The 63,573-nt window shown below is 38.2% G+C and overlaps 6 protein-coding genes across 7 annotated transcripts; 2 read left to right on the top strand and 4 right to left on the bottom strand.

The window, feature by feature from the left end:
* The first annotated feature begins 3,746 nt into the window (after positions 1-3,746).
* On the top strand, positions 3,747-6,476 carry si:dkey-9i23.14 (L-asparaginase). The gene is made up of 5 exons (XM_036575303.1): positions 3,747-3,815; positions 3,949-4,005; positions 5,657-5,721; positions 5,852-6,014; positions 6,351-6,476. The coding sequence occupies exons 1-5, from the start codon at positions 3,747-3,749 to the stop codon at positions 6,474-6,476; spliced, it is 480 nt and encodes a 159-aa protein (XP_036431196.1).
* Positions 6,477-8,899: 2,423 nt separating this feature from the next.
* On the bottom strand, positions 8,900-15,026 carry LOC118810891. Of its 2 annotated transcripts, none has more exons than XM_036575029.1 (3): positions 14,911-15,026; positions 12,035-12,071; positions 8,900-11,900 (listed from the first exon to the last, which is right to left on the bottom strand). In XM_036575029.1, exons 2-3 carry the CDS (start codon positions 12,044-12,046, stop codon positions 10,374-10,376), a joined length of 1,539 nt encoding a protein of 512 aa, XP_036430922.1. In that variant the 5' UTR covers positions 12,047-12,071; positions 14,911-15,026; the 3' UTR covers positions 8,900-10,373. The 2 variants fall into 2 exon arrangements, with proteins under 2 accessions (XP_036430922.1, XP_036430921.1); XM_036575028.1 differs by lacking the exon at positions 14,911-15,026 and adding an exon at positions 12,786-13,029.
* tmem109 (transmembrane protein 109) lies at positions 14,935-17,813 on the top strand. Its single transcript, XM_036575030.1, has 3 exons — positions 14,935-15,149; positions 15,491-15,593; positions 16,684-17,813. The coding sequence occupies exons 1-3, from the start codon at positions 14,952-14,954 to the stop codon at positions 17,046-17,048; spliced, it is 666 nt and encodes a 221-aa protein (XP_036430923.1). The 5' UTR covers positions 14,935-14,951; the 3' UTR covers positions 17,049-17,813.
* A 4,758-nt stretch (positions 17,814-22,571) lies between these two features.
* Positions 22,572-23,393, bottom strand: LOC118811093 (GTPase IMAP family member 2-like; the record flags this gene model as incomplete). The annotated part of the gene is made up of 1 exon (XM_036575302.1): positions 22,572-23,393. A coding segment is annotated over one exon (822 nt), but the record flags the coding sequence as incomplete, so codon positions are not given.
* Positions 23,394-25,005: 1,612 nt separating this feature from the next.
* Positions 25,006-45,471, bottom strand: LOC118811092 (GTPase IMAP family member 4-like). The gene is made up of 4 exons (XM_036575301.1): positions 45,465-45,471; positions 43,732-43,860; positions 34,555-34,599; positions 25,006-25,874 (listed from the first exon to the last, which is right to left on the bottom strand). Exons 1-4 carry the CDS (start codon positions 45,469-45,471, stop codon positions 25,042-25,044), a joined length of 1,014 nt encoding a protein of 337 aa, XP_036431194.1. The 3' UTR covers positions 25,006-25,041.
* A 2,380-nt stretch (positions 45,472-47,851) lies between these two features.
* On the bottom strand, positions 47,852-50,376 carry LOC118811091 (GTPase IMAP family member 8-like). The gene is made up of 2 exons (XM_036575300.1): positions 49,662-50,376; positions 47,852-48,627 (listed from the first exon to the last, which is right to left on the bottom strand). Exons 1-2 carry the CDS (start codon positions 50,374-50,376, stop codon positions 47,852-47,854), a joined length of 1,491 nt encoding a protein of 496 aa, XP_036431193.1.
* Positions 50,377-63,573: the final 13,197 nt, after the last annotated feature.

Below are 63,573 nucleotides of genomic sequence, written 5' to 3'. Positions count from 1 at the left end.
ATTACTACTTTGTAAAGTATTCGCTTTGCAGTGACACATTCTAGTTAGGAAGCTAATGCTATTAGCATTTGTGCCTCCATAGAACATGTGTTTGCTCACGTTTTTTACACCTGAAGTATAAAAATATAAGCTTTGTTTGGTTCTACACATTAGTCTGTTTATTTGTAGCCATTTGTGTGAATGTGTGAGACCGTAAAGGCGCTATATTATTTCATATCAGCACAACTAAAATAGCAATGAATGAAGCTTTTCGTCACTCTACGTGAGTCTCTGTAAATGTAAGCAGGTTTGAGTGTGAGCTCACAGACAGTGCAGTATCATATCAGCCGATAAGTTAAGCAAACAAGTTAACTAGCAAGAAAGGTAGCTTATACGCCAAAAGAGACAGGCTTAATGGTGGTTAAAGCCGTTCCAGACGTTCCTCAAGCAGTTAGAAAATGGACTACAACCAGTGTCAGATTATGGGTATCCCGAGCATTTCCTCTCTCTCCAAAAATATGACCGCAAAACGCTAGAGGGCGCCCGTGAGTGAGACCTCAGTGAATGCAGTGAATGGAGCTAAACGGCTAAAAATTTGTTTCCAGCTATTAATGCAGAAATTTCTTTTAATTTTGGAAAATAGACGGATGTTACATTAAAAAATCAAAGAAAACATACCTGTATCTCTTTTTCTACAGCAAAATAGGTTTTGGGCAGTAGGACGCTGACATTAACTGCTTCTCAGTGGCTAAGTACAGGGCTGCGTTCACCCCCGACAAAGCGTAGCAAAACCAGAGAACTTGTAGCGAGGAGAATTACCACTCTGCAATGTATTCCGGTTTTCTCGAACGCTAGAGGACGCTCCCGAGTGAGTCCGTAGTTTATAAATCCTTAAACATTTTTAATGTAAAAGAATGCAATCATTTCCTGAACACTGAATATCAGAAAACATTTTAACGTCGCTGTTATATTTTTAAGAGCTTTTAAACTCGAGTTATAGGAGTTGGCACCTCATGTATGTTCATGACGTCAGTGAGCGCGAACAGCCAATGAGCTGCTCTGCTCGCCAATCAATCATCACGCTCTAGCAGTAAAGCCCGCCTTCTGCTGCCCAAAACCCGTTTGCTGTAGGAAATATATAGGTAAGATTTCTTAGTTTGTTTAGTGAAATACATCCTTCTACTTTCTAAAATTAAAGAAACGTTCTGGGCGAGTGATTTTAACTTTTCGTTTTTAGCCGTTGAGCGCCATTTACTCCCATTCATTGAGGACTCACTCACGGGCGCCCTCTGCTGTTCAGCAGTCCTGTTTTTGATGTAACGGTGGGAATAGGAAGTGGCCAGACTCCTCATAAACCGGCTCTGGCAAAATGTTTATGTAAACGGAAACGGTGGTGCGTTGTAACTATGGCAACTGAGAAGGCCAAACTTGGCGTTCTTTTCAAAGAACTTTCAGAGCCCGAATAAATGAGTTTGAATATGTGTTTAATGCTTCAAAAAGCCTTTAACTGTTGTGTATGTGGGGCTGCAGCAGCTGCAGTTGTAGAGGACTTTATTGGAATCCATTGCGTGCACTGCATTTTTAATACAACCAGGTTTATGTACACGTTACTGCTGACTCGGTAACACTCTGACACACCAGTCAAACAAGAGAAACATACCTCAGAGCCCGTTGCACACTGTTTCGATGAAACATGTTGCATATTACAATATATAAAATATTAAAAAATATGTAGTCGTGTTTAAAAATATTATACTGCTCTGTGTTGAAAAATGATTATTTATTTCTGAATAAGAATGATAAAGCATTTACAAACTATGATTTTGCGCAAAAGCTCTAGGAACCCATTCATTTTCGACTTGCTTGGGAGCGCCCTCTAGTGACGGACAAACTCTTTACTGACTTTACACTCTTACACACTTAAAAATTATGGTTCTTCAAGGGTTTTTTAAGAAAAGAAAATGGTTCTATATAGAACCATGAACACTTAACACTCACCCTTTGCATGATTAAAGGGTTCTTTGCATCATGAAAGGTTTCTTTAGATTGATGAACATGCTATAGACTGTTCTATATAGAACCTTTTTGAAAAGGGTTTTATGTAGCACCAAAAAGTGTTCTTCTATTGTTACGATGTCAAGCTTGTTACAATAGAAGAACACTTTTTGGCGCTATATCGAACCCTTTTTGAACAGGTTCTATATAGAACCATCTACAGCATGTCCACCATCAATCTGAAGAACTCTTTCATGATGCGAAGAACTTTTTAATCATTTGAGTGTTCTTGATTATATATAAAACCATTTTCTTTGCTAAGGAACCCTTGAAGAACCATCATTTTAAGTGTAGAACTTGAAGAAGTGGAATAAGTCCTAACTCATCTGCAGAACTCTCAGAATTGTTCTGGTTTGTAAGGGGAGGTAGCTACTCCCTCCTTTACAGCACACCAGGTAAGTTATGTTACGAAAGTCAAAACTTTAGGGGTTTTTTTTGTTGGGGAATAGTCTGCAGAGTGGGCACCTACTTTAGATCACTGCCACATTCATCAAACCATTGGTCTCAATTCTGGAACCTGTGGAACGTGCCTCCACATGAGAAATAAACCTGAACCACAGCAAAAAATTACATGCTCATGATTCTTCTGAGAAGCCAGCGGCAGGAAATCCAACTATGGGTGTCAACATAACAAAAACTGAAAACCATATTCGCAGAAGCTTTCTTAACATAAACTTACAAGGAATCTTAAGACAAACGCTAAGACGTTTATAAGAATGTTCTTTCGTGTACCCCAAAAAAAAACAACAAAAAAAAACAAAGGACATTCTCAAGTTTGCTTTTAAGAAAATGTAGTTATTTTCTTAATAAAATTTATTTTTCTTAAAATTTTGCTCTCATTTTAGTGAAACATGCAGTTGGTCAGCATTATGCAAGTACTGCTGATATACAGTGCATGTTCAGAAAAGCATATTGTATTGCATGGTATTGTAATTTATCACAGTAATGATATATATATTGTCATATTGCCCAGTCCTAGGGGAATGTCAGAATCTCCATGAAACCTGCATAAGTGGGTTTTAAGAAGAAATTTCTTCTTGAGAACAGTTGGTGAATGAGGCCCATTGAGTTTTACTGTTGAGAAAATGAAATGTCTTCTTGAAACCCACTTACGCAGTTTTCATGAAGATTCTGACATTCGCCAGTGTTTTCTTATTTGGGATTTGTTCTTAGGTAAAAACAGAATCTACACACACTCAAGAGCACAAAGGTGAGAACAATTCTGAGGTTTAAGACCATTCAGTATACACCAAAAAAGTTTAACTTCATCTGAATATTTGTGATGTGCAATTACAGTTTCTTGTTGCCTTTATGTTATTGGCCTACTTTTGATTTTACTAAAGTGTTTAGTGGACTACATCAGCCTTCAAGTATCTCTTTTTTATTGGTGGTAGCTACCATATCGTCTCTGTGAGGACAAACCTCATATTTCCAAAACAGTAACTTTACAGGAGAAGGAAAAAAACCCTCTTAATTTTGCAAGGAAGTTAATAGAACAAATAATTTGGACTGATCCATTCATCATACAATTTTAACACAATGTAAAGGACGGCTGGCGCGTTCAGGTATTGTTACAACAACAAAAATGGAGATACAAAGTTTTGTCCCATCAGTCTGTACCACAGATTGTATTCAGGTGATATGGATTAAGCACATCAGAATCAGAGCCCTCTTTGTCATTTCAGGAGTGGAAGGTGTCTGTTGATGAACTGATGCCCTTCTGTGTTCTTGGGGCTTTGGAAAATGCTGACCTTCTCTCACTGCATGTGTTCCTGGTGAAGGTAATGAACTATATTCAGAACACTTTAAAAAAAAAAAAATTCCACCATAGTTCTTCACTGCTCATTCTTGGAAGTGATATTCATGACTGCCTAATAATTTCTGCTAAATTTCTGTTTCCCCTGTGCTGCTCAGATGTATATTAACCGTGACGACTATAACCGCACCGAGCCCTTACATATAGCCTGTAAGGTTGGTCATATAGACATGGTGAAGTACCTGTTGGGACAATGGAGCCTCCTTTCAGGTGGAGGACCACTTTGGAGACACCTGCCCCCTGCAACTGGCCATGAAAAACAGGCACAGTTCTGGGATTTGCAAGGAGTCACATTTTTTTGAACATTTTTTGCATTTAACATGAGTTACGTTTAGTGGATTGCAGTGTTAAGTATTTTCTTCGGTCTTGGCAAGTAATGCAGTGCTTTCACTGGTTATGTTCCTTATTCTGTCAAGCGCTCAGCTCATTAGTGAAATCAATTGTTGTTGTGCTGTGGTGCAAATACTTGTAGTCACATTGCCTCCTTTGATGGACTTAGTTGAGCACACTAGAGGAGGGGTGAGTGCGCTAGTGTAGAGCAACACCACTGCTCAGTTCGTTGATTTCATTGCTTCAGTATTTTCTGATTCAGGTCATTAAGAGCTTACAAAGTAGCCAATGGGTGAAATCATGCATGTTAGTCCAGGGGAAAAAAGCCAAATTCTGCAGCCTTGAGGTTCTTAGACATGTGTGAATGAAAAGGAAAAAAAAAAAAAGACAGTGCTGCGTAATTCTAAAAAGGTTGAGCTTTTGCCACACACTGTCCATCCACACAAAATTCAAAGAAATGGACAATGTAAGGACATTTCTGAAGGCTACTGCTTTGCTTATTATTATTAGTCTCGAAAATCTATTGAATCACATTCAGACTGAAGCACATTCATAGTCACATTGTTCAAGTAGAGAAGGTTTTCTATGACAGGGAATCTTCCCAGAGGACTTCAGTTCTGCTAGTTTTTCCGAAAGCAAGCTGTAACATAATCCACAAGGAAGCAAAAGACTTCCCCACAGGATCTGCAGGCCTATCTAATCTAACATTCATGACTCCACCATCAGAAAGATGAAGGGGAAAAAGAGAATTCTTGGCAGAGTCATCAGACGGAAACCTGGGTCTTGCAGCAAGACACTGATATTAGGGAGAAAAAAGATGACAATTAAAATCTATGAAAGGCCATTCCTGCCAGGTAGAGGAGAAAAAAATCTGTGTTTCTCATAGTAGTCTTGAAAATTTTGAAATAGCCTAAATGGCATACTATGTCTAAGTAAACACTTATTTTAACTTAGTAGGTCAAAATAATGACTTATTTTATCTCCAGCTATTCAATATTGACATTTAGAGAATTTAAGTAATTACTTCAACACAGTAAGTCTTTATTTTAATTTAGTCATTTATTTTGACATAGTAAATCATTATTTTGTTTTTTGTTTATTTTTGTTATATGTTTGTTTTGTTTCAGTTATTCTGCTTTAGATGGAGTAGAATGAACAGACTGGGTGCAAGAACATGAAAAAAAAAAACAGAAAATCCGACATGGCACACAGTAGAGATTTTAAGAGATTTTAGTCCACAGTCCAGTAGGATGCTTTAATCCCTTTAAACTGCTTGAACCAGGGAACTATGTTTTTTTGTTAATGTAAATATTGCAGTCTAAAGTGACTTTTTAAAAAAATGTATATATTATGAATTATCAAGTAAGATAATTTATCAATCCCTCTCTGACTGTGTAGAACTTTTGACCTTTACTGTTAAGAGGAATTAAGAGGAACTCTTTTTTTTAACACACCAGCCACTGTGATGTTGTGAAGGTGCTGTGCATGAAAGGCAGCAGTGTGACAATGCACTCAGTGCAAGTTGCCATGGAGATGATCCAGTAAGCTTTTCTTCTCTTCTGTTCAGGACAGTGTCTTTGCTGTGTAGTGAATTTTCTTTCAGACTGTTGTATGTCATTGTTGAATTGGTGTTTTATACATTGCAGCTTTCTTCTGTCCTCTAACCCACAGGGCAGTTGCAAAGAAAGATTATGCGATGCTCCATGTCTGGATCTTGTCAGGGGTGGACATGTACAGTAAGGACTACAATGACCGCACTGCTATGTACCAAGCAGTCACAATGAAAGATGAAGCCATGATTCACAGGCTGCTACAGTATGAAGCAGAACCTCTGGTGAGACAGACTATCGGGATTAGGATTCCAAGAATTTAACTTGGCAGCCTTGAGCCTTTAGTCAGTAGAGCCTGTATTAATGGCCTATACATTGCAAATGACAAGTAATGTAATCATCGTAACTGCAGGTTTTAAATTTAAGCATTTGAAGCAAACATGTCTAGCATCTGTCTTCCCCTAACAGTAATGGCATTGGATATCTTTGGAATCTTATGGCCTTAAGTAGATGGTAAAGTCTCAAATCTCAGATATTCCCTGGAGGCCTCCTGAAGCACTTTTGTCTTTTCTGCATAAACATATCAATATTTATATACATTTTGTTTTCTTTTTTTCCAGGAAAAGGATGTGTTTTTGAGGCAGACAGCACTGAACCAGCCAAGGCTTCGTAATGACGCAAACATGTCACTGCTTGACCCTCTCTTCACCTCTCTTCAGCTTGCCCACCCACAGAAGAAGAAATGACAAATCAATTCCCCCTCATACTGTTTCTCTCATCTCTCCAATCTTCCATTTTTACACTGAATCTTTGCCATTCTCTCTCAGCTCCATGTTCATATTGTTCACTGTTGACTCTTCACTTGTACATTGATTGATATATCAATCAATTTTATAACGCTTCAGAAATGAAAAATGTTGCTTAGTTTGTAGACACTTTGTCATCCATTGTTTCTTCTGACATCTGACATTACAAGAAATTTTATTAGCTGAAATTCTTTGCGCTAGAAACATCAGTCTCACTGGTCTGAAAATTGAGGCTGTGCATTACTATCAGAAATCCACAGAATCCTAGGTGTGGTATAAGGGTCAATGGTATATGAAGAGGAATATTAAGAGTATAGAGGTAATTACACGTTTCCCCTACAGGGAATAAACTCTAATAATCTGACTACCCACAGATGAATTGAATGGTACTGATTTCATTGATGACACGTTCATTTTTTTTCTTGCTGATTGTTTTTTTTACTGTTCTGGATAGACAAAATCAACTAATGTGTCCAAAAACATTATATTGACAATTAAAAGTAGATCTAAACCCATATGGAAGAATAATATAAGTACATGTCCCAAATTAGCTTAATTTTGCTTTGAAAGGTGACCTAGAAATAGTGCAGAATCTTGCATATTTCTTCTTTATTTGTCAAAATTGAATAAGTTTTACATTTGATAAAATTCTTGGTTTAAATGAAAAATATCCCAGATTTTCAACATGGTTTCAGACTTTTGGACCCCACTGTTTGTGCTAAATATATTGATTTGTGCTATTTTTAATGTTTAAGTATATGCCAGTATGCGCACATATGTCCATCTCTTAAAATATATGCATGTATATAATAATAATAATAATAATAATAATAATAATAATTAATAATAATAATAAAATCTTTGTTTATAGAGGACTTTTTCATACCAGTGGACACTCAAAGTGCTTTACAGACAGATCATAAGGCTTACCAGTCATAGAAGAAATTGAGTGTTAAATTAAAATCATGTAAGACAGTGACATACATTAAAAAGATGAATACAAAAAAGCAGCAACATTTTAATTAAATGCTAAATTAAATAGATCTGTTTTCAGATATTTCTTAGTGTGCACTGAGCTTGACTGTCTAATATAAATATATTAGATATTACCCTTCCAATAAAAGATTGAATTGTGTTCCACAGTTTAGAAGCCTAATAACAGAAAGAGTCTGTATTTTCTGTATTTTACGGAACATATTTTCAGAAGGTCAGTGTCTGCAGCACTAGGATCACGTGCTCGAACATAGACAGACATTGTGTGATGTACGTGGTGCTTTATGGTCATTTTGAGCTTTAAAAACTAGTAGCAGAACTTTAAAATCCATTCTAAAAGATACAGGTAGCCTGTGCGGTTCTTTCAAAACGGGGGTGATATGAGCTCTCTGTTGTTTTTGTTAAGTACTGCAGCACGTAGATTAAATATATGTAAAAGTGTTCATTTCTAGTATTTGCGTATGTCAAATGTATACGGAGATATATTACAAACTTTACACATATTTAGAAGTGGAAGTATATTTCCTTTGCAAAATAAAACAGCTTGAGAAAAAAACATCGTTTTCTGGTAACCAGTTTACACGTGTAGGAAGAACAGAGAGGCTTTACTGAATCAATCATTAAAGGAAACTCCATTAACTGTGCGAAACATACAAAACGCCGAAACCTGGCGACCTCTGCTGGTTAAATTCTGTAAGTGCACCGGGATAACAACAATAACAACTGCAACAACAAAAAACACCTAAAAACCAGAGCTCTTGGGAGTTTATGTATCGTGATGGACAGAATGAGACTGATAAATTCCACCTTTTTTTTCCAACCTACCTGCATTTCAGCACGAAGACATTAAAGGGCAAATCCATCGATTTTTCAAAACGTACGCGTTCTTTGCGCTTTTACGCGTATAATGCGCAAGGCGCGCAAAACGTGGACAAAAAGGAAAAAGCTGAACCAAGCTCAACGATTGATCCTCTTTTTGTTCCTTTCATGTTTCTTTGACATAGCATGTTTATAAATATGTTTATAATATGTTGATAGATGCATCAACACATTGAGTGGCATGCAAACATCTGGCGTCGCTGGAAGGTAAAAGCAGTAAAGCAGTAGTTGGAGATTCGCACTTTATCCAGACTAAAGCACATTAATCTGGAGGAGGTGATTCAACTGCATCAATATTATATTATATATAATCGATTATAACAATTTTCGAGAAAATTCAGTGAAATTATTAGGCTATTTTTATACACTTAAAAAGGATGGTTCTTTAAGGACTCTTTAATAAAGGGAATGGTTCTGTTTAGAACCAGGAGTTATATAGAGAACCATTTCAATGCTTTTATGTTTCTTTACATGGAGAAATGGTTCTGCCCGTTTCATATTTCAGCCGTTATTATTTATTATTACATTAATATTTATTTATTTATTGTTTAATACGTCTTTTAGTTTTGCTGATTTTCACTTGTTCTAGTTGATCAATTTCACTTCAACTATTTCAGTCTCTGTTTAATTTGCTCAGCTACACTGTAAATGAAGGTCACCCTCAATGTACTTCTGAGTCAAAATAAAGGTTTATTGATTGGTTGATTGATTGATTGATTGATTGATTAAAAAAAAAAAAAGCACTTTTTACTGATCTACAAAGTCAAAGCTTAACGAGGCTTCAGGATCAGGTTTCTTTACAGTGGTGGTGATAGGAACCAGGTGTAGCCATGACTACAACACAAATATAGACATTTTAATTTTAATTAGTATTAAAGCCTAATTTTACAGGCTTCGATTTTTGTAAGATTTTTTTGTAAGTGTGGCTTTTATAAGCGAGTCAAATGAAATAAAAAAATGAGGAAGTGTTCATGTCCACACGCTACGCCCTACTAGTTGCGCCCTACAGCTTGAGCCATACTTACAGCATCCTACAGCCTGTGCCCTACACCCTGCTCCCTACTTACTGCATCCTACAGCCTGTGCCCTACACTCTGCTCCCTACTTACTGCATCATACAGCCTGGGCCCTACACCCTGCTTAATACAGCCTGTGGCCTTCACCCTGCTCTCTAAACCATGAACCCTGCACCCTACACCCTGCTCCCTACACCATGAACACCTGCACCCTACACCCTGAACCCTGTGCCCTACATCTTGTAGACTACATTCTGGAAACTAAAAGACATGTTCCATACTAACAGATACATAGATAGATAGATAGATAGATAGATAGATAGATAGATAGATAGACAGACCCACATCACCTATTACTTTTTTTTTTTTACAAACATTTGTAATGTAAACAAAGAGTAAAAACCTTTATTCTACATGTGAATCAAGTATTTGAAAATTTATTTATTAAATGTTTATTTGTAAAAGGGCAGTTCCAAGTCCAAATTTGTTTTCAGGCCAAAATTTCAGGCTGGATTAAAGCTTTGATTTGGATCCGTCAGTACACCCAGGTTTCTGACTTGGTCTTTAGATACTGGAGCTCTGAAGTGTGCAATGATCTTCGGTCTTTCCTCCTCACTGCCAAGTAATACAACTTCTGTGTTGATTTAGCTGGAGGAGATGTTGACAGATCCTTTAATTCAAGATCTGTTTCTACAGCACTTTTTACAACGAGCATCACAAAGGAGGTTCAGAGAAAATCCAGGTCCGAGCCCCAAATGAGCAAGCAGAGGGCGACAGTGGCAAGGAAAAACTCCCTAAGAGCAAGAGGAAGAAACCTTGAGAGGAACCAAGACTCAAAAAGGGGAACCCATCCTCCTCTGATCGACTCAGGATTTGCTCTGAGCACCGACACAAAGTATCTACGGGACCACAGTCTTTTGGTGAGAGAGTGAAGTAAACCTGGGTGTCGTCAGGATAACTGTGATTTTGTTTTCTGGCAGGATTCAGTGGCCTGATTGGTGTCCAGTAAAGAGGCCATTGAAACCATCTCTCTGTTCTTGGGTGGCTCGTGTTCATTGATCACTGATGGTCTTTCAAGATGTGATTTCTTACCAACAGTTCCCCCAACATTGATCTCTAAAGGATCAACCTTAGGTGGTTTCTGCTGATACATTGCAGAAAAATCCCTTAGGTGTCTCATGGCACTGTTGTAAGTACTACATGCAGTGTACCACAGAATGTCCTCAGGGGCGTCAACACCTGATTCCATCCAACCCAAAGCTTCAGATCGTGTTTCTTTCAAACCATTGGGTGACGTTGAACAATCCAGATGTTCGCAAATTCCATCAATGACAGAATCGACGAGGTCGGATGCCTTAACCAAGCATTCCGACGGAGTTGGTTCCACACTGCAGTGTCTTTGGCTAGTGTGAGCATGCCGGGAACGTGGAGAACTCACAAGGAAGCTTGAAGACTCGAGTAAGATTTTACTCACTTCCTGAGCTGCCTTGGTCCGAGTATCCTCACTCTGGATTTTCTGGAAGCTCTTAGCTGAGAAGCTTCGGCAGAAAGAAGGTACCCGACAATCCAGAGTAGTGGCAGGTCTGCGGTCTCCAAAGGATGAACCTGACACCTCTAGGATGTATGCCATTAAATGGTCTACAAGCAACTCTGATATGAGAGATGTATCAGAGGTACATTGTCCAAGTACTGACTGAGCATCCTCAGATACCTCGGACTTTGTAAATGAGTCCAGTTGGACTAACAGCTCATCCACAACGATTTTGGCATACAAGGACGCGCTCCTCAGAGTTTGTCCAGGAACGGAAGTCTCCATCTTGCAAGCCATATTTGTGAGTTTCATGAGGCTGGGGATTCTATGACAGGACTTAGCTCTTTTGAGTGCTTTATCAGCCATGCTGTCACTTGCACCACAGGCTGGATCAGAGCTGATATCATCACTGATCAATGAACTCTGAGAGGACGTTTTGATGTCACTCAGCTCTGATAGCAAACATTCTGCAAAATCTGTCGCGCACATCTTTGGAGGGCAAGACAAATTTGACGCACTCTTGAGTTCTTTGGCCCGATAGATGGTGTAAACCTCAAGAATCACGTCTTTAGCACATTCCTGAAGTTGTGGCTGGTCTTTGGACGTCAAGCTCTCAGCACTGGGCTCAACAGACAGTGACAAATTACAGAGCTCAACTGACCCACATGAAGATGCCAGGAGCTCAGTCTTTTCTGTCACATTTCTACGCAGCTCACACATGTGAGAATCATCAAGAGCGTCAATGACTGTCTTCACAATGGCATTCAGAATGTCTTTGGTGACTGACTCCAAAGAATGGTTTGAGAACCCTGGTCTTGCAAAGAAAAGCGACCCGGCATCCACATTCAGAAACTCACAAACTTTTGGAACGATGACTTTCTGTGACAATGTGCTCACGATCTTTTCAATGTCCATGTTCATTGTGGTGATTTCGCCCCTCGTGAACTACAAGCAAAAGAACATATTGACAATATTAGTCATCACTAGCATAGTCTTACAGGGTTCATCTGCTGTGATTTCACAATAATGATATTAAAATAAAAATATAAATGAATTGTATTTGAATTATAAAAGTTTACCATTTGATGCATTCCACCAAGTATCACTTGTAGTTGCCTGAAAGATTAAAAAAGGAGAACAGCCATTTAGTGCTAATGTAACAGAGACAGCAACTTTTGCACTAAAGTCCATCCATCCATCATCTAAACCGCTTCTCCTTCTGGGTCGTGGTGGGGTGCTGGAGCCTATCCCAGCTGTCATTGGGCGGAAGGCAGGATACACCCTGGACAGGTCGCCAGTCCATCACAGGGCAGACAGACAGACATACACATTCACACCTAGGGGCAATTTAGCATGTCCAATCAGCCTGACGGCATGTTTTTGGACTGTGGGAGGAAACCGGAGTACCCGGAGGAAACCCACGCAGACACGGGGAGAACATGCAAACTCCACACAGAAACGACCCCGGTCACCCGGCCAGGAATTGAACCCAGGCCCTTCTTGCTGTGAGGCGACAGTGCTACCCACTGCGCCACCGTGCCACATATTCATTATTGAGTCTTGTATATTTAACCACCCTAGAGGGAAATGTCATGTCTGTTAGCTTGTTTCATCACATTTTATTGGCTACCAGCGGCTAAAGAACCAGGATTAATCAATCAGGATTCAGATCTGTTACCATAATATTAATAATTTGAAAGCTAACCCACTAGCAACACAGCTTATGCTTATGCATAGTAATGTTATTCATATGTACATTTCATATTTCTATCGTTGTATATACATTTGTACATTGTACTGGATATTTGTATGTTTGTATTCGGTACATACCGATCAGTCAGGCTCTGTAGGAAACGGGAGACATCCTGATACTTAGCAGAGTCACCAGGCTCCAAGAGAGAACCTGCTGCTGCGTTATGAAGAGCTTTCTCTGCCATGTTAGACTCTCCTGAGATATCAGGAGAGTCTAACATGTCTGTCTCTGTCCGTCTGTCTGTCTCTGTTTGTCTGTCTATGTATGTCTGTCTGTCTCTGTCTGTCTGTCTTTGTCTGTCTCTGTCTGTCTGTCTGTCTCTGTCTGTCTGGCTATCTATCTGTCTGTCTCTGTCTGTCTATCTATCTGGCTGGCTATCTATCTGTCTGTATGTCTGTCTGTCTGGCTATCTATCTGTCTCTCTGTCTGTCTATCTATCTGTCTGTCTGTCTGTCTATCTGTCTGTCTATCTACACAGCTGAATAATAATTTTTATTTCTATTTATTTTCTGTTACCTGAAGTAAAATAAAGGTGTCAGAAAGCTTCTCTGTGTGATTCCGTTGAAGAATCACATTTGGTTCCCTAAAGAACCCTGCAGTTTAGAGAATGTTTTTTTTTCTGTGTGAAGAAACCTAAAGAACCTCCACACAGATGGAGAACCTTAAACTGCTTTCCATCATGTCTAAATCAGTTCTATAAGGAAGGTCTACTACGTAGGATCCTCCTTTTCAGAGTCTACTTTGGTGCCTTTAGTCTTTGTAGCTCTTTCTGCTTTATTTCTTTAGTAGGTTTGGTTTTTAAAGCCCTTTAATCAAGAATGTTTCAGGAATGATTTTATTCCTTTGATCATCTTCTTTCTGGAAAGTTCTGAAGCTAATTTAGAACCTCTACTGTTCTCTGTGTCTGGGAGGTCCTTAAGAGAGATGAGGTCCTGAATCCAGAGAGATGCGTTACTGAGTGGAGCTGAAGGCTGCGTCCTCCTCCTCCTCCTCCTGCTGCTCTGTTATGATTACGTGCGTAAATTATGTGTTTTTTTTTTTTTCTGGGAATCAGGAGTTTCACTTAGAGAATTGAACTGTGATGAGCTGCAGCTCCGACACTTCACTCTCTCCGGATTCAAGGCGCGAGTTTAAGCGTGTAAGCTTTATTTCACAGATGAGGCTTTTACGTGTGCATGATTCAGTAGTTGAGATCTAAACACATGCATTTTGGCTGTTGGGCAAAGGATATACTAGGGCTTGGGTGAAGGCAAAAATGAATGGGACTCTATGGGAGGAATGAGAGAGGAAAAACGACACATAGAGAAGTGCGGGTCAGTATGGAGGTGGATTAGAAATTGGAGACCTGCCCTGAATGAGTACATGCAGTTTGGTGGCTGTCAGTCAAAGGTGGAGGGATCCATATAAGTCGTTAAAAGGCAAAATAGTCTCCAAAGAAAACTTTTTTTTTTCAGATTTATGACTATTTTACCATCATCACCATATAAAAACTTAAGAGTTGTGTAGGTTCACCGGTGGCTTTGGATAGTAAATAAAATGTCTGTGTGTGTGTTGTAGACGTGGCGATCCCTGGTTCCTATCACCACCACTGTAAAGAAATCTGAGTCTCCACAATAAACCATTACACATCAAGACATTCTAAGTGACTCTGTTTACATCTCAAGTACTGAATTACTCAGAAATTTTCAAAAACTGGTGGAATTCCCCTTTAACGCTAAGATGCTGTTGGGAAACTGGGCCCAGCGCAGCTCTGACCCAGTAGTATAGGATCAGTAGCTTCGGTACATTTGGAGCGGGTTCACGTTGGGGTGTCTCCCTCTAGCGGTCAAACACCAGAACCTCAAAAAACCGAAAGCGTATGATGTAAGTGTGTCACGTGATTCGGACACGTCGATATTGTTTTTAACGCAGTAGTGCGTGTTTTAAGTGTTGGAGCTCGCGCTTCACCGCCTGTGAACTGAACTCACACCAAGTCTGTTTCTGAACACGCTGAGTGAGCGACTGAGCCGGAGAGCGGAGCTAACAGAGCTAAAGCCCTAAAGCCCTGCCCCAAACTCCACACTGACCACACCTCGCCTCGCCCGCTTTTCCATGCTTTCTCCGAGTTCCTGTTTCCCCTCCTGGCGGTAAAACACTGTCCTGGCTAGGCTAACAACTTCTCTGTAACTCATGCTGTTAGCTCGCGACAGCGGAAAAACTTGCCTGTTTGTGTGTCCAGCAGTTGAAGTAGCTGGTGTTTTAAAATGGCAGCGGTTTTAGTCGCGGTAATGCTGATTCTGTCCATACCGACATGTGAGAGTCAGTTTTCTGGGTCTGACAATCAGCCAACAGCTTCGACAGTGTGGCAGACTTTGAACTCAGCTTTCACAAGTTTGTGTGAGGATGGACGTGGTTTTCTGGTCTCTCTGTTCGGACGGCAGTTGGTGGACTCGGGGCTAAAGGTTGGTATACCTCAGTTGTTGCCATGAAGAAGGCAAAAAATTACGGAGCCCCTAAGGTGACATGGTGACTGTTTTTAATAAGTAGTGACCACAAATTAATATATTGAGTCCACAAATTAATGTATCATGGCGACAGATTGCTATATTGAGGATACGTGTAAAGAAAAACTTAACTTGTGGCTTCAATATAATAATTTGTGGCCTCAATATAGTAATTTATGGCTTAAATATTTCAGTTTGCTGCCTCATAAAAAATAATGACGATGTCACCTTAGGTGTTCTGTGCAAAAATGTATTAATAGTGTATTTTTAATGACTACGTTGTGTTTATGTCTAAACAGAAAGTAAATGAGGTCGCAACATTGACCTCAAAGGCTGTAGCTGATGGGCTGAACATACTGGCTACATATGGAGCAGAAATGCTGGGGGCATCTGAAATGGATGGTGAATTATTATTGTTGTTGTTGTTGTTATTATTATTATTATTATTATTATGTAACACTTTATGTACATAGTCCACCTCAGATGCTTTGTAGATGCTTAATTTACTTTCAAGTTACATTTAACTAAATATCTACTAAATTGACCATCATTTTCTTTAAACCTGGCTCTAATCCTAAACCTAACCTTAACCTCAACCCAAAACCTAAACCCAACACTCACCCTGATTCTAGCCCTAACCCTGGTCCAAATCCTAATCCTAACCCCACCGCTGTTTAGAATCAACAGATTTTGAGTTTCAACAGATAGTTGGTTAGCAATTTGAACATCTGTAGATAATCTATAGGGGACTATCCAAATAAAGTGAGACATTATTATTATTATTATTATTATTATTATTATTATGGTTATATGGATAAGGATGGTTCATCAAGGGTTCTTTAGTAAAAGCAGTGGTTTTGTTTAGAGCCACGAGTTCTATATAGAACTATTTCAGGCTTAAATGGTTCTGCTGTTGTTATGACATCAAGCTTGTAACAATAGAATAACCCTTTTCAGTGCTATATAGAACCATATACAACACTTTCTCCATTAATCAGGAGAACCGTTTTAAATATTAAATAAAATTGGTTCTAAATAGATGCGTTTTCTTTACTAATTATCCCTCAAAGAATCATCTTTTTAAGTGTGTAAAGTTACTTTGAACTTCCGCTGGGTTGTTTGTAAGTGTTCTATTGGGTTACATTACTGAGATTGATTTTTGAGATTTTAAAATTTTTTATGTAGTATAGTGTGTGTATGTATTGTATTTTGCATTTCTCAATAAAATCAATTTTTTATTAGTCTAAAAGTGTTCATAATATCAGAATTACTGATCAGTAATGACAAATTGTTCAGTTAAAATCAAATCTCTATTAATTTTGAGTTTCTTCTCAGCTTACCACAGATATTCTGGTATATTTGTTCAAAGCTGTAAAGAGAAGATGACAAAATGCATTTTAGAGATGAGTGCTAACTGCTAGTTTGCATTAAGTAAACATTGAAAGCATGGTTTGGAAAATTAATGCTGATATAAATTTTTCTTCTTGTTAAGCCAATCTTCCTGTGAAGCGCGTCACCCCTGAAGGTGTGATCTTTGTCACTAAGTGGGCCCTGCTGGCAGTGCTTGGCTACTGGATTTTGTCCTTGGCAGTGCACTTAGTTGCTGGGCTTGTGCGGCGCACTCTCTGGCTACTGAAGATCGCCTTTGCCGTTGCCTTGTTTGGCTTGATTCTGAGTGATACTGGAGCCAGTGCGGAAACCACAGCAATGAGACTAGCTGGGCTGGTGCTCGCCTGCGTCCTGCTGGGCATTGGACCATCACCTTTCGGGGGAGGTGCCACCACGCACCTGGAGGCGAAAGTAAAAGTGCTGGAGAGAAGGCTGAGAGAGGTGGAGAAGAAGAGCAAGGAAGAATGATGGATGCAAAAGATCGAAAGGGTTCAGCCAAAAACCAGCCATGATCATATACTAAGAGGCACTGACTTTGGATCTGTGTTGTCTGAGCAGATGTGAACATTTGATTGACTTAGTGGTGTGTGGGTCATGTTTGTTCAAATGTTTCTGAGTCGCTGAGTCTGACTGCACACCTTGTTGTTTTGGCAGCTCTAACACAATTAATTCAACACAAACACTAATCTTCAAGATCTTCAGGTGTGAATCAGTTCTGTTGAGTCAGGAAAACACAACTGCGTTAGTCCAACACTGAGACTGGGAAGCATTGATACAGGGAGAGGAGTTGTGGTAATTCCACAGAGTTGTCAGTTTCCAGTTACATTCAGAAGCAGTGGCGTACGTGAAGGGTGTTGAGTTTTTTCTAGTTTTATTTACATCCTGTGTGTGTGTTTCAAGTTGGTTCTGTAAGGGCGTGAACAATTGCATTTTATTTTGAATATGTTTTCGTTATAGTCTACAAACCTAAAATGTTACAGAAACATATTCTTGTTTCATAACGTACTTAATGAGTATGGCTGTAGAAATAACACTTAAGTGGAATTCCACTGATTTTCACATTTTCGGCACAGTTTTGTACCATACATTTCTGTCCTTTCTGCATAATTCAGTCGGTGAGAAGTAAACAAAGTCAGTCAGAGTGGTTTCATGTGAAATGGTGCATTACAGATAAACCTACCTCTCAGAAAAAAAGGTACGAAACTGTCACTGAGGCTACATCTCAGTACCTTTAGTCAGGGAACATAATTGTACCATAATCCACTGAAATCATATTTTACATAAGTTGTATTGACTCCACACGCCCCGTCTCGTCTCCAGGCTTTTTTTTTGTTGTTCTGTTTTAAAACATTAGGTTATGAAAAGGTACAAATTTATACTTTTCCACTGGGAAAACTTATATAAGGTACACAGTTGGACCTTAAAACCACTGTTGTACCTTTGAATGAGAAACTAAGGATTGCAAGATCTGCACCAAAAATATAGGCATTTAATATATGGTCCAAAATGGGCAGTTATCCTTTATAATGGTAAAACAGTGGAAAATAAATAAGTAAGTAAGTAAATAAATGAATACAGTTTTGGGGGACTGTTTTGCCTTAGGAAGCCCTACGTGTACCTGCACATCCCTGCCATGAATGGATATATATTTAAGAATATGTTTTAGGCCAATACCTTTCAAAACCATCATCTCAGGAAAGAGGCAATCTATTCATGTAAATCATTTTACATTTCTGTGAAGTAGCTTTAAATTCTTTACAAATCTGCTTCCAATTACCATCACTGTTTCATGATAATGATGTATTTCACCTCAAACCACTCTGAATGACTTTGCTTACATCTTAACCATTTAATTACGGAGAATTTGTGAAAATAGTAGTAGTTCCTCTTTAAGTAGAGGAGATGCACAGTTGCAGCAGAGTGTGGCAGCTAAGGTGTGTTTACACAGCACTCATTACTTGTGCTGAACTGATATTCTCTAAAGCAGTGCTACAACACAAAATAGACATTTTCACTTTTTTGTTACTTTGGCTAGAATGTACATTTCTTTTAGATTACATTTAAAAGAGTAAGGAAAGTGCACATATTTGAAACAGGAATAGTTCAGAGATTCTGTTGTCTTGAAGCTCTAGGATGCCTGCGCATGTTATAATTTTTCTACAATTTTTTAATTTTTTACAACTTTTAGTATGAACCACAGCTGCACTCCGAATGTTAAGCCATCATGTCAGGCAGGTGGATGGCAGTGGAGGTTCCTGTCTAACATCTTGGTCCTCTGTATTGGGCACTGTCATCCTGGAAGAGACCCATCCCATCAGGATATAAACATTTCATCGTAGGATGAAGTTGATCAATAAATGAATAACTCTGTATGGATTTGCAGTGAAACTTTCCTGGACAAGTGAACACAAACCATGCACCAGCTTTTTCAGGGATTTTTTTTTCCACAAACCATGCTAACTGGTCTCCATGAGTGAAGAGGATTATGATAAAGTCTCCTCTGCATCTCTTTATAAAAACGTCTTCCAGTTTTTTTTTTCCATCACAACATGCCGATCCCGCATAACGTCCCCAGCTCTACAACCAGCAGAAACATAGAAAGCACCAGAGTGCACCAGTCACTGAGCAGCTCTTCAGAATAGGTCAAAAGTCTAACGTTCCTGGGAATACAACTCTTCAGTAATCTGAGCTGGGTGCCAAACACAAAGAGACAATGTTAAGAAAGGAAAGCAACATCTGTACTTCTTAAGGTGCAAAGTTCTAAGTGATCACTGAGAGTCTTATTATTCAAGGAATCACTGGCTGATTTAGTGAAACACTCTTAAAAAAGATTAAAGGTTCTTTAATAAAGACATTGGTTCTCTGTAGAGCCATAAACACTCAAAGAGCCATTTGCATGCTTAAATTTTTTTTGCATGGTGAAATGGTTCCCCAGATTGATGGAAAATGTGTTATATATGGTTTTTTATATAATCTTTTTGAAAATGGTTCTATATAGCACCAAAAGGGTTCTTCTATTGTATCAAACTTGACATTGTAGCAACAGCAGAAACCTTTTTGGTGCTATATAGAACCTTTTTTAAAAATATAAACATACAACACATTCTCCATCAATCTGAAGAACCATTTCACCATGCAAAGAACTATTTAAGCATGCAGATGGTTCTTTTAGTGTTCATGGTTCTATATAGAACCAATGTCTTTGCTAAAGAACCCTTAAAGAACAGTCTTTATTTAAGAGTGATACCACACAAAAGATAAACAAGTCCTTCAGAAAATAAGCAAATAGACACAGAGGATTGTCTGAGTAGAACAATAGAGCCACTCTATACAGAGCACAGTAGGAGATGAGCCTGTGCCATTCTCAGGAACTCGTCCCGTATGGAACACAATCTCTTTAACGGGAATGATAAATACAATTTCCAGTGTCATAAACATAGGACAGTACCTACGATTGCTGCTGACATGGAGAACCATAAAATTCATAGACACAGACATTGGCTCTCCACCTCAGATAAACACATCTGGGCAGAATCTTGACTCAAATGACAAGCCATTTAACTACCCAGATTTTCTGCAACAAGGTAAACATTTCTATATTTCTTAAGGAATATGCAGTTGTATTTGAAGCTATTCCAACCAGACTAACTTAGTGCTGGCCATTTCATCATACTTTTGATTTACTGGATACTTTTGTTAGTAGTGTGAGTTTTTCTACAGCGCCACAACATAATAACATAATAAAAGTCTGAGCCTTATTCCAAAATATTATCATTCCTCATATAATTCCATCCTGGGAATTCCATTAAATTAAACCACGGATTCTATGCAGCAAAGGGTTTTCTTTAGAGGTAAAAGCTTGATTAAAACTGGTTGCTTATTTCCTAAAAATGCAACCAAATGTAACCAAAGATACTCGTCTGTTCTGGAAATGTCTGATCTCTTGATGATCTCTTTTCTAAATGATCTCTAATCTCTTTATTAAATATTCTTATTCTGTGTTTTATTTTCAGTGTTAGGTTGTTCTCCCTAGCTCATTTGTTCTAGATAAGTCTCTGTGAAACTCTTTATATCTAGTTGCCACTGGCCCTGTGTAAACTATTAATTTGATTTTTACACTGTAAGAAGGGTGTATTCAGTAAAGGAAGAACAAACAGAAATGTTTAATGTACTGCATACATTTTTGACAGTGTTGTAAATAATATTCCATTATTTGCAACTCTGTTACTTGACAGTCTATCCATCATGAGGAACTACACACATCAAAAGAACAGGTATTAGTTGTACAGAAATTAATTTCTCCTTTATTTAGACCCTCATTATTAATGTAGCTGAGACCTAGCAAATGAATAAAACAATAAACTGAAAAGTACAATTAGCATTAAACCATTGAAATAAAAGAAACAGAAGTTAAAAATAATATATAAGAGGCAGTTGGGAATAATAACACAAAAGAATGTAGTACATTGTGTCTCACCATTAGAGAATGACAACCCACTTTAGGATATAAAATACAGTGAGAGGTTCTGTAATTATCCCCAGTGATCAAGCAAAGAGCAGGGTGATAAACTGTTCAGTCCAGTTGCTTAAGAGTACTGACTTCAACATGCTTATAGGTAACATGTCCATTGTCCACCACAGTCATAAAAGTCACTTACACAATCATCTTTCTATTGTGCAATGGGAAGCTTGAAACAAAATAGTGTTGTCTGCTTAAAGATGAACCTTCATTATTGATATACATTGATATACGTTAAAAAGAATACAGGTCCCAGAATTGAACCCTGAGGGACATTTTAGTGACTGATAAAAGTTTAGACTATTTGTGGTGCATTATTAAGCTCAAAATACAAAACACAGGTCCCATATGGTTTGCAACTGAAGATTATTTAAAGAATGCTTTAAAAACTAGATCATTTTGTGTCTTCGGGCTCCAAATGATTATTAGGTGTTGATAAAAGGAAATGTGATGTAACACAGTGGTAAACATGCTCATGTCCCAACTTTTTTCAAAAATGTTGCAGGCATCAAATTTGGAATGAGTGTATGTTTACAATTTAAAAAACAGTTCAGTTCATGAGGTACATCATCACATATTATGGTTTTGTATTGTCTTCAACTGAATACAAGTCAAACAGGATTTACTAATCACTGATTTCTGTTTTTTTTTTTATTAACATTTCACACACTATCCCAACTTTTTTGGAATTAGGGTTGTATTTAAAGCTACACTATGCAAGTTTTGGGGATTTGGAGACCCCTAAGGTGTACATGTATTATTGCACAGGTTGTATGAAAGAACATCTTGGAATGTAGATTGTACTTCAGATACCTTTACCAAGTGAATGAATCTAATGATTGTGACCACATGATTGAGAGAAAATTTAAAGAGAACTCTTCCGAGGATATAAGTAAATGAGCTACTGTTGTCATCATATATTGAGTATAAAGTTGTTTTTGCATTGGAGACCTGAACATTAAGCCAGACCTTCTTTTTGACTTCTTCTACGTGTGATGTTAATTCATAAAGACATATGATATGATCCAAAAAATTCCCATGAAATCTGACCTGACACCTCACTTGTAAATTATTCTTTGGGGTTTTACAGGATTCGCAACAGCGCAAAAACTCAATTTTTGTAATTCTGCATTTACATTTTAGATTTTAGGCTTGGTCTGTAATTGGGGTGTAACGATTCACAACATATACAGTGGTGTCTGGAATAGATTTTTTTTTTTTTGATGCAGCAAAAATATGTCATTAATGTATTAATGTTTCCATTTTCAGTTCATTAGAACATTCAATATAATAAAAGTACAATATTTAAAAGCCTGAAAAACTGTTATACTGTCCCAAACTAACGCTCTAACCACAAGTTAATATGCTATTAAAAGTATCATAAAATATATGTTGTATGCAATATATGATGCAATTTAATTCAGTACAATGCTATATATTGTATTGTTACATCCTTAGTCTGTGCTTATGAATTACTGTATTGTGCAGTGTCCTCTGATTGCTGCAATAGCGACTGCACCTGCTACACCAGCTAAACCAATGCCAGTAGCAGCTTTTAGGAAACTGTTGTTTCTTTCTGCCATATCTCTTGCCTTCTGGGGATCCTGCTCTTCATTGTATCTTTGAATTCTGAACTGTTCTTCCAGAATGGCTCTCTCAGCCATCTGCAGCATTTCATTTGTGTAGTGCTGTCCACCATTTTTGGTAATCAGTTCATCTATCTGCTCGAGCAGAGCTGTAACCTGAGCTGGAACTTCGTCGTCGTTGCTGAAGACATGATATCGTCCACTGCAGGATTGAATAAATGTCAACAGATCGGAATTTTCATGAACAAACTCATGTATGCTTTTTCTGCTTTTCTTCAGCCTCTCTCCATGCGTGAAAAGGACCATGGTGTACTTAGCAGAGTCTTCACCAAAAATCTGTTTAATTATCTCCACTGTTTTTTTCTCTTCCTCTGTGAATCTGCCCAGCTGGATAATCACCAAGAACACATGAGGTCCTGGTGCAGACAGGGATACACACAGCTTGATCTTTTCTTGAACTTCTTCATTTGATAAATTAGTGTCAAAAAGGCCTGGAGTGTTGATGACGGCAACTCTTCTATCATCAATGTTCTCTTTGACTTTATCACACTGTGAGGTCACAGAGGAAGAAGACAATTCAGATTTAAATGCTTCTTTTCTCAGGATTGTGTTTCCTGTGGCACTCTTTCCCACTCCAGTCTTTCCAACCAGCACAATCCTCAGTTCACTAGTATTCTCCCGCGGACACCACACTGTTAACAGACAAATACACCATTACTCCTGCATTTAGTTCATGAACATTGAACATAAAGAGAAATAATGTAACCCACACCGTGTTTTCAGTTGTGTTTTTGTTTTTATCAATAGGCTAAGACTTGACTTGTGATTGCATTATGTTTATTATAGAGTCTAACTACAGTGGTTTGGTATTTTTTTTTGTTTTTCCGTCATGTACAAAGGTTAAAATCACCACTGCAAATAAAGCTTAACTTACACTACTACTACCATTTATTATATTTGTACAGTTTATTGAATTGCTTTCCTTTGGACTGTTTGTTTCATTCCTTGGCCATCATGAAAATAGTGTTGATGTCACAACCCAATTCACGCTGCATCACAGATTTCAATGCACTCAACTACATTATCAAAGTTCGAAGGATGTTAATATAGTGTGTCCTACTGGGACATTAGCTTTTCTGGTAAAACCAAGGCCATTTAAAAGCAGCACGCTTATGCAGAGTAACCTCAAAAGTGGTTTGTTATCTACTCAGATAATGTATACTTAACTAGTGCAAATAGGTTAGAGTTCAAAAACTGAAGAGATTTTAAATTTAAGAGTTAAGATACAGAATATAGAACTGAGACATTACATAAGTGCAATAACAAGACATTTTAATAACTATATTATTACATAACACATTATTCCTATTCTGACACATAAATATGCTGAGTAATCATTGACTATTCTGTCTCTGGTTGATAATTCCAGTGTTCTGGCTAGGTGAATTTACCACTTCAAGTTGACAGAAACTCTTCAGTAGACCATAAATAGGTGTGTTTAAGCCTATAGCTCTAAGACTAAAAATAGCAAACATAAATCAACCAAGAAACAATAATTTTCACATCTGTTGAAGGCAGAGTATCATGCGAGTCGTGAAGCATTTTGGTTGTTGTGATGATTTATGGTTGTTATTATTTTAGGTAGTCTACTTTAGGGTACTATTTTGGTACCTTATACTTATTCAACAGTAACTGCCGGATAAATTCATGTTTGTTCTTCATTCATGAAGTAACATAACACATATTTTGTTTTTAACATTGACCGTGTTTGTTGGTGATTTATACTATGAGTATTTAATGCTTGTTCATTCATGATCTGAATTTTCATGATCACCCATGATTCCCAGATGTTAATTATATTATTTAATTTATACAATTATTACATAAATTTATGAAGTGTTAACTACTGCCAACCAAATAATTCTTATAGAAAATTACTGTATTTATTTATGATTTGTTCTGGCATAGGAACAGGAATTTAGAGATGATGGTGATAAATAAAATATAAGCTGCGAAGAGCCAAACAATGCTTTATTTGGAACAATACACAACTTTCAGGCTGTACTGAACTTGAAGTCACTGAATAAATGAAGAGCATCCAGTACATAGCAGAGAATAGCAGAGGAGACGCCACAACAACAGCATTACTGTCAACTACTGGATAGATTTTCTGAAAAATTATTCTCAGAAATGTTATCCAAATACAAGCCTTTTAAGCCTTCTGTTGACATTTACTCTGATGTTCTTTTAAACATTTTAGGAATGCTAAAAAATACTGTGTTTGTGAAAGGTTAAACTGGAGCAAAGTTAATGCTTACAGTATACACAAGCAAAGCATATTCAAAAACGTCCTTTATTACTTCTTTGTGATGTATTTCTCAAGAATATCCCACAAAATCTGTGTAATTATGATTATATAGTTGTTATTCTTCTCTGCTTGCTCTCTTGCTTCTTTCTCTCGTCTTTCCCACAGCTCCTTCCTAACTTCTTGGACTTCTAGCTTCAGTGCCTCCAACTGTCTGCTCACTTCATTTTCCTTCAGGATCCGTCTTTTCTCTTCTTCAATCGCTCGCTCTGCCTTCTGGAGCATTCCGTTGGTATAATAGCTTCCTCCATTCTCAGACACCATGTTTTCAATCTTCTCCAGAAGCTGGTCTACCTGAGTGGAATCCTTCAGCTCATTGTTGAGAACATGGTATCGTTGGTTGCTTTTGTTGAAGAATGTCTCCAGGTCTGGGCTGCAACCAACAAATTCATGAATGCTCCTCTCCCTAAGCTTGTCTCCATGGGTGAAGAGAACCAAAGTGTGTCTGCTGGCTTCTTCCCCAAAGATCTTCAGAAAAATCTCAACGGTCTTGCAGTCTTCCTGAGTGAACCTGCCTGGCTGCACCACCATCAGGAAGGCGTGTGGGCCAGGGGCAGAGAGAGGGAAGCAAAGCTTGATCCTATTGACCGTCTCCTCTAAGGTAAAACTTGTGTCAAAAAGGCCTGGCGTGTCAATAACAGTGACTTTCTTTCCGTTCACATCCTTGGTGACCTTACAGCAAGCGTCCGTCACGGATGATGCTGATATGTCACAATTAAAGGCTTCTTCTCCCAGGATGGTGTTTCCAGCAGCACTTTTCCCAACTCCAGTCTTTCCCAAAAGAACTATCCTGAATTCTTCATATGGATTCTGTTTGTCATGCACTGTTTAAAGAAAACAGACGCATTATCATCCAAAATTTAGTGACACACAATAAATATGTTAAATTTGGGCCAAATATCCAAGTACTCATGGCGTGAACATGATGTGAACAGATTTACTGGGGTTATAACGGGGATTTGGCACCCTACAACAATTCAAATCTTTGCTGTATCTAAGTCTCTAAGTGTGTTCTTCTCAGAGAAGAAGATTAATGTCCTGGCATATATTTCCCAGTATAGCCATTCATCCAACAGTTCAGAGGTTCCTGGAAATATGGTAATTAGTCTTTGATTCACAAACTAAAAATAAGAACAAGCATAATGGAAATTATCTTGAACATTTCTGTTTTTATTTTATGGTTGTCAGTCCAAATTAATTATATTCACTAATATGTTACACAAAGAAAATGTTAAAATGCCATAAAGAAGACTACTGACCTAAAGGTATTTAACATTATTGCATATGATGACTACATATTCAAACCTTTAAACAGACACATTTAATGGACACACATCACATATAACCTATAATATATAGCCATCTGAATAAGAACAGACAAGAATTAGTAATGTGTTTTCTCCTCACCAGCATTTAAGATCTGTGCTGAGTGACCATTTCATTACAGATTTTTGGTATCACTCAGTGCAGATCTACTACAGGAACTACTTTTTCAGGAATTTCAGAATCCACAAGCCTACTCCAAACCCCACTACAGCTGTGGCGATTAGCTCTGTCTTGTTGTTCTCTATCCTTCGTAGTAGCATGTCCCAAAGTTTTGCACTTTTTCCCAAATCCTTCTCATCAAGAAAATTATCTAAAGCCTTCTCAGGCTGCTCAAGAACTGACTCCAAGGCCCTCTCTGGCTGCTCAAGAACTGACTCCAAAGCCTTCTCAGGTTGCTCAAGAATTGACTCCCAAGCCTTCTCAGGCTGCTCAAGAATTGACTCCAAGGCCCTCTCTGGCTGCTCAAGAACTGACTCCAAAGCCTTCTCAGGCTGCTCGAAAACTGCCTCCAAAATCCTCTCAGGCTGCTCAAGAATGGTCTCATTTAAAGCCTTTTCAGTCACCTGATTAGTAATAGCATTCTTCACTGATTCTGCTGGTTCACTGATATATTTGATCATAGCTAAAACTACCAACACAATTACAATAGGTGCTGCAATGTAGATTAAAGTTTTCCATGTATTGTGCACTTTTGTCACACTCTTTACATAAAATGGTTGTTTTCTCTTTGTCATCTGATTGTGGATCTTGTCCAAAAGCTCACTGACCTGTGCTTTATTTTCCATATCAGTATTACTGAACACATGGTACTGTCCCCCACATTTGTCAATCAGTGTCTTCAAGTTCTTGTCCTCTTTGATAAACTGATCTATTGTTTTATTCTTAAGCCTGTCTCCATAAGTGAAGAGCACCATAGAGTACAAATGCACATTAGAGCCCAACATTTCATTCAATTTATCCATTACAGCCCTCTCTTGCTCTGTGAAGCGTCCCAGCTGGATGACGATGAGAAAGGTGTGGGGTCCAGGAGCACAGAGGGTCAAGGCTCTTTTCAGTTCTTGCTTCACCTCTGCACCAGAAAGCTTGCAGCTGAACAGACCTGGAGTGTCCACCACTGTCAGCAGTCTCCCACACACCAGGCCTTCACTGCTTTTACTCCGCAGTGTCAGGCAGGTGGAACTGATGTCTGACTGGAACTCTTCTCTACCCAGGATGGTGTTTCCTGTGGCGCTCTTGCCCACTCCCTGAAGGCCGACCAACACCAGTCTCAGATGCTCCTTTGCTCCTGGAAAGAATTGTTCTATATAGCTCATTTGTTCCAGATAATTCCCTTTGAAACAGCTGTTCATGTTTAAGTTGAAGCCATTCACAATGAATATAAAATAATAGAAAGGTTGAAAGTGGTGAAGAGTTTGCATTCATATTATTTATACAAAAAAGTTTATTCAACCTTGGAAAAACATGTATTTTTTAGATACAAAGACATGGCTTATAACTCAGTCAGTCACTACATCACTCACTCACTTATGTTTAGCAGACTAGAGATGCTCCACAAGGAGGCTTAAAACTTATAACAGCATTTAGCATTAAAGAAACTGTGTCCTTCTTTAACAATCATATTCTCCTTTCAGTTTTGAAAATATGTAAGACTGCACACAATAGTGTATATGTTACTGTTCATTTACACAAAATTCTTTTTAGGTTTTCAGAGTGGTCTCGAACATAAACAATGAGTATTAAAAAATGCTTCATGATATATGCAATTGCTTTCAGCACCAGCTGTTTTTATATAATTTACCGGCCCTATACCCCCAATCTTATCTGCTCTCCATGACTGCCAGTGTTGCATTGATTCCACACCACTTTTTGATTGAGTTTTTGCTGCTTATGCTGCTTTCAAGTGCAATTCAGGTGGTAGTGTACTCTGAACTCATCTGATTTATGAAAATACCAGAAAATCTGAAGGCAACTCTGATTCTGAGTCAAATCCAAGAGTCCTCACGCAAGGCAGGTGGACTGGATAAATTTCAGGAGATCAGGACTTTCACAAATAAATTCCTGAATGGTCATGTTCTTCAGTCAGTCTCCATGGGTGAAAAGAACCATGCTGCATTTTGAGGAATCTTCTGGATGATTGTCACTGTTTCTTGCTCTTCCTTGGTGAATCTGCCCAGCTGGAGAGTCACCAAGAACACATGAGGTCCTGGTGCAGACAGGGATATGCACAACTTGACCTTTTTCTCAGTTTCTTCATGTGTTTATCTGATCTGTTCCTCAGTTTCTTCGTTTGTATATCAAATATGCCTGATGTGTCATTGACAGCAACCTCTATGCCATTGGTGTTTTGACAGTCTGAGGTCACAGAAGAGAAAGACACTTCAAATTTTAATACCTCAACATATCAAAAACAATAGTTACCTTTCCACTGCATGGCAACACACTCAAGTGCAAATATGACATGTATTAATGTCTGTTAGATTTAAATTTTTCTTTGGTCCTTTTTTTCTTAATCATTTTAGAGTGTGTTTTGTAACTGTCTACCAGTAACTTTAAAGTGCTGCTGTGAACACCATTGGTGCTGTAACGGTGGCAAACGGAACCAGATGCTCACAGCAGAGGCTTAAGTCCAAACTTTAACATCAAAGGGGCAATTCAACCTCAGAGTCAGTAAACACAAGCAGAAGGTCGATAACCAGAGAATCAGAACAGGAAAAAAGGGCAAGAATCGTGGTCACAAACAAAAAACGGGTCATACACAGAGTGACAGAAGTAAACAAAAAGGAAACGCTTAATACGCACGAGTGATGATACTTCGCAATGAACCTATATACTATACTATATGTATACTATATATACTATATATACTTACTATATATACTTATATACTATATACTTATAGTGTAGTACTTATATACTTCGCAACGGGCTTATATACTAAACTAACAAACAGTAGAAACAAGGAACAGAGCTGTGTGTGTGTAATCAATAGTCCTGAGATGAAGAGCGCGATAGGTTTGTGTTTTATATTTGTAATTAATTTAAATCATGTTGCAAAGACCTGTCTTTACTTTGACATGAAAGACATTCTGTTTCTGTTGATCAGTGTAAAATAAAACCAGATTAAATCTATTGTGATTTAATGTTCTATGATTATAATACAAGAAATCTTCCAAGGAGGTAAATACTTTTATGGCACTGTATTGTCTCTTTCCCACTGGGGTTAATATATTTGGAAAAATACAATGTTCATCTGTTCTTCACTCTAAAATAGACTTACTGTTATTGCAATTTATTATACTGCATGGAAAAAAAAACTATTGTAATTATTTTACGTATTGTAACTTACAGCATTTCACAGCTAAAATTACTGGAGTTATTAATACAATAATTTACCATAGTAAAACACAGCTCTCGATAACTTCCACATAATTGTTTATGAGTGCTATAATCACTTAATTTGACAACTTAATTATGCAGGTAAGAATTTTGCAACAAATTTTAACAGGAAAAGTGCATTTTCTAATGAAACAGCAGAGTAAATGCACAGCTAAAGCAATTCCAAGAACGGGAAAACAGTTCACTTTTAAAACTACAACAACTGGTCTCCTCAGTTTCCAAACACATACAAAGTGTTGTTAAAGGAAGAGGTGATGCAACACAGTGGTAAACATGCCCCCGTCTCAAACTTTTTAAAAACATGTTGCTGGCAACAATTTCAAAACGGGCATTGAAAATTTAAATTAAAAAAAAATATTCTCAGTTGCAATATTTGATATGTTGTATTTGTACTATTGTCTATTAAACATAGGATATATTTTGCACAGCATCCCAACTTTTTTTGGAAACAAATTTCTAAATACAGTAATCTCAAAGTGGTTGAGCTATTCTTAGGATATAGAAGTGTGTGATACCTTCACTTCTCACCCCATTGCAAAAACTAGCAACATCCTAGCAAGCACCAGCAACCTTGAGAGATTCCATAGCAATCACCTAGCTACCTACCCTGGCAATAAACTCCAGTACCACAGCAATCACATAGCAATACCCTTGCAACAACCAGAGGTCCCACAGCAACCATCTAGCCACATTCTAGTAACCATTTAACAATACCCTAGCAACCACTTGGAACATTATAACTCCTAGCAAAATGTCAACAACCACCTAACAACATACAAGCATAGGTATCATAGCAACCAACTAAAAAGAGGTACCCCAGCAACCAACTAACATTGTCCTAGCCACCACCTGAAAACCCACAAGACCTACCAGAGATGCCATAGCAACAAACAAACAGCCATCACCAATACTATAGAGACCACATCATAACACCTAAGAAATCACCTAGAAAAACATATGTACCACTATAGCAATGCCCTAGCAACCAGCTAAGATACCATAGCAACCATCTAGCAACACTGATTGTTGGATTCCTATTATTTTTGACTTCTCTCCACTAAAACAAATTGTGCAGACCAAACTTTAAGTCCTACAGACATGTAATCTGGTCAATAGGTAGTAGTCCCTGCTGCTACTTAGGCACATGAGAAGAGCCTGAAAGGGGGCGCTACAGCATATTGTTTTTTGTTTTGGCCCATATTTCCTGCACCATGAGGCATAGAGACATACTTCTCAGTGCTGCTGATTTATTGGGTCATACTAGGCCAAAGTCATCAAAAACTCAACCCCCTGGAAAAATTTTGTATTTTTTGCAAAATCTGCTTTTGTGTTTTACATCCAATCTTCATGATACTGGTATCAACCTATCTGCAAGAGTTTGAAACTCAATAATTATATTTAAAGAATGACATTTTTAAACAACATGGCAGCCACATGCCATTCAGTCCTTCTGCAGTAGAGAATTGTTGACTAAAACAGCTGTAACTCATGAACGCTTTATCTGATTCTAATGAAACTTGAGGCTTGAGTCTCGGAAGATTCTGAAATTGCCTGTCAATTTTGGTACATGTATGTCAATAGGAGGCACTATCAAAGCTAAATGATTGTTTATCAGCATCCATACAATTGATGAAGCTGAAACTTTGCATGCTGCATATTTGAACTTATGTATAAGAGAGTTTATAAGAATGACTTGCAAGTCAGTGTGTCTGCCATCAGCCAAACAGCTTTTAGCAGGCATTTGACACGCTTATCATTGACTAATCATCATGGCACTTGAATGGTATGTCTATGTATGGGCATTCAATTATCCTATAAAGTTACTCTGTTTGCCAACATCTAAATTAAGTATATCTCAGACATAAAACTGGATTCAAACAATACAATTTAGTAAGCCAAAAAAGTTAGAAAAAGTGTTTTATATTGTAAATGTATTTCTTTCTATTGTCACTTGTTTGAAAACAGCATTTTCAAACTAGCTTTAGGATTGAAATAATCTGTAACACTTTACAATACCAAGTCATAGTTAATAGATAACTATTCAGGAACTAAGCAAGGACGAATGAGTAGTGCTGCATTAATGCTTAAATAATTACTTTTAACTACCAAGGAGTACTAGTTAATCACTCAGTAGATAATAGTAAACTTTTGATTAGGGTACTTCAATATTGACTAAACAATAACTGCTGAGTCTGACAAGGTTCCAGGTGAACTACTAACTGATGTAACATATTTCAACATTCATAAAGTACAGAAATACACTACACAGTGTGCAGTCTCTAAAATGTAAAAGATTATATTCTCTGTTATTATTTACAGAAACAGGCATCCTCAGAGGAGGTGGGGACATCACACCATACCATACTGACTGGTGTCCCTTGTGTGTTTGTTTTGATGAACAACCTTAAAAGGTTAATGCACATCATCATATTTGGGGAGTGTGATGAATTGAGATTCAGACATGCAAATTTTGACCCATACTGGCTTTCAGAGGAGGCTACAGTGTGCAACGAGTCTTAAAATCATTCAAAATCCAAGTGTCACGATTTTCGATTTCCTTCAGATAAATAAAATGTCTCTTTTGATTCAATTGTTTTAGCTGAACAACTTTGCGATTACAACTTATGTCAGAAAGCCACAGCACCATCTGGTTTTCCTGAGGGTGCAGTACCACTGCCACCCGCTCCCATTGACTAGTGCCTGATAATGGATTACCACCAGAATTGCCCTCTTGCAGATCTGGACTATGATGCCCTGTTATAGCCTATGACAACATCATTATGTAGATTCTGGATGGTGTCTCTATCCCACAGCCTATGGTAATGGCATGGCTCAGTAACTCTGCCCAGTTGAATCTTGTACCTGACCAAGTTGTTTGCTACTCAGGGTACACCGGTTCTGTTTCTCTCTCATTTATTTTGTCCTATGCAGGATTGCATTCCTGTATGTCTCTCCCTGATTGTCTCTCCTTTGCTGGCCTGGCCTGGCCTGTCAGCTTACCTGGACGGCCTGGCTAGATGATGTTACAATGTCTGATGAACTAAACAACACAGTATAGCTTGTGAACACACACTGTCTCTGCAGTCCTCCTTCGCAAATCACTTCTTTCTGCCAAGAGGTAGCTTGTAAAAAAAACATGCATTACCTGGTTGCGTGCATGCAATAAAGCTAGCAAGTTTGTGCTTATTGCGACTTACCAAGAAATGGAGAAGAACAGGAAAAGTGGCGCAGAGAGGGAAAGGATAAAAAAACACACTTAGAAGAAGTTGCTAGGTGTTAAAAAATTACTGATTTATTCAGCAAGGGAGCGACAGGTCAGCCATGTAAGAACTGTTTCATTAGTTTAGGTTTGCTTTGGTTGTGTTTTGTTGCCTACGGCATCTTAACGTTAGCTAGCTAACTAGCAGTTAAATATTCTCATTTGATGCTTCATTGTCCAGCCTAAATTCACAAAATATAGGTAGATACGCTTAAAAGGAACTTTTCAGAAGATTTGTCTTGAGTGCTTTTCAGCTGAGGCACAATTGCTCATGCGTGGATGTTTTATAAGCATATGTTATATGAAACAAGTGTAAATCGGATTTAGATGCCTTTTTTTCAATAAATCATACAGTATTTTTTATCCTGGCACAATGTAATACTGGGCCACATGGTATACATTGCATACATAGTATACATTGGTGATGATATAAAGTACCAGATACTTCAGAAAAAATATATGCGTTTAAATAATAATTAAGATAATTAACTTTGTGTTTTCATTTTTTCTTTGCAAAGGAGGAGATAGTACACAACCAGAAAGAGGGCATGAGACATGCTTAAGTTCAGGGAGAGCTCGATGTACAGCTTACACTAAGTTTACAGGTTTATAGGTAGAACAGTATCTCAGCTTGGCAAAGTAATGAATGTCATAAATTATAGATTAAGTTATTAATGCTTCTTTATTGTGCTTGTTCATTAATGTAAAGCTATAAGATCACTGTACTGTACTTGCGTGTATGTACAGAAAAATGTAGAAAGCATAGTAACTTGTGTTTTGTGTTAAAAGTTGGGTTCTTAGAGAGCTCTAAAACTTCATGTATCCAAGTATTTCAAGTGCTGTATAATCAAGGCATTATTCACACCATAAAGTGTCAGTATCAAAAAATCTATAACAATAATAATTTTGTAGAATAAGAATTAATTTGTAGAATTTATATATGTTCATAGTTATGATTCCTTTACATTTGCTTACACTTATGTATTTATTAGCTTTTGTTACTTACATGTTTAACAAAACAAATTTTAAAACAATAAAATATCTGTGAAACAATTGCATAAATATTCTTTTGATAAAAAGATGCCTCATAGTAATCATTTCATGAATGACTTTCGTGATCACTCTGTTGCAACATGCAGTTGTTTTTTGTAAAACCTTTTTTTGCAATGTTTTTATCTAAACTTCTAGTTGCAAAAATGCACTTACCATTGTTTGATTCTTCATTGCTCATTTTCAGTGTTGAGCAGGACATTTTCTCTCCACAAAAGCTGGTGCTGTGTGTGATACAGTCACGGAATCTAGTTTTGAAATTTTCTGGCTCCACTCTAGCAGTTCCAGAACTTTCTGTATCCAATCTGGCAAGCCGATAGTTTTGTCTTCACCCTCGCTCCTCCCTTTCATAACTGTATGCATCAGTGATTTACATACGTGTCTGTACCTTATCACATTATAACTGATAAAATCAGAATGTGTCTTGAAGAGAACCACCCCCCTTTAAAGCCAGAATGTTATTCAAACACTACCTTGAAATCTGGTTGGCGTCCCTGGGGGCCACCCGAATCTTCCACCTACTCAGTCAGGAGAATGTTGTGAGATGCTAGAAGAGAGAAAAGCAACAGTGAGTGTAGCACTTTTATCCCCTACGCCCCGAAAAGGGTTAAAAACCGAGAGGACGAGGCTATGAGTTTGCAGTTTTAGAAGAAAGATAGGAGAACTACATAATACCAAAAATAAAACACCCAACCTGAGTGATTAATTTCTAAGACAGATTTATAAAGTGAAATTATTATTGAGCTTAACTGTTTTACCAGGACTGAGGCGAATTAATAGTCTAAAAGTACAGCAATTGAAAGAAAAGGCAATGAATTACTGATTAGTACAAAGAAATAAAAGAGCACAATTAAATACAACCCCATTTCCACAAAAGTTGGGATGCTGTGCAGAATGTAAATAAAGATAGAATGCAATGATGTGCAAATCATGTAAACTGTAGTTTTAAATGAAAATAGTACAAAGACAACATATCAAATGTTGTAACTGAGAAATTGTTTTGTTTTTTGAAAAATAAATGCCCATTTTGAATTTGATGCCAACAACACATTCCAAAAACATTGGGACGGGGGCATGTTTACCACTGTGTTTCTTCACATATTCTTTTAACAAAACTCTGTAAGCATTTGGGAACTGAGGAGACACTGCTCTAGTTTTGAAAGTTACATGTTTTCCCATTCTTGTTTGACATAGGATTTCAGCTGCACAACAATTCAGGGTCTCCTTTGTTGTATTTTTCATTTCATAATTCACTAAATGTTATCAGTGTGTCACAGATCTGGACCGCAGGCAGGTCAGTTTAGCACCAGGACTCTTTTAATACAGAGCCATACTGTTGTAATAGATGCAGAATGTGGTTTGTCATTGTCTTGCTGAAAAAATCAAGGCCTTCCCTGAAAAAGACGTCATCTGGATGGCAGCGTATTTTGCCAAAACTTTTATATCGTTCAGCATTAATGGTGCCTTCACAGATGTACATGTCACCCATGCCAAACGCACTAATGCCCCCCTATACCATCATGAGCTCTGGCTATTGAACTGTGCACTGATAACAAGCTGAGTGGTCTTTAGCCTGGAGGGCACAGTGTTCATGATTTCCAAAAAGAGTTTCAAATGTTGATTTGTAGGTCCACAGGATCCAGGTTTTCAGAAGTGTTTCTGAGCCCATGCAGTGATTTCCACTATAGAATCATATCTGTTTTTAATGCAGTGCCAACTGAGGGCCCAAAGATCATGGCCAGCAAATGTTGTTTTTTTGCCTTGTCCCTTACGTACAGAGATTTCTGCAGATTCTCTAAATCTATTAATGATATCATGTACTGTAGATAATGAAATGCCCATGTTCTTTGCTACTTATGTTGAGAAATGTTATTCTTCAGTTGTTGCACTATTTGCCTGTGCAGTCTTTCACAGAGTGGTGAACCCCTCCTCATCTTTACTTCTGAAAGACATCTGGGATGCTTTTTTATACCCAATCATGTTACTGACCAGTTGTCAATCAACCACCAGTTGTTTTTTTAGCATTACACAACCTTACCAGCCTTTTGTTGCCCCTGTCCAAACCTTTTTTAACATTTTGTTGGCATCAAATTCAAAATGGGCAAATATTTTTCAAAAAACAATAAAATTTCTCAGTTTAAACATTTGATATGTTGTCTGTGGACTATTTTCAATGAAATATAGGGTTTAAATGATTTGCATATCATTGCGTTTTGTTTTTATTTACATTTTGCACAGCATCCCAACTTTTTTGGAAATGGGGTTGTACTTAAACAAACCAAACACCCCACAGTCTTTCTAGGCTTTAAGAAAGTGCCTAAGATATTAATTCTTGCTTTGGTTTACTCTGCTTACATAGTTGAATGTAGCTGTACTCCGTAAATGAACAATAATGACAGGTAAAGCTCATTCTCTGTTCACAGCTTACAGAGATGCAACTTACAGTTCAGTTGCAGCGGAACAGTCCCATTTTCACCAGCAGCACACGTGGAAGAATCATCATTCTTGGGTGGATTCTCGGCCCATTTAAAGCAAAAACCAGCCAGTCCATGCACATGAACTACAGTTTGCAAGCACCCACTCCATAAACTCTTAAAGACTAGTTAGTTTTGGCTCTCCAGGTGCTCAAAGAATGGCCATAACTCACATGAAACTGTTTCTACAGTAAATATTTATCATTCACAGACTTCTTCTAAACCTCTAATGCAAACGCAACAGTTTTTTGAAACACTACTGCTCACTTCTATTCATTTTTTTTCATGCTTTTTTACTGCTATCTCCTCATCTTCTTTTCTGTGATTTTTGTCTCTTCTCGTCACCCGTCTCTCTCTCAGCCCAGCTAATCCAAACTGGAGAAATACTTGATTGACACTCTGAGTGTTGTTTAAAGATGCCAGTCATCCACTAGTGTTTTCATTACTCCCCCTCTATGCTGTGTGCTGAAAAATATACTTCTGAGTTACTAATGCCATCCAATGTCAATGTTGTAATTTAAATTCACAAATAAAAAGGAAGAAATAGATCATTTTTTTCTGGATCTTTCTTGATAATTTTTTTGTCATTTTTGGGTAGCACTTTATTTTACAGAACAGTAAGTAACTAGTATTTCATAGGCAAATACAGGGTACTTAGCAGCAATTTTCTGGTACATCCTTTTCATTTACATGGACAACTACCAGGTTGCACTTACTCATAATTTAATAGGTAATACTAATAGGTTTGCTGTAATGTGATGGAAACAGGACTGTAAAATAAAGCATAACTTTGTATGTTGTAACTATTTGCTTTCTTTGTTGCATGCAGAAAATAACCATACATAACGTTATGCATCTGATTTAGGTTAAAGCACAGCAGTGGTGTCTATGTTGTAGTGTGAAACATAACAAACAACATTCCAAACCACCTGGAAGATAACAGTGACAAGCTTACTCAAAAAAACAACAAATAGACACAGAAACTACCCTCTCACACAGACAGGTCATTCCATACTGACTCAAATAGCCCTTCCAGTTAATGTCATGGCTTTTCTTTACGCAAAACATTCAACAACTTCTATTAAATTCATAAGACCTTGCAAAATCCTAATAATTTAAACAACTAGTTGTTTCTGAATGTTTTACAGTAATCAAACGATAAAAATACTTTTACTCAAACAGAGTTCTTTTCTTGGTGCTCACAGACTACTTGGAGACATGTGAATTAACCTGTATTATGTGAAGAAGCCTGTTGTTGCAAGATTTTTTGGAAGCTGGTATGCTGGCATACTTTGACATGCTTTACAGGATGTTCTGGATTTTGGCATACCTAAAGCCTGCATCAGTGGGGTTTGTGTACAGCTGAAAAGACCATACTTTTAGCCTACGGGCTGTAAGTATCGCTGAAGATGGCATACTTAGATCCACCTGCAAACAGCTGGAGAACAAAGATGGACTGGCATTGTGGAGAAGTTTCTCAGTAATGCTTGGGTTTCTCAGTAATCCTGAGGTGTATCTGTTGTTGTCTCTGATGTTGACATGTGTCCTAACCCATTGTGAGTATGGAAGATTTTCGTGGGCTTTTGGGAAGTTGCCCACTTGACAACCCCTGTGAAATGTTTACAAAGACATTTTACAAACAACTTTGTTGTTGTTATTGTAAATATTGTTAAAGACTAGTTTAATGGTCATAGTGCATTCTGTTGTGTTATATTTAGGCTAGGTTGTTAGGTATGGATACTTACATTTGACAGTGAGAGGTTTGACCACTGTGGGTTTGACCACTACCAACCGCACAAGAAATTTAAAAATGTTTTCCTGCATATAACTAAAATTGTCCACACACTTGGAGCAAGAAGACATCATCTAGTATGCAAATAAATCAAGCCACTACAAGCTGTAACTTGCTAATTTCCTGAATCCAATGAAACATATGCTCAATAGGTATAACACAGAGATAGAAAACCTTGAAGTCAATATAGTACAAATATGTACTACCACTAAAATCAATGAATTTAATATTATAGCCATTAAAAAGTACAAAAAATCTGCTATTTTCAATAAATTATTGAACAATGAAGGAGTAATATAACATCTTTACATTTTTTATATGTCTGTAAAGAATACTAACACCTTCCCATAAAATTTTCAAACCAATTTAAATAATCCTTCTTAATACAACACAGAATCAAACTCTGGTTGCAAGAAAGTGAATACTAGTGGAAATTAATTTTAATTAATTAAATTGGTTGTAAAGAACCTGCATTGACTTCAAGAAGCAATTCTTGTCTGGCAGCGTAGCGAGTTATATTCACAAGCTGTGAATAACGCAAACATTTAACCAAGCTAATTTTAAATCTGTTAAATATTGTTGATTATTTTCAAAAATAAAACATCATGTTTAAGTCAAGCTCATTGATTGTTCTGGCAAAATGCTAATAACGTTTATATTTTCAATGCAAGCATAAACTGAAACTAACAAAATAATTAATACAGAGCTCTGGGCTTCATGTGTATGGGAACAAAAAATAGTAACTACCACTCTGGGCTGTTTGTTCAGGGGTCTTTTCAAATGAAACTGTGAAACCCAACAACTTACACCATCACTTGGAGACTAAACATTGTGAATAGGTGTCTATAGAATTGAGCCAGAACTCTGTTTTCATCTTCAGCCTGATATCCAGCACTCTGTCTCTGCCAAACATCAGCCATCATGTTAGGTGAGTCAGAAAAAAAAAGATCTGATCACTTACATTTGTGGTCATCTGTGTAGACCTCTCTGATACAGAGAAAAAACTGTTTTATTCTGTTTGTTCTGGTTTTGTTGATGTTCAATAACAATTCAGCTCACACTCAGCTGGTCTTAAGAGTCCACCTTACCACGAGACAAGACCAAGTCCAAGTCCAAATGAAGTTGAGACTGAGACCGAGACCTGACTCGAGCACTGCAACACTACTGTATTGAAAGTCTTGTTTCACTGGTTTGCTTGTACTAGTAAAATAAATTTGCCCTAATCCTGTGTCGTTTTTGCCTCATTCATTGACGTTTTAACCTCTGAAACCACTGAGACCTGAATAGGGAGCATCTACAAATTACTATCATGAAAGACCAAGCACGACACACCAACATGAAACATTAGGAGCCAGTATAGAGGCCTTATAGCACTAAACACACGTGAGGGCCGTTTAGAGTTCTATTTTGGCCTCTATTTATAATTGTTGTAAATGAGGTTCTCAAAAAAGTCTCATACAAGATTAAAGTAAAAATGGAAATGTATTGTACTAAAGGGGTGAACCACAATGCAAAATAAACTTAATTTTAGAGTTCACATTTGACCCACAGACAACAAACAACATTCCAAACTACCTGGAAGACAAGTGACAAACTTACACACAAAAAAAACAACAAACAGAAACAGAAAATTCCTTCTATCTCTGATTACTAAACACGCATATACACATACCTGCAGGCACAGTCACACGCAGAGAGACATACCATGACAGACTTGCTGTACAGATTGCCTACAAACAGTAAAGAATCCAAAAGGACTGCTGACACTGAAAAAATGTAGACTAACAAGTCCAGCTGAAGAAGCTAACCAGCCAGTTTTGCATCTTAAACAATCATCAATCAGAGATGTTATAAATGGAAAGACCTGTCACTGGTTAAAATATGAATAGGAAAGCTTGTAATGCTCAACATAGCGTCAGTTTATGGAGAAAGTTCTGTGCTTCAATAAAAAGAGCCAGTCGGTTTGCTGGTTACACCACAAGTGGAGAAAGGTCAACATTATTATGGTGCTAATGGGGAAAGTCCCCGCTCTTTGTGGAGATCTACGCAAGAAACCTGAAAAATCATGCTTTTGTGTGTTATTTGAGCCAAATCCTACAAACTAATTATGAAAATTTTGTCACATTTTACCAGTGAACTCATATATGTTTTTGAAATGGTAATTTGAACTCTGCTGTGTGCCTTTTGGATGTAGCACTTTAATCATTTGTTATGTTCTTGTATATTATGTAGTTATTCTCTGTATTGAAAGTCTTGTTTCACTGGTTAGCTTGTACTACAATGCATTTCCATTTTTTGTGTTGTTTGTGCCTCATTTATCCATGTTTTACAGTCCAGTACACCACTTATCTCTTACCACTATTTGTTAACTTACACTTGATCTATAACACTATGTATGGTTATTGCTACAGGAAAAAAGATACTTCCTGAGTACTCAGTGGTGGGTACTCTGCAATTTTTATACCTTTGTCATCCGTACCTGTAACCAACCCTTCTATCACATAGGCTTGAAGCAGTTTGGTAGTACTTGCCGTTACCATGTAACTCCTTAACGTTAAAATCTGAAATATACCTCATATTTCTCACATTAGTTAATATAGTTATATGTTAAAGTTACATATTATATAGTTAACTTAAACAAATATTTATTACTTGTATATACTATATATTGTGGCGGCTTAAACTTGCTCCAGTTACATGAAAAACTTAGTGGGTGTGGTATGCGAAAGGGACGACAGTAAGTGAGACGACATAGATGACAATGACCTTCATCAGTGGCGCGTGAGGTTCCAGGGTCATGTGGTGAGCAGGGCAGGAATGGAAACAGACTCAAGGAAGGTGAACGCATTGTATATTTCATAGTTTCTGTGAGATGCAAAGCTTCTTAGATTGCACCTCATTATACCGGTGCTTCATGCGAGAAAGAGACCGAATGCGTGCAAGTCAACACAAACACCAAGGAGGCAAAACAATGGAAAAATACATCTGTTACAAGTTCTCATGTTGTTGCCCCCCAAGAAGAGGGTAGCAGTTAAGAAAAGCCAGGTGCCTTGGGAGAATTGTCTGGGTTTGTCACAGGTCCTTCTCCCTGCAATCGACTGTGGTTTTCCCTTTAAGTTCAGGGCATTCAGGACAGATTGCCAACAGTAAAGGCTCGGAAAGACAGGTACACCCTAACTGCTTGAGCTACTCTGCCAGCTCAGGAGAAATGGGGTACAATGGGATTCAGGGATGGGACCATGCACTGGGGGCACATGGTTATCCAGTTTAAGGGAGAGCCTGTTTGATGAGCTTATCCAGGAAAGATGGAATGGCAAGTTCATCTTTAACCTCATTGCTCAGGCCCTGCTGGAAAGCGGCCATTAATGCTGCCAGTGACAGACCTCCGATTGGTTAGGGCACTTCTTGAAGGAGGACAATACCTGGAGTTATCAGCTTGGTTGAGAGCACTTACACATGGCAGCGTGAACTCAAGACTAAGTGGAGAGATGTGTGTGTGAGAGATCTTCTTAAGTAGTGAGTTTCACAGCTGACAACAGTCAGTCCTAATCAGTCAAGTGCAGCTGTCTTCCTGCTACATATAAACCAATATGTCACATGATTAACAAACCCCTTTCTAACAGCAAGGCCAAGAGATAAATATGTATCCAAAGGTTGAATACATTTTTGCAAAGTACATTTAATAAAATAATTGAAGCAGTCATTTCACCTGACAGTGACAGTTCAATTTCATGTCAGTATATTTAAGTATCATTAGTTAACATATTCAAGTACCATTTAATTTATCTACATTCACCATTACTTAATGATAATGTGTCCTGCCAATTAAAATCATGATGTAAATATATATTAACAAGTCATTAGTTAACATACTAACATATCATTAATTTATTGTGGTTCAAAACTTTAAAGAGAGGATGACAAAAAAAACTTTTACTAAGGAGCCCCTGAAGGGATGTGATGTATATATTTTTTTTAGGTGAAAGGGATGTGGTGTACCAGACACTATCAGGTGAGCACCTATTAGTATCAAATGAGCACCAGCTACTATGTGGTGATGCTTTTGCATTAAAACTATACATACCAGCAACAAAAATAAGCAAGCGGGCAAAATGTCTTCAAGTTTAAATGACAAATATAATTAGTGACAAACATAGTATCTGGTGCACACCTGATAGTATCGGGTGCTCACCATATTGTATCTGGTGCTCACCTGATAGTATTGGGTGCTCATCACACAGTATCTGGTGCTCACTTTATAGTATCTGGTGCTCACCACATAGTATCTATTGCTCGCCACATAGTATCTGGTGCTCACTTTATAGTATCTGGTGCTCACCACATAGTATCTGTTGCTCACTTATAGTATCTGGTGCTCACCACATAGTATCATCTTCCTTTTTAGGTGTTTGAAAGTTGTTTTAAGTTCAGGTATTTGTTCAGTATAGTTTTATATTTGATGTTAGAGCACATGTTTGCTGAAAATGTTGGCATTTATAGAGAATTTTGTCAATTTTTTGTAAATGCTGTTAGATGATGTTAGAAAGGGGTTTGTTTATCATGTGATGTACTGGTTTACCTTTAGCAGATTACATTACTGGTAAGTTAATTGATATTAATGCTTTTATAATTAAATAATATAAATATCAACCAATTAACAATATATAATATTCATATATATAATTTACACAACAATTATGCAAAACTACACATTCTTTAATATTCTGAGCATGTTTACTGCCTTTTTGACATTGGTTATAAGGCTATAATGTAGATGATGCATTAATATGTTAAGCCATGAATTCGCAAATTTATCATTACATACTCACTTTTTTCCTGCCGCATCATTAATGATTAAGTAAATAAATAGCACATCATGCAATCTTTTCAATCTGAGCTCAGCCCCAAAACGGATTTTAAAATATGTAATAGCGCATTTTGGTAAATATGTTTAACCTTCCATTGATTTCCCTACGGATTAGTTTAATAGTAATTAACTTATAATAAAGCAATAAGCGAGGCCGTGTGTTACTGCGATTTTATCGCGGGAAGGGTGTTCTTAGGCATGACTTGAAGCGGAGTTCCTAAAACTCCCTTACCTGTGATAAACTCACGGTAACGCACAGCCTCAAGCTTTTATAAAACAGCGGCCAACATGAAATATGATTAAATACACACTTTTTCAGAAAATAATTTGTTATTATTAATAATAATCGGCATCAACAAGTATTCCGCCAAGAAATGTAGTTCCTTCAGAGTATGGTATCGTTGCTAAGCAACCATTGCGGTAATTTTACTTTTTGCCGTATAACAATGAACACATGATAACCCAGCACTGTTCAATACAAAAATCGACTATCAGTACTTTTTGGTCACCACATTACCACCACGAATCTTATTTAGCACCAAACCAGCGCCGCACCTCTTCTCGCGCTGGGGCTGAATCTCAAACAGCTTCCTGCTCACTACGTAGTGCACTAACGTTACGTAGCTAGAAATTTCAATACTGGATCCTGCAACCCAACGGTACAGACTATAGCTAAGAAATAGTCATTTGGGGCTCTACCACATCCGTACTCGATAACCCAAGCACTATTTGGCTGTAGAGAGTAGAATTTCTAAACCTTCATAGTTAGCACACTATTTAGGGAGTACGGAGCCGTTTGGGATTCAGTCTGGGTTTGGCCAACGTTACTCTTGACTGAAACACGAACGTTTGAAGCGTGTAAGTCATTCGAGTGATATTTTTTACACTTTTATACTGCCGTTTTACAGTTAATCATACCGTAAATACTTTAATTCAAGCCTGTGATATTAATGATAGCGTTGTTTAGGCTGTTTGCTATCTTTTAGCCTGTTAGGTTAGCTAGCTGACCAGCCTAGTTCTAGTTAACAACATAAGTCACCAGCCCCTCAGTTTAAACAAAAAAAACGGGTTCTTAATTCATTAATATTCTCGGTGGTCCATTTGAGCAGCATGAGAGTCAAATATGATTCCATTAACAGCGCAAGGGTTTTTTTCGTGCCGTGGCGCAGTAATACAGAGTCCAGTTGCTGTGAATCGGTCATAGGTTTAGGTATATTGTGGATTTTACAACGGCTTCGAACGCGGCTCAGCCAATTAGATTTTAGGACCGGAATTATTGGTCCATGTATTAATTCACTGTGAATGAAAGCATTAATTATTAATATATGCTTATTTGTGGGCCAGTATTGTAAAGTGTTACCGTTATTAGCCTATAATTTGTGTAAACCTACATCATCTCCATCAGACATTAGGCATTATAGAAATAGTCTTAATCAATGTATTAAGTCATGGTATTAATTAACAGACTGAGTTAGAATTATGTTATTAATTAATGATTGCCTTTATTAATGGTTATTTATATTTGATTCGGTTCTTTATTAATGTATATATGTACACATTTCCTGATGTGTAACGTATTAGTCCATGCATTAATTTACTGTGATGAAAGCATTAGTTAAGTATTAATACGTGCTTATTTTGTGGACCTGTATTGTAAAGTGTTAGCAATGTAACATGTAAGAGTTCATAATCTGATATTATCAATGACATAGGCTAAACTACAACAGTACTCCTTTTTGTGGAGTCGACAGTTCACCCTAATGTCCAGCTGGAGGCGCTGTTCCTCCAACAATGGCGCATGACCAAAACTCGACAATGTCTGATAGTTACAACTCCTGTTCTTCAGTGGTCAGAAACCCCACAGAACCACCACAGAGCAGGTATTATTTGCGTGGTGTGCTGGACACAGCAGTGCTGCTGGAGTTTTTAAACACTGTATCCACTCTGTGTCCACTCTATTAGACACTCCTACCCTGTTGGTCCATCTTGTAGATGGAAAGTCAGAGATGATAATTCATCTGTTGCTGCACAGTTTGTGTTGGTCATTCTCTAAAGACGCCGTCAGCTCTCTCTTTTTTTCTTTTTCTTTGAGTGAACAAGAAAAACATTCGGGGAATTTCTGTACCAAGTTCTTTTTTGTTGCACAAGCTAAACATTTTTACAGCATGTGGCTGAAACACCTGAACTCAATAATTAGGAAGTATGTCCTAATACTTTTGTCTATACAGTGTAGCTTCTCTGGGACAGTACCTCTCATTGCTGCTGACATGGAGAACCACAAAATTCACAGACACAGACACTAACTCCCACATAAACACATTAGTAATTGTGTGCATATTTCATGCGTACAGTGTCATCTTGTATACACAATCAGATTTCTTTTCTTTTCTTTTCTTTTCTTTTCTAAAGAGCCACGTCATAATAACTGGAAAGTCTGAGCCTTATTCCAAGATATTATGAATCCTTATATAAGTCCATCCTGGGAATTCCATTAAAATTAATCCACAGATTCTATGTAGCGAAGGCTTTTCTTAAGAGATGAAGGCTTGATTGAAACTGGCTGCTTATTTTCTAAAAATGCAACCAAATGTATCCAGATACTCGTGTGTTCTGGCAATATCTGAGCTCTTGATTATCTTTTCATTAAATGATCTGTGATCTCTTCTTATGACTTGAGTTTAATGCAATGTCACATAGAAACACTTCTCTAGTGGTATTTCCTGCTGTACTCTTTTGCAGCGTGAAAGCTGACACCGTTCTCAGGTGGTTCTCACTAGCTCGTTTGTTCTAGATAAGTCTCTTTGAAACTCTTTTATCTAATTGACACTGATCCTATGCAAACTATTAATTCACATTCACACTGTAAGTGTAAGAAAGGTGTATTCAGTGAAGGAAGAACAAACAGAAATGTTTCATGTCCTGCAAAGACATTTTTTTGACAGTGTTGTAAATAATATTCTATTATTTGGAACACTGGTACTTTACAGTTTAGACATCTTGAACAACTACATAGAATAAAAGAACAGGTATTAGTTGTATTAGAAATGAATTTCTCCTTTATTTAGACCCTCATTGTTAATGAAGCGGAGACCTAGCAAATGAATAAAACAATAAAATAAGCACAATAAGCATTAAACCATGAAAATAAAATAAACACATTTAAAATGAAAAAGAATTAAAAATTAAAACACAATTAAAAGAATGTAGTACATTGTGTCTAACCGTTAGCGAATGGCAACCTACTTTAGCATGTGAAATACAGTGATAGGTACTGTAATTAATCCCAGTGATCAAGCAAAGAGCAGAGAGTGGTAAGACTCCAATTCAGTCCCGTTGCTTAAGAGTACAACTTCAACATGCGTATAAATAACATCTCCATTGTCCAGCACAGTCATAAAAGTCACTTGCACAATCATCTTTCTACTGTACAATGAGAAATATGATTATTTCTAAATATAAAGCCTAGCTTTTTCCTCGATTTCCTTCCTCAATTTCCTAGTAAGTGTATTTATATGATTTTTACATGGACATGTTAAGTTTCTTGTCCGCCCAAATGCCTAAATGTTCTGTGACTTTTTCATAGAGAAACATTTAGGGTAGTGATGTTCAGGTTTTAGTTTTGTTTATGTTTAGTAAAAGTTTATGAGTATAGAATGCAACTTGAATGCCATTCAAAGACTTGTGTATGTTAACCAAATTGATTGTACAGTCTGCTGAACAGTATAAAGTAGGATTGTCTGTTTATAGATGAACCTTTCAGTCAGTTACAGATAAAGCAATATTACTGACATACATTGAAAAGAATACTGGTCCCAGAATTGAACCCTGAGGGACATTTTAAAGTAAATGATAAAAGTTTAGACTATTTGTGGTGCATTATTAAGCGAGAATGTTTTTATTAGCATTTCACACACTGTCCCTACTTTTTGGAATTATGGTATTCAAAGCTACGCTGTGCAAGTTTTGGGGATTTGGAGTATAATTGCGTATAATACAATTATAATATAATAATGTGGAAGAACGTCTTGTAATGTGGATTGTACTTCAGATACCTTTCCCACGCAGATGAGTCTGATGATTGTGAGTTAAAAGAGTATTCAAAGAGAACTCAGACAAAACTTGGTGAAGGACATGTCTTCTGAGGTTATAAGTGAATTATCTACTGTTGTCATGAACTCTTCATGTGAACTCTGACTCAACACCTCACTTTTAAATTGGTTTTTCAGATTTTACAGGACAACAGCACACGAGCATCATTGCTCTCTTGACTTAGTAATGCTACTTTTAGCATTAGATTTTAGGCTTGGTCTGTAGTTGGGGTGTAATGATTCACAATATTTAGATTTCAATTTGATACAGCAGTGTCTGCTATATATATATTTTTTTTTATTGCAGTAAAAACTCAAAATATACCTTATGTTAATATATTAATGTTTTCATTTTCAGTTAAGTAAAGCATCCAATGTTATAAAAGTACATTATTTGAAAGTCTGAAAAGCTGTTATACTGTCCCAATCTAACGCTCTAACCACAATTTAATATGCTAATAACAATACAATAAAATCCATGTTGTATGCAGTGTAATTCAGTACAATACTATATATTGTACTGTTACATCCTTAGTCTGTGCTTATGAATTACTGTATTATGCAGTGTCCTCTGATTGCTGCAACAGTGACTGCACCTGCTACACCAGCTAAACCAATGCCAGTAGCAGCTTTTAGGTAACTGTTGTTTCTTTCTGCCATGTCTCTTGCCTTCTGGGGATCCTGCTCTTCATTGTGTCTTTGAATTCTTAACTGTTCTTCTCGGATGGCTCTCTCAGCCATCTGCAGCATTTCATTTGTGTAGTGCTGTCCACCATTTATAGTAATCAGTTTATCTATCTGCTCGAGCAGAGCTGTAACCTGAGTTGGATCTTCGTCCTCGTTGCTGAAGACATGATATTGTCCACTGCAGGATTGGATGACTGTTAACAGATCAGAATTCTCACGAATAAACTCATGTATGCTTTTTCTGCTTTTCTTCAGCCTCTCTCCATGCGTGAAAAGGACCATGGTGTACTTAGCAGAATCTTCACCAAAAATCTGTTTAATGATCTCCACTGTTTCTTTCTCTTCTGTGGTGAATCTGCCCAGCTGGAGAACCACCAAGAACACATGAGGTCCTGGTGCAGACAGGGATACACACAGCTTGATCTTTTCTTGAACTTCTTCATTTGATAATTTAGTGTCGATGACGGCAACTCTTCTATTATTAACATACTCTTTGACTTTATCACACTCTGAGGTCACAGAGGAACAAGACACATCAGACACAAATACTTCTTTTCTCAGGATCGTGTTTCCTGTGGCACTCTTTCCCACTCCAGTCTTTCCAACCAGCACAATCCTCAGTTCCCCAGGAGTCGACACTGGTAACAGACAAATACACCATTACTCCTGCATTTAGCTCTGAACATAATGAGAAATAATGTAACATACACCGTGTTTTCAAGTGTAGTTTTTATTTTCAAAACTTAGCTCACAGAAATGACATAGAAAATTGTTAAAATCATTACTGCAGATAAAGCTTAACTTGCCATGGAACCTTTCTTTCCCTAGAAAATAGCATGGACACATAGATAAAGTGGGCAATTAAGTACATCAAACATTTACATGAAAAAACAGCTGATTATCAGGAATCTTGTGATAGAAAATGTTGAAAATGGTTGTGATTTGTAGAAATAAACTTAAATACATGTAGACTGAACTTGTAGCTATGAAGTATTTGGTTATAGTATTTAAGTTTGTGACAGTGCCACATGAGAAGTCTTAAAATGGTTTAAATTAAAATCCTTGCAAGGTTAAACCTTCTTTGTGTGTGGTTACCGTATTAAATGAATGGAGTTTTTTTTATTCTGTATTAGCCATGTATTATACAGGGGCCCTAACTGAAACTGAACTAAGAGTTGCGTAGGCCCTTTAAGAGCTCTGCTGGAAAAGGGGGGTGGAGTCACTGAGACAGGTGACTGGAACCAGGAAGAGGAAGGAGAGAAAAAAGTTTGGCCATGTGGAAGTGAGGGTGGTGATGTGTTTGGGGTGAGAGGAGCAGTACAACCCAAAGCCTACCACTCAACCTGGGAACTCATGAGCTCGGCCGAGGATCCATCTAAAAGGGCACTTATTGTGTGTATATAGGGGTTGTATATGTGTATGTGTTTGTTCCACTGATTTTTCCAATATAACTTCAACGGGTTTTTGTCTCTCCTGTTTGGGCTTATTTGCAATCTCCTCTACTCTTATACTTGGGGTGTATAGTCCTTGGACTTCAGTAACTGTTTTCTTGGTTGAGATTTACAAGGGGATTGTTACAGAGTGAAGCCCAAGCAGCAACTGACAAGTAGGGTATATGATTGCTGTTGAGGATGAGGTGCTGGTGTTTGATGAATTAGCCTTTCTAATGGGCCTTTCAGTTGCCTTCCCAGGGCCAATTCAGCCGGAGTTCGCCCTGTTGTTTCATGCTGGGTGCTGTTGATCGCAAACCGGAACTCTGACAACCACTTATCCCAGTCTTCATGGCGATTACCCACAAAGGAGGCCATCATAGTTTTTAGAGTGCGGTTAACCCGCTCTGTGAAGTTGGCCTGAGGATGGTAGCTGGTGGTTATCTTCTGTATTACTCCCCATTTCTTGCATACATCAGTGAGGAGCTGGCTGGTGAACTGGGGGCCCCGATCTGAGACAAGGTATTTTGGCACACCCCATCTGGTGAAGATCTCATCCCGCAGTAACTGACAAAGACGTGGGGTTTTACTGTCCCGTAGAGGGAATAACTCTATCCACTTGGTGTAATAGTCTACCACAACTAGCAGATAACTGTTTCCCTTCTTGCTTCGAGGAAAGGGCCCCATAAAATCCAGTCCCAGCATATATCCAGCTTCTTCCACTTCAGTTGTCTGTAAAAACCCAGCAGGTTTCTTGTTGTCCGGCTTGTACTGCTGGCAAATCGCACACAGTCTCACATGTTGCCACACATCTGTGACAGTGCCACATGAGAAGGTGACTGGAACCAGGAAGAGGAAGGAAAGAAAAAATCCAGGATAGATCTCACCGGTGGAGCAGGCCTGACATCCAGTTACATCCAAGACAGTTAGAGGAAATCCACCTTCTAGTTCCTCCATGCGCTTGTCTTGCCCTTTTAGATGGATCCTCGGCCGAGCTCATGAGTTCCCAGGTTGAGTGGTAGGCTTTGGGTTGTACTGCTCCTCTCACCCCAAACACATCACCACCCTCACTTCCACATGGCCAAACTTTTTTCTCTCCTTCCTCTTCCTGGTTCCAGTCACCTGTCTCAGTGACTCCACCCCCCTTTTCCAGCAGAGCTCTTAAAGGGCCTACGCAACTCTTAGTTCAGTTTCAGTTAGGGCCCCTGTATAATACATGGCTAATACAGAATAAAAAAACTCCATTCATTTAATACGGTAACCACACACAAAGAAGGTTTAACCTTGCAAGGATTTTAATTTAAACCATTTTAAGACTTCTCATGTGGCACTGTCACAGATCCCCCCCCCCAGCCGGAGGTACGAGGGACTCAACTCCAAAATAAGGCTTGAGATTTCCCACATGCACTTTGTCTACTCTGTCAGGGTTATTCTGCCATTGTAGCCTATAATTAACAGGACCTAGAATTTTCATCACCTTAGCTGGACCTGTCCACTTTGGTGCTAATTTGGATGAAAACCTATCAGAGGCTTTGGACTGTGGGTGTGCCCTAACCCAGACCAGATCTCCCACAAGAAATTGCGCTGGTCTCCTGTGGGCATTATAATATCTGGCTTGTCTTTGTCTGGCCACTCCCACTTTCTGCCTTACCTCCTGTGCCATCTGGTGTTGTTGTTCAAGTAGGGTATATGATTGCTGTTGAGGATGAGGTGCTGGTGTTTGATGAATTAGCCTTTCTAATGGGCCTTTCAGTTGCCTTCCCAGGGCCAATTCAGCCGGAGTTCGCCCTGTTGTTTCATGCTGGGTGCTGTTGATCGCAAACCGGAACTCTGACAACCACTTATCCCAGTCTTAATGGCGATTACCCACAAAGGAGGCCATCATAGTTTTTAGAGTGAGGTTAACCCGCTCTGTGAAGTTGGCCTGAGGATGGTAGCTGGTGGTCATCTTCTGTATTACTCCCCATTTCTTGCATACATCAGTGAGGAGCTGGCTGGTGAACTGGGGGCCCCGATCTGAGACAAGGTATTTTGGCACACCCCATCTGGTGAAGATCTCATCTCGCAGCAACTGACAAAGACGTGGGGTTTTACTGTCCCGTAGAGGGAATAACTCTATCCACTTGGTGTAATAGTCTACCACAACTAGCAGATAACTGTTTCCCTTCTTGCTTCGAGGAAAGGGCCCCATAAAATCCAGTCCCAGCATATATCCAGCTTCTTCCACTTCAGTTGTCTGTAAAAACCCAGCAGGTTTCTTGTTGTCTGGCTTGTACTGCTGGCAAATCGCACACAGTCTCACATGTTGCCACACATCTTTTCGGACTGTGGGCCACCAGGCCACCTCTAAAATCCGCAACAGAGTCTTAAGTCTGCCCAAGTGACCCCCTAGTGGATTGTCATGAAAATAGTGGAGAAAAGCGGTGGTCATCTCCTTGGGCGCTACCAGTTGATACTTCCAGCCTGCTCCTTTAATGGGAATTGTCCTGTAAAGGACATCTTGAAGTATCTCCCAACCAATGCGCTCTGTCTGCTTGCTGATGTCGGCCTCTTTGGCCCGCATCTCTCTGACTTCTTGATCTTGTTTTTGAGCATGTGCGACCTCAGCCAGAGAAGTGGGCAAATCAGGGGTGTAGGCAGTTGGGGGTGTAGACACATAAGGGGCCATCACTGGTGATTGGTCAGGCTCCACTGCCCGCGAGAGCGCATCTGGCATGACGTTCATGCAGCCTTTACGATAGTAAACATCAAAGTTAAATTGTTGCAGCCTCAGAGTCCAGCGGGTAAGCCTGGAGCTGGTCTTTGGACAATTGAATGCCCAGGCCAGAGCACTATGGTCCGTGAAAACCATGAACTTGTCTCCCTCCAGGTAATGGCGCCATTTCTCTATGGCCCAAACCACTGCTAGGCACTCCTTCTCCGATGTAGAGTAGTTCTGTTCTGCCCCACGGAGCGCTCTGGAGGCATATGCAATCACTGTCTCCCCCTCTGCAGTCTCCTGGGTCAGAATTGCTCCTAGCCCTACATTACTGGCATCAGTATGTACCTGGAAGGGCCGAGATAGATCAGGCTGGGCCAGAACAGGAGGTGTTTTCAAGGCCTGCTTTAGCTGATCAAAACTCTTCTGGCATTCCTCTGTCCATGCCCACTCAACTGCCTTTTTCTTCAGGTGGTTCAAAGGCGCAGCAAGGTCTGCAAAGTGAGGGATGAATTTGTGATACCATCCCACAAGACCCAAGAACCTTTGCAAGGACTTGATGTCTTGCGGGACAGGATAATTAGTCACAGCCTGGGTTTTCTCTTCATCAATCTCCACCCCCTTTCCTGAGACGATATGTCCCAAAAACCTAAGCTGAGGTTGCAAGAAGTGGCACTTTTTCAAGTTCAAAGTGAGGTTTGCAGCCTGCAGTTTGGCGAATACAGCATGGAGATCTTTTAAATGCTGCTCGCGGTTAGGGGAGTAGACAATGATGTCATCAATATACACAAAGCATATGTGGCCCCGTAATTCCCCTAAAACTGTTTCCATAAGGCGCTGGAAGGTTGCCCCTGCATTTTTTAAACCAAAAGGCATAGATTTAAAATGGTAAAGTCCTACAGGCGTAATAAAGGCTGTCTTGGCCTTGCTCCTTGGATCCATTGCTACTTGCCAATAGCCAGATTTCAAATCTAAAGAGCTGAAACACCTTGCCCCATGTAAAGATTCCAGGATGTCATGAATCAGTGGCATAGGGTATGCATCTTGGGGTGTCTTGGCGTTCAGTTTTCTGTAGTCGACACAGAAGCGGTAGGATCCATCTGGTTTTCCCACCAGCACCACAGGCGAAGCCCAAGCAGACTGAGATGGCTCTATGATGTCATCTTCCAACATGCATTTCACATGCTCCTCTATGATGTTTCTTTTCAGGGGGGACACCCTATAGGCCCTAGTGCGAACTGGAATCGCATCACTGGTATATATATGATGCTGGGTTATGGTGGTCCTTCCTAATTTTGAAGAACACAATGAGGGCCAGGTTTGAAACAGCACCTGCATCTCTGGTGGATGAGATTTCAACAGAGCTTCATGGGTTCCAGACGCAACAGTGACCTTCACACTGAAGGAGAGAGGAGGAGCCATAGCCACATACAAATTCACTGCCTTTCTTGATTCCGCCCATAGTGACCAGGTCAAATCACATGGAGAGCGGCTTAAAAATGGAAAGAAAGATCTTTTCCCCTGGATCAACACTCCATATGTATGTCCCCCTAAATTAAGCAGGACTTGAGCTTTTGTTAAAAAATCCAGACCCAGAATAAGAGGAAAGGCTAAGTTGCTGTCTGCCATAATGTAGGTCTCCAAGGTCCAGACGGCCCCATGCCAGGTGTATGCCAGTTGAGTCTTCCCTTCGGCCCGGTGTGACTTGCCATCTGCCTACACCTCTGATTTGCCCACTTCTCTGGCTGAGGTCGCACATGCTCAAAAACAAGATCAAGAAGTCAGAGAGATGCGGGCCAAAGAGGCCGACATCAGCAAGCAGACAGAGCGCATTGGTTGGGAGATACTTCAAGATGTCCTTTACAGGACAATTCCCATTAAAGGAGCAGGCTGGAAGTATCAACTGGTAGTGCCCAAGGAGATGACCACCGCTTTTCTCCACTATTTTCATGACAATCCACTAGGGGGTCACTTGGGCAGACTTAAGACTCTGTTGCGGATTTTAGAGGTGGCCTGGTGGCCCACAGTCCGAAAAGATGTGTGGCAACATGTGAGACAAGTTGTTCACCCTGATGAACACAGGGAAAGTACAGATTTTAGTATTACACTCCTGACTGAATGCAGCAGAATCACGATATCCTGAATGATCATCCCTTGTAGAAGAAAGAAACATCAGTAACACTTTACTGTAGCACAATGTTTATAAGACTATATGGCACCTATATAAGCCCTTTATAACAATTAACATAGACTGACAATCATTTATAAATGGGGTTGGGCAAAATACCTTTAAAAAAAGTAGTGATGGCTGAACACAGAATACACTGCCCTAAATGTATTAAGTAATGTATACTTTTACAACACATTACATATTCAGGATACTTTTAGGACTCATATTAATAAACAAATATAGCTTTTGTTTACTTCACACTGTTCCTCATTGTTCTGTTAATATGTTTTTTTTTTAATTAATTATTAAAATGAATACAAAAGTGTTATTTTGGCTCTCATTACCTGGTTCAGTCCACCGCTGCTCCCATAAACCCACTGCCTTTTCATGACCTAAGCCAATAATTTCCCATATCCCAAAGACAAAATCTTGCAAATTTGACTCTAAAATAACTAGCTATGTGATGTGATAGGTATGCAACTTGTCACAGAAGTCCAGTGCAATGCCAGAGGTAAGCTCATCATTCATGAACATGTCCACTACTCAGTTCAATCATCCCTCAAAAGAGTTTAATAATGCTCAGATTAATAACAGACTCATCACAGTGATTTATCAGTCTACTCAGGCTTTAGCAGGAACTTCAGTTTTTGTAAGGAAGCAATTTTTTAAGTTTGTCTTTAGAACAACATCTTTACTTTTATGCTGCATGCTGATTTTAAAATAGTTACTTAACAAGCAGTGATGGTTTCTTTGAAAGATGTTATATTTTTTTCTAATTTAGTGAGTCAGGATTCTATAAGTGTTCTGAAAATGTAAAAAGTAACTGTATTCTAAATCCTGCTTTTACAAAATGTAACTTGGACTGAATACACATACTTCATTTCTGTATTCTGAATAAAGATTCCCAAGACTTGTATCTCATTACGTCCCAACCCTGTTTATAAACACGTATTCCAATAGGCGTCATTTGTCATAAAGGCTGCATTTGCCAACTTTTTGATAGTTGTGTCATGACACTTTCTGGGGTGAAATGACATCATTGTTAAAGCATTATGTAGCTGTGATACATATTAAGCTACAAAGCTACACATATATTATGAACACAGCCCTACAGTAAAGTTTTACCCAAACATCTATATGAAACTTAAATAAGATAAATAAAAAATAGCTTTTTTAGATTTCTACCTAGGATCCGTATATCAGTTATTTCATATATGATTTATATGTTTAATCTAGTCCACACAACATTTTTGCAAATTTAAATGGCTGAGTTTACATTAACATGATTTTAGTTAATTCAGTAAGTAAAAAAGAACTTACCATTCTCAGTTACAGCACTCATTTTCAGTATTGAGATGAGGTTTGTCTTTGTGCTGATGCTGTGTTTGATACATTGTGCTGTAACAGTGTTTATGTATCACACACACACCCCTTATTTTTTTCGTCTGAGAAATGCCTGTGCCGCTGATCGAAGATGTTTACTTTCAATTCATGTTCTGGGCGGTGGTGCATTGTCTGTTATTGTTTTATGACTGACAGTTAAATTAGGGTTTGACTCTGAAGCTCATTAGTTCCCACTGTGATGTATTTAGATGGTCAGAGCGACAAGTGTTTTTTTAGACACTGTAACATGGTTAAACTGGCACTGCCTCACAAACAGATTACTTTCTTAACCTGCTCGCTTTTAAGCTTAAGTTTGATCAACCCTGGATTTCCTGTCTCACAACGGAGAATCAGTTTTCACTGGACTACACCACCATGCCAATGTGTGCATCTCGTCTGAACCTGCTCTGGGGCAGGTTGTTGCTGCTTTCAGTTGCAATTGGGGCAGTGGTTTTCTCTGAGGAAACTGTTCACCCCGACGTGCATGTTCATCTGTTTTACACTCTTAAAAAAGGTGGTTCTTCAAGGGTTCTTTAGTAAAGACAGTGGTTAAAAGTGGTTCTTCAGATTGATAGAGAATGTGTTGTATATGGTTCCATATAGAACCTTTTGGAAAATGGTTCTCTGTAGCACCAAAAAAGGTTCTATTGTTAGCTAGAAGCTAGATACAGTAACAATAGAAGAACCATCTTTGGTGCTGTATAAAACCATATACAACACATTCTCCATCAAGCTGAAGAACCATTTCACAATGTAAATAACCACTTACTCAGGCAAGCTGTTCTTTGAGTGTTCATGGTTCTAAATAGAACCATTGTCTTTACTAAAGAACCTTTAAAGATCTTTTTAAGAGAGTATGTGAGAGGTAACCAGAACATTGAGGTTGTGAAATAAGCACTGTAGTTCATTAGCTAGCTGGCATCAGTCATTTTCAGCTGATTTTTTTTTCAAATATGATCAAGTGAAAAAGAAAGAAAAACAATCACCCTACATAGATATCAAGAATGCAAAGCATATGTTACTCCAGTAAACACTCACACAGTGTCAGTAGTGACTGTGATGATTTTTTTTTACATTAAAGTCACTCTTTCATGTGCATGCAGAGAAAAATGAGCCATAATTTGAGTTTGTAAACTTGGGTAGCCAGAGAATGTTGTTAACTAGTGTTGCTACTGAAGCTTATTGAGGAGCCCTATGTGAGTTGAACATGCTTGTGAGAATCAATTCAATTGATTTCCAGCATTCTAAAAAGCTGATAGTAAATATCCATGTCAGTCTCAATACTAACAAAAGTTTTACATGCACATTTACAACATTTAGTGGTTTGCTGTCAACTCAGAAAATATATCCTTAACAAGCACAAATATATCTAAAAAATTTCCTTGAGCTAAAACACTGCCACAAACAAGAACCAGTGCTGATACTCTGACAGAAAGATACACAGTACTGAAATAAGGCAGTTCATAATCGCAAATACAAGATACTTTAGTAAGTGCAAGATTAGTGTTCGTTTAAATGGAGAAGAGACGGGTCTTCAAATTGAAGACATTGAGGGAATCTACTGTTCGGGCAGACAGTGGAAGTTCATTCCACCACCTGAGTGCCTGAGTCTTGATGCTTGTCTTTTGTGCATTTTGAAGGATGGCGAGTCAAGATTTAAAGGGCTCAAGATATAGATCGAGTTTTGACCACTGCATTAGGGTAATTTCAAAGGTATCTTGACCCTGAACAAGTAATTCCAGGTCCTGCCTGGCTGACTATTAGAGTTTCAGCATGGACCTAAGAGTGGGGAATATCAATAAAAATATATCACCATCTTGTGCTGATGGTCATATAAATGTTGATGGTGTATGGAATCAAACACTATCAACATTTGAATTATGAGGCGGCATACACTAGCCTTAGTCTTGTACTAGCCTTACTCTTAGTCTTTACATGCAAACATTTACTAGTATTTATTAATATGCTTCTAAATTCGATCTAAAGTTGGATATGTTTTGATTGGTAATGCATATGGTAATATCTGTTACTGTGCATATATATTTTATAGTTTTTTTTTAATTACCTTGCACTATTAGGCACTGCTGCTCATTAGGCCCAGTAACCAATTCCTTTCATAATTCTGATTGCTCTGCATTATTAACTAGTGCGTCAATTCTTTACATTACACTTATTTAGCCCTGGGTTTTAGAATAAGCAATTTAGCCATGTCGTTTTATTGTTGGCTGTAATTTCTTGGGCTGGGAACTTCTTAAATCCACCACTCTCATTCCATCCCTGTTCAACCGAAAGTGAAGATATCTTTCTGTTTTGCCCTGCCTGAGGTATGGCACCTACTGAAGACAGGTGGATAGTATTGTTTGCAATGGTAATCTCTGTGGAATTTCTGTTCTGTTTGTTTTATAAGTTTATCAGGGAAACAAGTTTAAAGTTGCTCACTTTGACCTTGTATATTAAACCACCTCTTGTATTGTTTTTGCAGAAAAAAAGCTTTGAGGCGTCTAAATGAAACGGTTGTCTCAGTGTTTTGGCCTGTCTATGATTGATAATTTAATAAATAATAACCTGTAAAATCAGTTTTCCATTATTGATTTATCTACACCAGGTACCTTGAATTACATTGCTCTGCAAAACCCCTTGAACCATGCCTTCATCTTTAAAATGATGAATAATATTAATAATGATGCTGAGGGATCAGTAAGAAAGATTGACATTAAAAATAGAATTATTTCTCTCACGTTAACTGTTTCTAATTTATTGAGCCTTGGATTTCTAGTTTAACTGTTTTTATGCCTCAGAGCAACAGGATTCATCTAAAGACTTTTGATGATGATATTCTTTTGGATAATAGACTTGTATGACAATATTTTTTGGATCCATAGATATGCAAGATGCTTTTTTTGTAGACCTGTAGACAGTTTGGTGTTTCTATAAACTTGGTTAAGTTTTTGGGATTATAGACTTATAGATAATAAAGTTTCTATAGACTTGAATGATCATATCTTTAGGATCTATAGACTGGATATTTTTCACATGCATCAGATGTGCACTGTGGGCTTACCGTGAGAGAGAATCAGAACTGTTAATCACTACAATGCCTTGTTTGGATAGTGTGTTCTGAGCCTAGTCTGATGTTCAAGACATACATCTAATACCATAATTAAAGCTAAAGACCTGTACGGATATTTTCTTTCTTCAGTTAAGGGTGTGCACTTTGGGAGGGTCAAAATTCTTTTATCAAGAAACAAAAACAAATCTTTCTGATGCACAAGGAAAGCTTACTAAAAAAGACATGTTCATTCTTTAGATGTATGGTGTTACTGCGGCTATAACTGTGAAGTAATAACTGGCAGCACAGTTGGCACCACCCTCATATTAATATCATGACATGCCCGAAAAGGTTTTTCTCTCATCTGCTGTACCTGAAATAATAATTGGCAGCACAGTTGGTATAGCACCTTCACACCTATCATTATATATCAAGGTACACCCTAAACCTTTTTTCCTCTCTCCAGTCTTGTTTATTACAGCAAACAGATACGATACAGAGTGTGATAATATTATGTATAATGCAGTACAATAACATACTGAGAATTAAAAAGAGAAAAATAAAAAAAGCAACAATTTAAATACAGTAAATAAGAAATATCAATAGTACTGCAATCAATATTATCAGCATTAATACCAAAGGTGACACAAAGGTACAGAAAGACAGTCCCTTTCATCATACCCTACTCCATTTCAACACTGTAGCACATCCCGGTTTAGTGTAATCCAAGAACTCGCCCCAAACTTGATAAAACCTCTTAATCTTTCTATTATCTAAATAAGCTAATCTTTCAAGGGGAAGGATGTTATATATTGTTTTATACCACTGAGTTATACTAGGTTGTGTAGACGAAGTCCAAGTGACCAGGATGTATTTTCTTGCAACAGCAGGGAGACCTCTAGTCAGTAAATCTTGATCAGCAGAAAGTCCGTTAAATGACGCTCCTAGAACTAGGACTAAGGGGTCAAATGGCACAGATACATGTGAAAACCGCTTAATTTTGGAGCAGATTATGTTTATTTGACATTTAGTACATAAATCTGATCTAGTTGGGTCCAATTTTTTCAATTTCTCGGGTGATAAACAGTTTACGGACAATCTTAAACTGTCTTTCTGTGAACTGGTTGGAGCTAAGACAAAAATGAATACCATTTCCCATTCGATTCTACTGGAACTAGTGTTTAATTGATTTCCCTTGTTTAATGTATTATATCATTTAGAGATGAAGTGTTTGAGTTTGGGGCCAGAACTTACAAGTTTTTCTATTTTATTTAAGTTATGCTACTGGGCTATAATTGAATTAACACAACTCCGAATTTGTAAATACCGGAAAAGGTCATGTTGAGGGATTTTTGATCCTTGTTTTAGTTCATCAAAAGACATAAGATGATCTCCACGCCAGAGGTCACCTATAGAAAACATACCTCGGTGTTCCTGTTGTTTGAAACCAGGGTCAGTAATACCAGGAAGAAATTCTGGATTCCCGCGGATTGAGGCGAAAATTTTCCCAAGCTTATCATTTTTAAAGTGTCTTTTTATCTTGGCCCAGACTGACAAAGTATTAAATAATAATTTATGTTTTCCAATGCATCTCTGCCACAATTCCCTATCCAGAGAGAACAGGCAGGTAATAGGCGTAGGACTGCATGCATGCGATTCTATATCTAACCACAGACACTCCACATCTTTGGCGAACCACTGTTTGATGAAATTTAGATGGGCTGCCCAGTTATAAAGCTGTATATTAGGAACACCTAGTCCACCTGAGCCTGTTGGAAGTTGCAATTTCCCCAGTTTAAATCTAGGCTTCCTTCCAGCCCATATAAAGTCACGAATAACGGAGTTGAGCTGTGTAATATCTTTTTTTGAGAGAGGTACAGCTATCATTTGTAAAATGTATAAGATCCTAGGCAAGATGCTCATTTTAACTATATTCACTCTGCCTAATAAAGATAAGGGGAGACATGTCCAGCGTTGCAAATCACTTTGAATTTTCAGTATGAGTGGAGGAATATTATGCTTAAATAAGCTATCGAGACAAGGTGGTATCCATATGCCAAGATAAAGTAGCCCACTGGGGCTCCAGGTAAATGGTAGCGAGTTCATTGGATTGTTCTGACCTACTCTAGTAGGCATTGCCACGGATTTGGAGAAGTTAATCTTATAGCCTGAAAAGGTCCCAAATCTCTCCCAAAGCTGATCGGGTCCAAGCGCTGGCCATTGGTAATAATATGAGCAACAGGATTCTTATACAGTATCCGGATCCATTTAACAAAGTGCTCCCCAAACCCAAAATGATTTAATAAATTAAGCATGTATCCCCATTCCACCCGGTCAAAAGCTTTTTCTGCGTCTAACCCAAGCAAAATAGTATCTTCTTTAACATTTTGAGCATGTTGTATGATATTCAGTATGCGTCTAACATTGTTAAAGGAGTGTCGCCCCTTAATGAACCCAGTTTGGTCTGGGTGAATAATACTGGGCAATATTCCTTAGAGTCGGCGAGCTAGGATTTTTGCTAAGATTTTAGCATCAACAGCCATTAAGGTAATGGGTCTATATGAAGCTGGATCTTCTGGATTTTGTCCTTTTTCAAGATGAGGGTTATATTAGACAATCTTAGAGATGGTGGGAGAATTCCTTTATCAAATGCATCCTGGCACATGCGAAGCATTGGGGTTTTAACAACATCTAAAAATCTTTTATAAAACTCTGCGCTGAACCCATCTGGACCTGGGCTTTTGTTATTGGGGAGGGTTTTAATTGCTTCTATTAGCTCACTCTCTGTAAGTGGATCATCCAAAATTTATTTATCATCCTGCTGGATGTGTTTTAAAGCAGGTGAGAGTCTGTCTAAGAAAGAAGACATTAAAGTATCTGAGCTGGTACACTGTGATTTATATAGATTTTCATAATACTGCTTAAAGACTGATGTCCTTAGTAAGAGTTTTCCTGTTCTTGTGTTCATCCTTAATTGCCACTATAAAAGTATGTTCTTTCCTACCTGATATAAATCGAGCAAGATACTTCCCTGGCCTGTTAGCAAATTTATAAAACCTACGTCTAGCGTACAAAAGTGCTGTGCCGGCTTTCTGTGTTAGTAAAGCGTAAAGAGATGCAGAAGTTTTTTTGCTATGGTTTTCCCTGGAGCTTTAATTAATTTATTCTCTAGTTCAGATATTTCCCTCTCCAAATTAATCTGGGCCAGATTATCTCTTCTCTTTTTTTGGGAGACAAAGGAGATTATTAACCCTCTAGCATAAACCTTAAGAGTTTCCCATATCAAAGAGGGATCCATGGATTCTGCATTGTTAAAACACAGAAATATGTTGAGTTCTTTTGTAATGTAACTGGCTAGTAACCTAGCTAACATGAAGAGTCGGCCCGAGCTCGGCTTCTGTGCAGCGGTCTCGGCTAACAGTTTTGGCACACCGGATTTGGGACAGGTACAGGCGAGGCTCGACAACTGATGTTTCAGCAAAAAAACTAAAAGGGCAGATTCTACCCATATTGATGTAGATTCCACACATATTGAACAGGATTCTACCTGTATTGAGGCAGATTCTATCCCTTATTAAGGTCCGAGCCGTCACCATCGCTCCACCGCAGAGGCGGAAATTGCGCACTTGGAGTAGCTTCTCGACACTTTGGAAGACTTCTAAACGCGTCTGGTGAGTAAATTCTTGGTTTATTTGACCTACCAACAATTTCTCAGTTAGATATTTACTCAGACCTAATCCTATGATTTGTTAGCGTTTAACTAACAACACTGTTAAAATGTTAAAATGAAAATGAGCATCACTTGCTAACAGTCAGTTAGTTCGCCGTTATCTGCCGTGGTAGCTAGACTAGCGAGTCACCTCTTTTAGATGAATGTTTGCTCTCACAAAATAATAACACAGAAGTTTAAAAATTACAATTTGAACTCGGAACTGTGTCGAATTTACATTCCGTTTTTGATAAACTGGTGTGTACACTTCTATGAGTTGTTACCTAGCTAACTAGCTAACCTGTTTGCTCAAGCTTATCTAACATTAGCAGGCTAAGTTAGCTAATGCTCTGCTGGAAGACCGGCTCAGTAAGCGTTAATTTATGCTGACCCACGACGAATAAAGGCTCAAATCTGAGCAAGAGACGTCAAGTGACTGATGTTGAGGTGACAGAAAAGGAGAAACTAACCAGGTTCTGTGATATGTGGGGTTGTTTGCTTGCTGGCTAATGGCCACACACACACTACAGACCAGGTCTGATGCTTCACTCACATGATTTTAGGAGATAAAAACAGAAATCTGAGGGAGTAACTGGTGCTGCACTTACAGTCAAATCAGTAAGTTATTATTTTTTCTGAGCTGTGATTTGGTAACTAGATGCTAACTTACTGAACAGGGTGCAGAGTGCATTTGGAAAAGTTCATCTATCTGTAGCACAGATCGTATTCCTGTTTCTTATCATTTAAAATAAACAAATTGCATCCTTTCATGCATATTTTAGTACCACCTCAAATTGTGGAATGAAAACATTGAGAAGGTGATTGAGAAGGAAAATTCAAAGAATAAGAGAACTATGGCCCCCTGCTTTGTTCAGAATTAGTAGCTAACATTCTTCAGTACAATGTGGACCAAATTCTGCTCACTTTTAAGGATGGAGACAATGCTGTTACAATGGAAAATACAGCAGAGAAGTGCCCATGTAGATTGTGCCCATGCTTTGTTATAAAACTTAAAATAAAACTTTTTTGCTTGACTGAACCAGTTGTATTTTTTCCTTTCTTGTAGTTTAAACACACTCACCTAGTGTGTTTTCTCAACTACGTTTTCCACTCCTCTCAAGTTTTCATGACTCATATATATGCTT

The sequence above is a fragment of the Colossoma macropomum genome, unplaced genomic scaffold, assembly GCF_904425465.1.
Source record: "Colossoma macropomum unplaced genomic scaffold, Colossoma_macropomum, whole genome shotgun sequence".
NCBI lineage: Eukaryota > Metazoa > Chordata > Actinopteri > Characiformes > Serrasalmidae > Colossoma > Colossoma macropomum.
Note: the sequence above shows the minus strand (reverse complement) of the source record. Positions and strands in the feature narration are given on the sequence as shown.

What these genes read in the sequence shown, in the direction of transcription:
- si:dkey-9i23.14 (XM_036575303.1), top strand. Translation starts at nt 3,747, where the DNA reads ATGCCCTTCTGTGTTCTTGGGGCTTTGGAAAATGCTGACCTTCTCTCA. An exon ending in CCTTACATATAGCCTGTAAG is followed by an intron (nt 4,006 to 5,656) that starts GTTGGTCATATA and finishes GATGTTGTGAAG; the next exon opens with GTGCTGTGCATGAAAGGCAG. An exon ending in AGTATGAAGCAGAACCTCTG is followed by an intron (nt 6,015 to 6,350) that starts GTGAGACAGACT and finishes CTTTTTTTCCAG; the next exon opens with GAAAAGGATGTGTTTTTGAG.
- LOC118810891 (XM_036575028.1), bottom strand. Translation starts at nt 12,928, where the DNA reads ATGTTAGACTCTCCTGATATCTCAGGAGAGTCTAACATGGCAGAGAAA. An exon ending in CTACAGAGCCTGACTGATCG is followed by an intron (nt 12,072 to 12,785) that starts GTATGTACCGAA and finishes TTAATCTTTCAG; the next exon opens with GCAACTACAAGTGATACTTG. An exon ending in TTGGTGGAATGCATCAAATG is followed by an intron (nt 11,901 to 12,034) that starts GTAAACTTTTAT and finishes TTTTGCTTGTAG; the next exon opens with TTCACGAGGGGCGAAATCAC.
- tmem109 (XM_036575030.1), top strand. Translation starts at nt 14,952, where the DNA reads ATGGCAGCGGTTTTAGTCGCGGTAATGCTGATTCTGTCCATACCGACA. An exon ending in TGGTGGACTCGGGGCTAAAG is followed by an intron (nt 15,150 to 15,490) that starts GTTGGTATACCT and finishes ATGTCTAAACAG; the next exon opens with AAAGTAAATGAGGTCGCAAC. An exon ending in GGGGGCATCTGAAATGGATG is followed by an intron (nt 15,594 to 16,683) that starts GTGAATTATTAT and finishes CTTCTTGTTAAG; the next exon opens with CCAATCTTCCTGTGAAGCGC.
- LOC118811092 (XM_036575301.1), bottom strand. An exon ending in GCTAAATAAGATTCGTGGTG is followed by an intron (nt 34,600 to 43,731) that starts GTAATGTGGTGA and finishes CTGACTGAGTAG; the next exon opens with GTGGAAGATTCGGGTGGCCC. An exon ending in GACGCCAACCAGATTTCAAG is followed by an intron (nt 25,875 to 34,554) that starts GTAGTGTTTGAA and finishes TTCTTTAAACAG; the next exon opens with TGCATGACAAACAGAATCCA.
- LOC118811091 (XM_036575300.1), bottom strand. Translation starts at nt 50,376, where the DNA reads ATGGAGGAACTAGAAGGTGGATTTCCTCTAACTGTCTTGGATGTAACT. An exon ending in CCTGGGAAGGCAACTGAAAG is followed by an intron (nt 48,628 to 49,661) that starts GCCCATTAGAAA and finishes GTCTGTTACCAG; the next exon opens with TGTCGACTCCTGGGGAACTG.